Source organism: Bos indicus x Bos taurus, chromosome 6, assembly GCF_003369695.1.
Source record: "Bos indicus x Bos taurus breed Angus x Brahman F1 hybrid chromosome 6, Bos_hybrid_MaternalHap_v2.0, whole genome shotgun sequence".
In the NCBI taxonomy this organism is placed as follows: Eukaryota; Metazoa; Chordata; class Mammalia; order Artiodactyla; family Bovidae; genus Bos; species Bos indicus x Bos taurus.
Window position 1 is genome coordinate 9,094,388 of NC_040081.1, and position 72,089 is coordinate 9,166,476.

The 72,089-nt window shown below is 39.0% G+C and overlaps 1 protein-coding gene across 1 annotated transcript; it reads right to left on the reverse strand.

The window, feature by feature from the left end:
- Nucleotides 1-13,215: 13,215 nt before the first annotated feature.
- LOC113894782 (zinc finger protein 318-like) lies at nucleotides 13,216-57,575 on the reverse strand. The gene is made up of 3 exons (XM_027545431.1): nucleotides 57,092-57,575; nucleotides 54,853-54,954; nucleotides 13,216-13,264 (listed from the first exon to the last, which is right to left on the reverse strand). The coding sequence occupies exons 1-2, from the start codon at nucleotides 57,573-57,575 to the stop codon at nucleotides 54,890-54,892; spliced, it is 549 nt and encodes a 182-aa protein (XP_027401232.1). The 3' UTR covers nucleotides 13,216-13,264; nucleotides 54,853-54,889.
- Nucleotides 57,576-72,089: the final 14,514 nt, after the last annotated feature.

Sequence of the window (72,089 nt, forward strand, 5' to 3'; positions counted from 1 at the left end):
ATGATCTAACTTCACATTCAGAAAGATCACTCTCAGAGTAGTGTGGAAAATACAGTGGGTGCATATGGAAACAAGAGAGAAAAAAAAAAGAGGGAGATTTCTTGGAGGCCAATGCAAAAATTTCAAACTAGATCTGCTAATGAATTTCATGTGAAAGATGAACAGACATTCAGGACAAAATTGTGCTTTTCTGTTTGTTAGTTTTGGCTTGAGCAACTAGAAGATACAGCAAATTGACCAATTTTAGAAAAAGCTGCTACTAGGGAGGTGGGTAGAGTCTTTCCTTGTTCATAGGTCAGTTACCTGAAGTGGATCCAAAAACGGGGAGAAAGAAACAGCCAGTGAGGTCAAAGGATGGAGTTCGAAAGTACTCCACAGAGGGAATGATCAGCACTGTCAAATGCTGCCAAAAGTTCAGAAAGGTGAGAAAGGAAGAATGATTATCGGATTAGGCAATGTCGAGGCACTCATGACCTTGAGAACTGCAATTTTTATGGAATTATGGGCATATAAAATGTGTACAATATGCAGTCAGAGGAGTGCAGGTGAAGACAGAGGGAACACAGACAACTCCTAAGTTTTTACTGTAAAAGGAAAAAAAAAAACATGATAGTTTCTATAGCGATGTGAGGTCAAGAAAATATTGTTTGAAGTGGGGCTAAGACAGCATATGTGGTGACAATGGGAAAGCAAAAGTGAAATTTAAAAACAAACAAACAAATGATGTGACTGCAAGAGACAGGGGTGGCAGATGCAATTAAGGATGGATGAGCTTCCAGGGTACTTTCATTTCTTTGAGTTTTTGCTTTGTGTACTTTAAGGTTCTATTTTTAAGTTTACAAACATTTAAGATTGTTATTTCCCCTTGGTGAACTGATCCTTTTATCGATTCATAATATCTTCTTTCATCCCTGGTAATTTGCTTTGAGATCTACTTCAGAGAGTAACGTAGCCACTCAAACCTTCTTTGATTAGCTTTTTCAGAGCATTACTTTTTCTATCCTTTTGACCTTAACCAATATATATATCATTAACTTTGAAGTGAGTTTCTTATGGACAATATAGAGTTGTGTTGTTTTCTTAATACCTTTTGACAAGTTATATTTTTTAATAGGTGCCTTAAAATAAACTTCCAGAAATGTAGTTATTGACTGATTTGGATTACTCTTTTTTGTTGTCTTCTTTCCTGCTTTTTATTTCCCTTTTTCTCTTTTATGTTGGGTTATTTGAATATTATGTTCCAGCTTAATGTATCAATTGTAATTTTAAATATATCTCTTTGGAAAATTTATTTTGCAGAGAAAAAAAAAAAACCCTAGGATTTAAAATGCATACTTTTCACAGGCTACTTAAAATCAACATCTTTCTAATTCAAGTGAAATCATATATATATATATATATATATATATACACACACAAAAAAATATAGGTAAACTATACACATATACTATAAACTATCCTCTAGAGTTCTTAAAGCATGTTTAGCAAGTATGTGCATGTATGTATACAATATATGTGTGTGTATATACATAAGGCAATTGCCAAACAATTGCAAATATTGACTTAAATATATATCATTTCTGTTGTTCATCCTTTCTTCCTGATATTTCAGTGTTCTAGGTTTCCTTCTAGTATCATTTCCTTTATGCCTGAAGAAATTTTAGCAACAATTTTAGAGCTTATTTGTTGGTGATGAATTTTCTTAGTTTTTCTTCATCTGAAAATATCTTTATTTCATCATCATTTCAGAAAGATATTTTCACTGGCTATATAATTTAGCATTTGACAGTTCTTTTTTCTCAATACTTTAAATGTTGTTCAAGTTCCTTCTTCCATGGCTTCTGGTGAAAATTTTCTAATTATTAATTAAAGATTAATTATTAATCTCTAACATCTGAATTATTGTTACCCTAAAGGTAATGCATTGTTTCTCTCTCTGCTGCCACTGTAGTTACCAATGTCAGTGAACTATCTATGGTCCAGGGCACAGAGAAAACAGAAAAAGACAAAAGAAAAAACAAGTTATAGGGTTTTTTTTAAACTTACGCTTAGCTTTAGAAGTTGAGGTTCCTGCTCTTTAACTCAGAGGCAGAAAGCTTCTCCTGGAGCCCTCTGTCTGCATTATCATGCGCTATCCAGGTTTACCACTAAGCTAAGTTCATGTGTTGGGGCTAGAGGGAACAGGGAGGAAAATAAAAAATTCAGATCACATAGGTTACTTAGAATCTGGTCAAGCAGTTCCTATTTACTTTCAATCCTCAAATACATTCCCCATGCATTCTGACTAGATCTTATCATTGTATTCCATGGAAAGTCAGGGGGGCATATCCACATATGCCCTGAACAGAACACATATGCCCACCATATTACCTGAACAGAATCCTAAGGAAATTTCTTATGTTTTCATCTAGGATTAAGAAAATAAAGGGTTTAAAGAAATAATTTAAATGGAAAGTAGAAGCAAAGATTGTTTTCCTGTTTCTACCTCATTGTTTCTTAATCTACATTTAAGTTAATAAGAGTATTTCAGTATACCAACATGTACCTATTTTACACATGCTATCATATGTGATACTCTTTCTGTCTTGTACACAGGTATGTTACTTTTAATACAAGTACTTATGCTAAGCAAGAGACACTGTTCTGAAACTTGACTCTGTTATCCAACCTACCCAACATACTCTGGGAATAATTTGATCAGTATGCCTGTGGTTTGTATGCCAAAACCATTGTAAAAAAAAAGTTTGAACTTACAAAAATATTATGGATCAATGTGTTGGAGTATGTTCATGTCTGATACAACTCATAAGAATATTCAGTTCAGTTCAGTTCAGTTCAGTCACTCAGTCGTGTCCGACTCTTTTCGACCCCATGAATCGCAGCACACTAGGCCTCCCTGTCCATCACCAGCTCCCAGAGTTCACCCAGACTCACGTCCATCGAGTCAGTGATGCCATCCAGCCATCTCATCCTCTGTCATCCCCTTCTCCTCTTGCCCCCAATCCCTCCCAGCATCAGAGTCTTTTCCAATGAGTCTTTTCCTCTTCTCATCAGGTGGCCAAAGTACTGCAGTTTCAGCTTTAGCATCATTCCTTCCAAAGAAATCCCAGGGCTGATCTCCTTCAGAATGGACTGGTTGGATCTCCTTGCAGTCCAAGGGACTCCCAAAAGTCTTCTCCAACACCACAGTTCAAAAGCATCAATTCAGTCTGTCTAAAATGCTTCTGAGTCAAATTATTGAAAGAGGATGCTGCTAAGTCTGCTGCTAAGTCGGTTCAGTCCTGTCCGACTCTGTGCGACCCCACAGATGGCAGCCCACCAGGCCCCCCTGTCCCTGAGATTCTCCAGGCAAGAACACTGGAGTGGGCTGCCATTTCCTTCTCCAATGCATGAAGGTGAAGTCGCTCAGTCATGTCTGACCCTTAGCGACCCAATGGACTACAGCCCATCAGGCTTCTCTATCCATGGGATTTTCCAGGCGAGAGTACTGGAGTGGGGTGCCATTGCCTTCTCTGATTGAAAGAGGCTATGTCACTAAAACCCTGTAACAGAGTCTCCCTATACTGGCTACTGATTAAATTCCAGTTCCTCTATAAGAATCACAGTGATTTTCATGAAATAGTTTCATTTTCTGTAAAATTCACCTACAAAATCATTCAAAAATATTTGCAAGCACCACACCATGAGGTTATAGGCAATTTGGAGTAACAGTCTTATAATACTTATGAGTATTAAAATTTCCTTTTTATAAGTTATAAGACTAGTAACTTTAACTAATAACTTTGGGCTTCCCTCATAGCTCAGTTGGTAAAAAATCCACCTGCAATGCAGGAGACCCTAGTTCAATCCCTGGGTCGGGAATATCCACTGGAGAAGGGATAGATAGGCTACCCACTACAGTATTCTTGGGCTTCCCTTGTGGCTCAGCTAGTAAAGAATCTTCCTGCAATGTGGGAGACCTGGTTTTGATCCCTGGGTTGGGAAGATGCCCTGGAGAAGGGAAGGGCTACCCACTCCAGTATTCTGGCCTGGAGAATTCCATGGACTGTATAGTCCATGGGGTCACCAAGAGTCAGGCACAACTGAGCAAGCTTCACTTTCACTTACACACTTTCAAGACTAATAAAGTTATATGCTTACAAGTAAGATTATAGGTATTTGAATAGCTGACAGTTTCAAGAAATAAAACCACCCACTTCACAATATTCCACAACTATAAATTAAAGAACATAATTTTATTATTTGAGGTACAATGAAAAACATGTTATTATTGGCCCACACTCTGTACATTTTTCTACATAAAATGGAAACCTGGAACTTTAAATCTAAGGTGAGGAAGTGAGAATACTTTGCATTTGTGATGAGATTTCAGAGTCAGTCAGTGAAAGGATAATCACGAAGATGTGCTACTTTACTAAATTGTCAGTGTACTTAACTACCTTTAGGGAAAACCACTACTAATGTTTGAGAATTCTTAATGCCTTAGGGTTCTCTTCCTGTGCTTATGACATGATAATCAGATATGCCAGGCTTTAAAGGCTCTGTCTCTGCCAACTCATTAATACATTTCTCAAAAAGTTCCATAAACAGACGGGAATCTAAGCTGCCTCTGTCTTCAGAGACTTCTGTCAAGAATTTAGGAGCGCTCTTGTTGTAAAGACAAAATTAAATAAAAGCAAAATTGAAAATGTCAATCCTTACTAAGAAAATGACATTTAAGTTATATTCAACTCCAAATGGTCTTAACATTGTAAAAAATTATAATTTCTAATCCAAAATATTTGAATATCTAAATCATATGTTAATGAGGCATATTCTTCTGAGCTCTGTAAAGCCTGTGAGAAAGTATCATATTATTCTCTTGCTTCACCAAAGCAGTGTTACAAGTAACAGCTGACACTTCCAAGGAGCAAAATCTAGGCCTAATAAAGATAACTCTTTGTCACCAGAGAAGCAGACCTTGTAACATGTGCCTAGCCAGATTTCAAAATTCCTTAAACAGTGTTGACTTCCCCAGCTGACTGGTAGTTGACAGCAAATACATACACAGGTGAATCAATGGAGGTGAATAGAAGTACCCAACTATGTCAACCCAAATTACAGTCACAAAATTTGAAGCCAAATACTTTGTTTAAAACCATTAGATAGTTTATTACACAGCAAGAGCTAACTGAAACAACCAAATGTAAAGGGTACTCTAAATGAATAATTGATATTAAGCAACAAAATAACATACGATAGACTTTTAAATTCTTCAGTGTGACACAATCCTCAAGCTGCTATGTACATTAGATACAATACTACTTCAAATTTAATTCTTTTTAACTACTTCATCACAGTTAAGCTTCCACTTGAGAAGATCAGCATGAGAAATTTATCACACTCACGTAAATGAATCATAAAAATTAAACTTAAGGAATATTTATTTACTTCAATTAATTTTAACATGATTGATTTTTAGTTCCTGCACATATAAATCAATCATTTTTGATAACTTGATACTTTAAATATATGTTATTACAATAAGAAGTCTGAAATAACCTTGAATTTCTTATTTTGAAGTAGTATACTCTATTTTATTACTTTTGATTAGCAGTGCCTAATTTTGAATATAAATGCATTATTAAACATATATTTAAGGATTTCCTCATGGACTGTTGAAAAAAGTAAAAAAAAAAAAAAAAAGTCATCAAGCTATCATATTTGTTTAGAATAGAGAACCTGAAATGCGGGTTGAAACCACTGTTCTGTTATACAGTCCCTTAAAGCATCAGTAACAGCTGGGCAATTTACTTTCAGTTGTTACTATCTAGAGTAAGCAGCTTGTCCATGGCCAAGTCAGTAATTATAGAATCAAATGGTACATCAACTTCCTTCCAAGGTTTAATTTGGCACACAGTGCTTTGAAAATAAAACCATCGTAAAACATTACAACTCTTGGATCTAACATCCTACCAGTGTTTCTGACCTCCTCAGGGGAAATAAATTGAAATCCTTTCATTAATAAGTTAACAGAATCATTTCAAAATTGAATTTTGATAGTAATCTCCTTGAAATTGCTTATAAAGAACATTAGTATATGGCTGTTTCTTATGCTAACCAGATAATGTCATTTTAACCATAGGACCTTAAAATATCAATGCCAGGTTCTGTGTTAGTTAATTTCTTTTGTGTGTGTGTGTGTGTTAGTTAATTTCTTGGCAATAAAATAACTTTCAATCTGATTATTCTTGATTTAAACATGTGCTAATTCTTTTGTTTAGTTTCTCAGTAAGTTTGATAGAATGCTTAGATTGTATTAAAATACAGATATCTACTCAAGTATAGATATTCTATAGTGTGTGAGTGTGTGTGTGTGTGTTAGTCACTCAGTCGTGTCCAACTCATTGTGACCCCATGGACTTTAGCCTGCCAGGCTCCTCTGTCCATGGGATTCTCCAGGCAAGAATACTGGAATGGGTAGCCATTCCCTTCACCAGGGGATCTTTCCAATCCAGAGACTGAACCTGGGTCTCCTGCATTGCAGGCAGATTCTTTTCTGTCTGAACCATCAGGGAAGCTCATTTGATAATAGTAGGAGGTAAATAGGATCATATTTTATAGATATTGCCTAGGTGGTGTCATACCTAAGGTGTTAGTGGTTAAAGAACTACACAATGGAATATTACTCAGCTATTAAAAAGAATGCATTTGAATCAGTTCTAATGAATGAGGTGGATGAAACTGGAGCATATTATACAGAGCAAAGTAAGCCAGAAAGAAAAACACCAATACAGTATACTAATGCATATATATGGAATTTAGAAAGATGGTAACCATGACCCTATATGTGAGACAGGAAAAGAGACACAGATTTAAAAACAGACTTTTGGACTCTGTGGGAGAAGGCGAGGGTGGAATGATTTGAGAGAATAGCATTGAAACATGTATATTATCATATGTGAAATAGACCACCAGTCCGGTTTGATGCATGAGACAGGGTACCCAGGGCTGGTGAACTGGGATGACCCAGAGGGATGGGATGCGGAAGGAGGTGGGAGGGGGTTTCAGGATGGGGAACACATGTACACCCATGGCTGATTCATGTCAATGTATGGCAAAAACCACCACAATATTGTAATTATCTTCCAATTTAAAAAAAAAAAAAAGGCTTTCTCTGCATCTATTGAGATAATCATATGCCTTTTATTTTTCAATTTGTTAATGTGGTGTATTACACTGAATGATTTGCGGATGTTGAAGAATGCTTGCATCCCTGGGATAAAGCCCCCTTGGTCATGGTGTATGATCTTTCTAATGTGTTGTTGGATTCTGATTGCTAGAATTTTGTTAAGGATTTTTGCATCTATGTTCATCAGTGATATTGGCCTGTAGTTTTCTTTTTTCGTTGCATCTTTGTCAGGTTTTGGTATTAGGGTGATTGTGGCCTCATAGAAAGAGTTTGGAAGTTTACCTTCCTCTGCAATTTTCTGGAAGAGTTTGAATAGGATAGGTGTTAACTCTTCTCTAAATTTTTGGTAGAATTGAGCTGTGAAGCCATCTGGACCTGGGTTTTTGTTTGCCGGAAGAAAGCCTTTGACAAAATTCAACATCCATTTATGATAAAAACTCTCCAGAAAGCAGAAATAGAAGGAACATACCTCAACATAATGAAAGCTATATATGACAAACCCACAGCAAACATTATCCTCAATGGTGAAAAATTGAAAGCATTTCCCCTAAAGTCAGGAACAAGACAAGGGTGCCAACTCTCACCACTACTATTCAATATAGTTTTGGAAGTTTTAGCCACAGCAATCAGAGCAGAAAAAGAAATAAAAGGAATCCAAATTGGAAAAGAAGTAAAACACTCACTGTTTTCAGATGACACGATCCTCTACATAGAAAACCCTAAAGACTCCAGCAGAAAATTACTAGAACTTATCAATGAATATAGTAAATTTGAAGGATATAAAATCAACACACAGAAATCCCTTGCATTCCTATACACTAATAATGAGAAAACAGAAAGAGAAATTAAGGAAAGCATCCCATTCACCATTGCAATGAAAAGAATAAAATAGTTAGAAAGATATCTACCTAAAGAAACTAAAGACCTATATATAGAAAACTATAAAACAATGGTGAAAGAAATCAAAGAGGACACTAATAAATGGAGAAATATACCATGTTCATGGATTGGAAGAATCAATATAGTGAAAATGAGTATACTACCGAAAGCAATCTATAGATTCAATGCAATCCCTATCAAGCTACCAATGGCATTTTTTCACAGAGCTAGAACCAATAATTTCACAATTTGTATGGAAATTAAAAAAAAAAAAAACCCTCGAATAGCCAAAGCAATCTTGAGAAAGAATGGAACTGGAGGAATCAACCTGCCTGACTTCAGGCTCTCCTACAAGGCCACAGTCATCAAGAGAGTATGGTACTGGCAGAAAGACAGAAATATAGATCAATGGAACAAAATAGAAAGCCCAGAGATAAATCCACGCACCTATGGACACCTTATCTTTGACAAAGGAGGCAAGAATATACAATGGAGAAGAGACAATCTCTTTAACAATTGGTGCTGGGAAAACTGGTCAACCACTTGTAAAAGAATGAAACTAGAACACTTTCTAACACCATACACAAAAATAAACTCAAAATGGATTAAAGGTCTAAATGTAAGACCAGAAACTATAAAACTCCTAGAGGAGAACATAGGCAAAACACTCTCTGACATATATCACAGCAGGATCCTCTATGACCCACCTCCTAGAATATTGGAAATCAAAGCAAAAATAAACAAATGGGACCTAACTAAAATTAAAAGCTTCTGCACCACAAAGGAAACTCTAAGCAAGGTGAAAAGACAGCCTTCAGAATGGGAGAAAATAATAGCAAATGAGGCAACTGACAAACAACTAATCTCAAAAATATACAAGCAGCTGATGCAGCTCAATTCCAGAAAAATAAAAGACACAATCAAAAAATGGGCCAAAGAACTAAATAGACATTTCTCCAAAGAAGACATACAGATGGCTAACAAACACATGAAAAGATGCTCAACATCACTCATTATCAGAGAAATGCAAATCAAAACCACAATGAGGTACCATTTCACACAGTCAGAATGGCTGTGATCCAAAAGTCTACAAGCCATAAATGCTGGAGAGGGTGTGGAGAAAAGGGATCCCTCTTAAACTGTTGGTGGGAATGCAAACTAGTACAGCCCCTATGGATAACAGTGTGGAGATTCCTTAACAAACTGGAAATAGAACTGCCTTATGACCCAGAAATTCCACTGCTGGGCATACATACCAAGGAAACCAGAATTGAAAGAGACACATGTACCCCGATGTTCATTGCAGCCCTGTTTATAATAGCCAGGACATGGAAGCAACCTAGATGTCCATCAGCAGACGAATGGATAAGAAAGCTGTGGTACATACACAATGTGTATGTGTATACACATACACATACACAATGTGGTATACACAATGGAGTATTACTCAGGCATTAAAAAGAATACATTTGAATCAGTTCTAATGAGGTGGATGAAACTGGAGCCTATTATACAGAGTGAAGTAAGCCAGAAAGAAAAACACCGATACAGTATAGTAACACATATATATGGAATTTAGAAAGATGGTAATGATAACCCTGTATGTGAGACAGCAAAAGAGTCACAGACTGTATAGAACAGTCTTTTGGACTCTGTGGGAGAGGGTGACGGTGGGATGATTTGGGAGTATGGCATTGAAACGTGTATAATATCATATAAGAAACGAATCGCCAGTCCAGGTTTGATGCATGATACAGGATGCCTGGGGCTGGTGCACTGGGATGACCCAGAGGGATGGTACGGGGAGGGAGGTGGGAGGGGGATTCAGAATGGGGAACACGTGTATACCCGTGGCAGATTCATGTTGATGTATGGCAAAACCAATACAATATTGTAATTAACCTCCAATTAAAATAAATAAATTTAAATTAAAAAATAATAATAAAATTAAATAAAGTTAAAAAAAAAAAAAAAAAAGAACTTACCTGCCAATAAAGGAGACTTAAGAGATACTGGTTCAATCCCTAGATCAGGAAGATTTCCTGAAGGAAAGCACAGCAACCCAGTCCAGTATGCTTGCCTGGAAAATTCCATGGTTAGAGGAGCCTGGCGGGCCACAAACTATAGGGTCGCAAAGAGTTGGACACAACTAAAGTGACTTAACATGTAACATGCACACGTGCACATGTTGTTTGTAAATACTGATGAGTTTAAAAAAATAAGTGGCCAATTTACTAAAAATTCAGATGGCCAAAGCAACATGTTGGTAACAATGTATTGCTAATTAAAAGCTAGGAGTTCTAGGTTTTGTAACTACCATTCTAAAGGAATTTATTAAGGATAAAGTCATCTAAATGAATTCACTGTTGTTGTTTAGTTGCTAAGTCTTGTCTGACTCTTTTGTGACCCCACCACTGTGCTACCAGGGAAGTCCCAAGTAAATACCTTAGATACTATCAAACAAACACACCAGTGATCCTTTTCCAAATAATGAAAAAATGAAATATTTTGAAATAACATTTTTTATATGGTTGGTTATCTTTTTTAGTCTTAAAGGAATGATAAGAAGTGGGCTTCCATAAACATTAACTAGTCTCAGAGACATTTATGCAAAATACAACTTTCTATTCTATTCCTCCTTCCCCTGGTGAATCAGGATTTTAGAAAGTAGGGGTAACGATGTACATTTCTAGGAAGCAAGTCCAGAATTTGATTGACTAAATACTTAAATAATTTTTTTAAATAGAGCACTTATAAATGAATGTTTTTATGTTGATATACTATCCAGTGCTTATTTTTATATCTTATTTTATATCTACTGCTACCTTTGACATACATTCTATGCAAATGTCTCTCAACCTCACTTATTTCACTACTCAAAATAAGCATATGATGTAGAGATTCTTATACTTATGCTGCAGGTGTAGAAACTATGGTGAAAAAAGATTGTAGCCAAAGTCACATAAATATTAAGGAATAAAGCCAGGATGCAACTCAGGTCTATCGGACTTCAAAGATGATAATAATTTTTCATCTAAATACTCTAACACTTTACTTTGATTCTTCAGGTCTTAAGCTGACTACAGTAATCAAATGCAGTAAATGAAATCTACTATAAATGCTGTCACTGTGTGGAGATATTCAGAAATATGTTTTTAAATTATATGATGAACAGACACTGAGCATAGAAGGAACAATTAAGAGAAAATTAGTAGCATCTGAATTTAAATATGTTGTATTTCTTTAAAGCTTGTACTGTACCCAACATTTAGGAAAGGCTGTGAAAACTGCATAAAATAAATATATAAAGCATTATCAAAGAGTTATAAGGTAGGTGAGATTCTTATAGGAACAAAACATTTACAAAGTATTCATTACCTTATTGATGGATGTGCTTTCATTCTACTCACAAACATGTATTTTTTTCTTGTAATATCTTTGATTATTTCCTTTTTAAAATAGACTTTTACAAACAATGTATTTAAAGCTGCACCAAGTAAGCTTTGGTACATTGTATTTCATTTTAGTTTATATATCTTGAGATTAAGTATTAAGTTATCTTGAGATTTATTCTTTGATGCATTTGTAATTTAGGAGTGGATATTTTTATTTCCTCCTACATATAGTTTCCCAAATTTCTTTGCTATTGGGTACTGATTTTATTTTATCAAGGCTAGAAAATATACTTTGTAAGATTTTAATGCTTTAAATATATTGAGGCTTATTTTATAGTCTAGCATATGATCTAGCCTGGAAATATTTCACATTAACTTGAAATGAATGTGTATGTTGTTATGGGTAGAATGTTCTATAGTTGTAAGTTAGTTGGGCTATTGGTGGAGGGTTCTATAGCAGTACTCTCAATTGGTTTATTGTTCAAATCCTCTGTTTCCTCATTCATCTCCTAATTAGCTGTCTTAATCAATATAGAAAGTGAGGCATTGAATCCTTCAACTATTATTGCATTGCCTATTTTCCATTCTGTCAATTTTTGCTTTATATATATGTTGTTAAGTGCATATATATTTCTAATTTTTTGTTTTCTTGATACATTAACACTTTCATCATGAAATATTCTATTTGTTTCTAGTTATTTTTGTACTAAAGTTTGTTTTGACATTAGTATACCCAATCCAGCTCTCTTCTGATTAATGTTCTCATCCACATCTTTCCATTCCATTCCAACAGAATCAATTCATTTTGCCCATTCATTTTCTATTTCCATCAACTAATTTGTGTTTGAACCTCAAGTGTCCGTACAGACAGTACATAGTAGGACTGGATTTTTTAATCCATTCTATCAATCTCTCCCTTTTGAATGGAATGTCTAATCCATTTATATTGAGGGTTATTGCTCACATGGCAGATTTCTATCTGCCATTTTATGATTTATTTAATATTTCTCTTATTCTTTTGGTTCCTTTACTTTCAATTATGGCCTTCCCTTGTTTTAAATAGTTATTTGCTAGTGTACCATTAACATTTTTTTTTTATTTTCCTCAAATAAATATTCACTATATTGCTGCAAGCTTTTGACTAATTTAGAGTTCTGAAAAGTTTGATTTTGACTTTTTGGCCATTGTTCTCATTCTTTTTATGGAATTCAGGGTTTCTGAAGATCCCTATTCTGCCATCCATTTGGGCCATTTTTTGACTGACATATTAAAACTATCATAATGACTAACCTGGTTACAGCTTTATATTTCCAACTAACTATTAATTTTAAAAAGTATAAATGAAACTACACCAATGATAAATTTTATCTGTTACTTTATAAGAACCTAGTTTTTGTTATATTAGCTATCAAATTCACATTCTAAAGAATCCTTTTAATAACAAAATGAGTTTATAAAATTCCCAAGGCAAAATCATATACTTCTAAGTAATTAATTATAAATATTGATGCTCTTCTTTTACATATCTGATTTTTCATATTAATTCCAAATTAGATTATCTGCTATCAACTAAATCTAAAATTATCTATAGAGATTACTACAGCTTCTGTGTTTCAAAATGTATCAAAGAAAATTGAAAAAACTTCCATTATCTCATTAATAGAGGGTAACCCAAATTTTATTTGTATACCTACAAGAATAAATAAAAGAACAATTTCTGCAACAGTTGTTCATCTTTGGAAAACTCCAATTATTACAATTTCTTACTTACCTAAATGAAGTCTGCTTCTTTGGAAATCATGTGTTAGTCCTCTGAATTCTGGAACAAAATAGAACAAATATTACTTCTGCATAGAAGAAAATTCCATGTTGACTATAATGAAAATAGTCCACTTATGTTTATCTGATGTAAATGAACTATTAATAATATATAACATAAACAAGAATTGTAAAGTCTTCCTTTCAAGTGCTTCTGTTGATCTCTCAAAAGATAAACATAGCAGAATCAGTACTTAAAACATGGTCAGAAAAACCACTAAGGGTTGTGAGAAAGCAAGATGTGTGCACATCCTTTGCTATTCCTCCCAAGAAGGGTGCATGTGTGCTCAGTCATGTGCGACTCTTTGCAACCTTCTGAACTATAGCTTGCCAGGCTTCTCTATTCATGGAATTTTCCAGGCAAGAACACTGGAGTGGGTTGCCATTTCCTACTCAAGGGGATCTTCCCAACCAGGGATCGAACCCACGTCTCTTGTATCTCCTACATTGGAGGGTGGATTCTTTACCATTATGCCACCTGGGAAACCTCAACATCCCTTATATGTGGAATCTAAAAATAAATGATACAAATGAACTTACAAAACAGAAATATTATAGACTTAGAGAATGAACTTATGCTTGCTGGAGGTAAGGATGGGGGGTGATAGTTAGTGAGTTTGGGATGGTCATGTACACACTGCTATATTTAAAATGGCTAACCAACAAGGACCTACTGAACAGCACAGGGAACTCTGCTCAATGTTATGTGGTAGCCTGCATGAGAGGGGAGTTGGGGAGAATGGACACATGCACATGAATGGCTGAGTTCCTTTGCTGTTCACCTGCAACTATCACAACATTGTTAATCAGCTACATCTCAATACAAAACAAAAAAGGTTTTGTAAAAAAATAAATTAATTAAAAAAACCCTCAAACCTAAAGAAAAAAATGTCCTGGTTTCTCTTTCCATATTGTCTATTTATTGCAGAGGCTTTTCACGTTAAAAGTAAGACCTTATACTGGGGAACCTTCTTCCAGACTACTACACTGAAGGTAGAGTGCTTTAAGACAGGTGTCAGTAAGGGTCCTACAGCTTCTAAATCTTGACTATGGAGGAATCATCACAGAAAACTAAAAATAGTCTGGTATTAAGTAAATTATGAGTTAACCTCATATAAGCTGTTCTATTTTTTCCCCCCAAATAGTTTTATTTCACCAAAGAGGATTTAACTTACACTTTTTTTCTGTCAAACAACACTTCTCACTTCTGTGAGTGGAGATGAGACCAAAGCCTTAAACTGAGAACTGGTCTTCCTTTTACTTAATTCTCCTGCTTATTTCACAGTGCTCTTCAGGACCAGTCCTCTTTATGATTCCTATGCTTTTTTCCAGGGCTTGTGGTTTGCAGAAGTCCTACCAACTACAGAAGTGAAGAACTCCTTGGCACTTCTTGACTCAGGGGAGGTGGAGCATAAGTCATCTTCTTCTTTTGTGAGTCAAGAGCAAACTGAAGTATAGATTTTGGAACCATAGAGAAACACAATTTAAATGGAAGGTTTAAATATAGTTGAAATGAAAAAAAATGTGCAATTAATAATAGATATGAAGTGACTTTCAGTTCAATTCAGTCTCTCAGTCGTGTCCGACTCTTTGAGACCCCATGAACTGCAGCACGCCAGGCCTCCCTGTCCATCACAAACTCCCGGAGTTCACTCAGACTCACGTCCATCGAGTCAGTGATGCCATCCAGCCATCTCATCCTCTGTCATCCCCTTCTCCTCCTGCCCCAATCCCTCCCAGCATCAGAGTCTTTTCTGATGAGTCAACTCTTCGCATGAGGTGGCCAAAGTACTGGAGTTTCAGCTTTAGCATCATTCCTTCCAAAGAAATCCCAGGGCTGATCTCCTTCAGAATGGACTGGTTGGATCTCCTTGCAGTCCAAGGGACTCTCAAGAGTCTTCTCCAACACCACAGTTCAAAGCATCAATTCTTTGGTGCTCAGCCTTCTCCACAGTCCAACTCTCACATCCATACATGACCACAGGAAAAACCACAGCCTTGACTAGATGGACCTTTGTCGGCAAAGTAATGTCTTTGCTTTTGAATATGCTATCTAGGTTGGTCATAACTTTCCTTCCAAGGAGTAAGCGTCTTTTAATTTCATGGCTGCAGTCACCAACTGCAATGATTTTGGAGCCCCAAAAAATAAAGCCTGACGCTGTTTCCACTGTTTCCCCATCTATTTCCCATGAAGTGATGGGACCAGATGCCATGATCTTTGTTTTCTGAATGTTGAGCTTTAAGCCAACTTTTTCACTCTCCACTTTCACTTTCATTAAGAGGCTTTTTAGTTCCTCTTCACTTTCTGCCATAAAGGTGACAGTGGAAGTGACTTGTCCTTCTCTCTCAAATCTAGAGTCAAAATCTGAAAATCAAAGAAATCTGATCAATGTTGAGCCTGCAGAGAGGAAGAAAGGGATTGGAGTGTGAGCTTATACTCCTTTGTCTATGGTGAAAGAAAAAACAAATTATTAATAAAAATTTAGCTCAGTTCACCAAGTCTGAGGACAGGATATTTACTTGAGCAGAAACATCCAATGGAAAAACATACCTAGATTATCCTTTAATACCAATAACACCACCAAGAGATATTTCTAACATCAGTTGTTATTACTGAGCATTCTACTGGAAAATTTCAATAAACTGCTAGATTTAATCCTCAAAACAACTCTACCATTTAGGTTTAGGAAGAATTAATGCCAAGTCTACTGCCATTCAGCATATTAAAGCTAGCAACAGAATTCGTCTTTATGTTTATCTGACTACAAAACAGTGAAAATAGGTACTCTTTCCTTCATACAACTTCCCTTGTGTATCAACTATATCTCAGTTAATTAGCCACAACTTTTGTATCTGGACATCAACTCAAGGCACACAGGCTGTCATGAACACAAATCCCTCCTTTCCACAGTGAATAAATCTGCATCTGGCACTTTGCCAGTCTGGGAGAGTCAGCCTGGAGTTTGCAAACATTGTACTGGCAGAATAGACCTGACGTCTTTGAGCTATCAGAGAAATGCTTCGTAGCACCTTGCATGGCTCTATCTGTATAGTGAGTATTGAGAGAATAAGTAATTTAAGCAAGCAATCATTAAAGGGAGAAATGAAGCAGTAACAAAACAAACAGGAATTATAACCCTGAATGAATGAAAAGATATTGTAACTTTCTAAAAGATATAAATCAAAAGCAACAATATTCAAATGTTCAGGATGGCCTTTGCTGGGAATAGTAAACAGATTTCATAATTCTCAAACCACATTATGAGGGAAAATCTATTAATGTTATCCATCAACAGATGGTGTATTAAATAAATGCAGAAATAAGTCAAATTATAAGTGAAATTTTCCTTGCAACTGCTCCAGATGTTTATGCACAATAAATGTGGCCACCTGTGACTATTTATATACAAAGATCATTTCAATAACTACATATAAACAAAACAGCCAAGATTTTCATCAGCCCTACCATGTGCCTGAATGCACGAGATTCATTTTAATCCCAGGAATTCTTACTGAGACAAGAACCTGTATTTAGTGATGAAAGAGCTCAAGAAGAAGCTGCCTATGACTCATCACTCAAAATACATAGATGGATTGCCTAATGCAGAAAAGAATTTTTAGGATGTTAGAGGCCATATGAAGCTCTGACACGCTGTTGCTAAGTGGTTTATACATGAAATGCTGTGACCATGTGACAAGCATGGTCAGATATTGGTATCCTCACAACACCTCCTTCAGTGAAACTTGCAAGAGTGCTGGCTAAATTCCACTGCAGAAATTTTCATCTGTATAAAAAGTGTAGTGTCTAAGATAATGTCTAATTTCCAATCAAATATTCTAATTGAATGATTCTTATCCCTATCTGAACATTAAAGCTGTATTTAAATCACTTAGGGGGCCTGTAAAACTGAGAAATAAGAAGAATCTAATTCCATGATTCTCATCACTGTGCATTAAAATGATATTAAAACCACTTAGTGGAGATTTCATGACTGTCAGAAATTAGATCTCCTAAATAAATCATATTTCTGAGGATGAGGTTAAATACTACTCACAGATATTCCCACAACCTATAGCCAGAGTTGAGAAATTACCACTCTATAGGAAACATACACACACAAACAATGTAGAATTGTTTGCAAATAATTTAAAAGAACCTCAAATATTAGCTATGAATAATTAAAAGGAAGAAGATTAACATGCAAATTGGCTACATAATTAGAATGGGAGAATCTCAAGAAAGCTTTTAATAAATAGAAAACTAACATTCATTGCAAAAGGAAAATGTTTTATCTTCTACTGTAGACACAGATTAATGAGAAAAAAATGATTACAGAAAAGCAAGAAACAAGCATAAAAAAATACATAAACAGAAACTGCAGGATGGGTTGTAAATCTTAAGAATAAATTAGAAACAAATATTTGTTGATATTACCCATACTTCTGCTCCAAATTAGCCTAAGGTGTTTTTTTTGAAGTGACAATAATTTAAAGGTCTTGACTCACCCTCTCCTGTTAGATCTGAAGCTCCACTTCAATGTCATCCTGAGTTTCTCCATCTTTTTTGCTCCCATCTCACCACCCACTGTTTGTAGGTATGACCAGATGTAAGCTACCCAATTTTCAAACTACAATGTCATTTGTTCCCTTTTTCCACACTCTCTATAATAGGAAGATGGAGCCACTTATGTTCATGAGTGTGAGGTTAAACTCTGCCATCTTCCACGACTGTGCTGCAGTTCTACCAGAAATCAAACTTTAAAGGGTAGGTGTTATTCCATCTGCAAAACAAACTATACATGCAAGCTATCTTCCTAAATGGTTCTAACAATGAATCTTCTCAAGCACAACCATGGTACTCTGTCACTCATTCACATGTGGCACACAACACAGCTGCTGCCTCCTAGAGCCTGAACTCCCTGTGCCAAGCCACAAAACTCTTGTGGTCCGACTCTGGCTGCCGACTGAGGCTATGAGTACCCACCACTGTAACCAGAGTGATGAGGAACACCAACCCATACTAGAGAACTGTCCCCAGACCATAGGCCTTGTCTGCGCACTGTTGAGTCATGAATACTCACCAGGCTCCAGGTGATGACAGCACCAAATTCACCAGGCTTCACATCTCTATTGACTTCAGCACCATTTTTCCTTGCCAAGAATTTTCCCCATTGCATTCTTCTGTTTATGGTGCTTTGTTTTCCCTTCCTACCCTACCATAATGCTTCTCTTTTCCAATACAAATCCACTGACTTGCCCTTTAAAACTGCTGTTCCTAAGTAACTTACAATACTTTTCATGCGCAGAATTTTGTTTTTCCAAAGCCCTATTTGCAAGACAATGGAATCCTCTATCATTTTTATGTCCAAGCTTCTTTCTCTTCACCCTCTTTTTGTATTCAGCTAAGATATATCATCACTGTTTCTAGCACACTCTCTTGCTTTTGTCTAATAATTCTGGGATACAAGTATAAATTTACCATATAGATGAAACCTGAAGGACTAGATGAGATCTCCCAAAGAAAGGCAAAGATGCAGAGAAGAGGGAATGAGTGCACCTTGTGTTATTATTTGCAGCTAGCTCATTCAATCACACACACTTATATATACATATATACACACACATAGACGTGTGTGTGTACACACATGTGTATATATTCTAGTTTTGTACTGTCTTAGATACTTTACATTTACAATCTCATTTATTAATCAATAACATCTCTGTACGATTGGTTTACTAACCACATGAAATAAATAAGCATGTTCAGATATGTGAAATAAATGGCCTTGAATCACAAAACTATTAATAGGAAAAGAAAGATGGCTTCTCTAGGGCTTCAAGTATTTGAACTAGTTTGTGCATATTTTCACTTTCCCACTAGAGGAACATTAAAACCAAAATAAGTCTAAAGAACAAAACAGGCTCAACTTCCCATTTCTATCTTCCCTCTTTCCAATTACAGGGAATTTGCTTTCACAAAGCAGCCACCCTCTTCCTGGAAAGTCAGGATTTCAGGGTCCTGAACTGTGACTTTACTACCATGACTCCAACTAATCATAATCAGAGGGGATTGGTGATCTTGGTAAAACACTGAAAAAGGAAGAAACTGCCAACCCAAGCAAAGATAACCAAACAAGGGCTAAGACCCTTAACTGTGGTCCCTCTTATCAGCTCATGTGATCAGGGATGGGCAAACTCTACTACCTGGTTTCTCACTGGTAACTCAACTACTAAGAGCCATTTAGAAATGCTAACAATAAAACTGAATTAAATGGTTTATTCTATTCAGTGAGATAAAGCCTAATTATTGTTGTTCAGTCACTAAGTCATGTCTGACTCTGCGACCCCATGGACTGTAGCATGCCAGGCTCCTCTGTCCATGGGATTCTCCAGGCAAGAATACTGGAGTGGGTTATCATTTCCTTCTCCAGGGGATCATCAGAATCCAGGGATCAAATATACATCTCCTGACTGGCAGGCAGCTTCTTTACCACTGAGTCACCAGGGAAGCAAAGTCAACTATATAGATATAAGTTAATTTTATGGCCAAATCTCATGAACAGCAAAAAAAAAAAAAAAATTCTGATCTATTATGTATCTTATTCTATGATACACCCACTTCTTTAAAAATATTAAATATTACTCCAGTCATCCAATGCTCTATAGTATATTACTATATAAATCACTAGCACAAAACAGCCATTGATCCTGAGGTCAGTATTTCAGACAGGGAACAGAAGTGACAGCTTGCCTCTGTTCCACACTTAGTGGCCTCGGGTGTGAAACACCAGAGACTGGGGCCTAGAATCTTTGAAAGAATAGTTTACTGACAAATGCGGTGATAGATACTACCTGTCATATAAGAGCCTCAGTTTTTATTCACAGTGCCGATCCATGTGGTCTCCTGACAGCCTGGTCCAGGCTTCCCCCAGCACAGTGACTGGGTGCCATGGCTAATGTGACACCATGGTAATGTGACAGAGAGAAAGCCAGACAAAAGCCTTAAAGTTTTTAAGACCTAGCATTAAAATCACACAGAATTTGCTTTCACCATTTTCTATGGATTCACACAGACCCCATCCCAATAACCAGATTCCAGAGGAGGGAACACAAATCCCATCCTGGGTGGAAGAGTGTCAATCACTTTGTAAGAACAGCATGAGAGAAGTGATATGTGGTCATCTCTGAAAACTGCAATCTGCTACAAATACGGGTAAGAGTTTACCATTCACCAGTGAGAAGGAGGAAATTCTTCATGTACTTGTTCTTGTTTCTTCATCCTTTGCTGTTCAGTTCAGTTCAATCATGTTCTACTATTCACAACCCCATGGACTGCAGCACGCCAGGCCTCCCTGTCCATTACCAACTCCTGGAGCTTGCTCAAACTCACATCCATTGAGTTGGTGATGCCATCCAACCATCTCATCCTCTGCCATCCCCAGCTCCACCTGCCTTCAATCTTTCCCAGCATCAGCGTCCTTTCCAATGAGTCAGTTCTTCGCATCAGGTGACCAAAATATTGAAGCTTCAGCATCAGTCCTTCTAATGAATATTCAGGATTGATTTCCTTTAGGATTGACTGGGTGGATCTCCTTGCAGCCCAAGGGACTCTCAAGAGTCTTCTCCAACACCCACAGTTGAAAATTAATTTAAAAACCTTCCTATATATTAAACTGAGCTCCCCAGGTGGTTTGGGGCAAAGAATCTGCCTGCCAGTGAATGAGACACAGGAGACATGGGTTTGATCCCTGGGTTGGAAGATCCCTCGGAGAAGGGAATGGCTACCAACTCCAGGATTCTTGCCTGGAGAATTCCATGGACAGAGGAGCCTGAGGAGCTACATACAGTCCATGTGGTCACAAAGAATCAGACAAGACTAAGCAACTGAGCATGCACACACGCATATACTAAACCAAGTCTCTACTAGAAATATGTAGGTATTTCTAAAACTAGATAAGGAAAAAATGTCCATACTTTAGGAATAAACATTTACTTTCAAGAAATTTCAGCTTTATATGAAAATTTCAGTGTTTGATACGAAAATTACAGTACTGAACAAACTTGTAAGTAATATTATTGTGAGACGTACTGTCATATCTATTTAGGGATCACAAATACATTTGGAAAAAATTAAGGTAGCATTTTAAAAAGATCTGGATCATAATAAATGTAGACAAAAGAAACCACCAATAAATTCCCAGTGACCAATGTCTAATATAACATCACATAATGTATGTGACATAATGGTATGTACACTATCTGTAAATCAGAGCTTATCTACGAAGACACCTTTAAGAAAATATGACAGCACTATAGAAAGTCCCTGAAGAAAGAAATTATACATAAACTAGATAGTGCTCACCAATCTCAACAGTTTAAGCAATGCTATTTTTCCATGAAAATTAATTCTAAGTAATTTTATGACATTACCAACCTCTCTACATTATTACAGTTCTCATCATTTTACTTGGCTAACACAATTCCCAAAGAGAATTATATTGGAGCATACATTTCTCGCAATTATGAGACCATGAATGGTCAAAACTTACTTTAAGAAAAATAACATGCAAAATTGCCACATTTGCTTAAAATTATTGGTGATATGTTTAATTCAATACACTGCTTTTTCCTAAGATGAAAAGTGAAAAAAGTGTTAGTCATTCAGTCATGTCTTACTCTTTGCAACCCCATGGACTGTAGCCAGCCAGGCTCCTCTGTTCATAGGATTCTCCAGGCAAGACTACTGGAGTGGGTTGCCATTCCCTTCTTTAAGGGAACTTCCCAACCCAGAGATCAAACCAGAGTCCCCTGCATTACAGGCAGATTCTTTTCCTTCTAAGCCTTCTGGCAATATATTTAATTCAATACACTGCCTTTACCTAAAGTAACTTTACTTAAAGTGTTTTGGACATACCTAAATGAGGTGTTCGGATGGCATCATTGACTCGATGGACATGAGTTAAAGCAAGCTCTGGGAGTTGGTAATGGACAGGGAAGCCTGGTGTGCTGCAGTCCATGGGGTCGCAAAGAGTCGGACACAACTGAGTGACTGAACTGAACTGAAAAATTTCTAAAATAGAAAAAGCCCAATATAAAAAGGAAGTTCCATTTTGTCCTAGTTTTTTTTTGTTTGTTTGTTTGTTAAGCTTTCAGTACCTTTGCGTGCATGCTCAGTAATTTCAGTCATGTCCGACTCAGCCACCCTATGGACTTTAGCTCACCAGGCTCCTCTGTCCAAGGGATTCTCCAGGCAAGAATACTGGAGCAGACTGCTTTGCCCTTCCTCTTCAGTACTTTTATTTATATATATATATGAATATATATATATATATATATATATATATATATATATATATATATCAGTTTGGATATATATATCAGTTTGGAAGGTAAAAACATAGGAGAGAATCCATTAGGTTAGGCTAAGGTGGTGCTCATGGTAAAGAATCTGCCTGCCAATGCAGGACACATGAGAAAAAGGCATGGGTTCAATCCCTGGGTCAGGAAGATCCCCTGAAAAAGGAAATGGCAATCTACTCTGTATTCTTGCCTGGAGAATCCCATGGACAGTAGAGCCTGGCCAGCTACAGTCCATAGGGTTGCAAAGAGTTGGATACGACTGAAGCTACTTAAGCACACACAAAAATTGTTAAAAGACACAAAGGATAAATTGAGCTCAGAACTGCACAAACACATAATATGTTTCAGAAAAGATGAGTGCAGGATTCACCTAAAATGGTTACAGCTGGGGGCAGGGCATTCAACGATAATGAAGTGAATGATAGAAAATGGATGTAAGCCATAGAAAATGAATGAAAGTATAACCCAGTTATCATGTTAACTAATCTTTTAAAAGACCGTGAAAGAATGAAAATGAGAAGAGTAAAATAATTTCAAAATTTCAGCAATACAAATGCAAATTTGGAGGAAAGTGTGTATCTTTAGAAAGGGTTCAGCAGGGAAAAGTCTGGATGGCCCCTTCTAGCTGGTTTATAGATTGTGTGATGTCCTTTGAGTTGCTCCCTCTTGACAACTGAACTCTCACAGTGTGATAACCTGGTGATTGCACTGTTTTCATCAGTTATATTTTTACAAATAGGTAGACTCATTCATTGGAGAAGGCTATGGCACCCCACTCCAGTATTCTTGCCTGGAAAATCCCATGGACGGAGGAGCCTGGTGGGCTGCAGTCCATGGGGCCGCAAAGAGTTGAACACGACTGAACGACTTCCCTTTCCCTTTCACTTTCATGCATTGGAGAAGGAAATGGCAACCCAATCCAGTACCCTTGCCTGGAAAATCCATGGACAGAGAAGCCTGGTAGGCAGCAGTCCATGGGGTCACTAAGAGTCGGACACAACTGAGCAGCTTCACTTTCACTTTTCACTTTCACGCATTGGAGAAGGAAATGGCAACCCACTCCAGTGTTCTTGCCTGAAGAATCCCAGGGACGGGGGATCCTGGTGGGCTGCCGTCTATGGGGTAACACAGAGTCAGACACGACTGAAGTGACTTAGCAGCAGCAGTGTATCTTTAGGGAATGATGAACACTCAAAACTAGTTTTAATTATCAATAAAATTTAACTATCTCTAAGAATATAGTATAATAAAAGTATGGTACAGCACTGTACAAACATTTCCTGTACTTTGAATTAGCCAAACAATACTTGTGAACAGGTGTGTGTGTGTGTGTATAAACTGTAAAATTAAGATATTATTTTTAAGACTTTTAAACTTCATAAATGATCATATACATATATGACATACATGTATACACACATCCCTTTTACTGAAGTTTTTTTTTCTTTTTTCTTCCAGTTTGTGGTGCTAAAAAATACCAATAATTTTTATGGTTATACTTTACATGTATGATCTGGCATATGGCTTAAAGCTTATTTCTGGAGATAGACATACCTGGTTGATTCATAACTCTATTAGTTTTCCATATCTGGCATAACAAATTACCACAACCCTGGAAGCTAAAAACAATAGAATGTTTTCCTCTTTCAGCTCTGAAGACTAGTAATCTACCATTAGTGTCACTGAACCAAAACCAAGGTGTCAGCAAGGCTGTGCTCCCTGGGAAGGTTCCAGGGGAGAACCTGCTTTTTGCACTTTCCAGCTTCCAGGGGCTGCCAGCATTCTCTGTGACCATACCTCTTTCAGTCTCTGCTTCTGTGGTCCCATGACACTCTCCTCCATGTGCCAGTGTGTAAAATGCCATTCTGCCTTCCTCTTATAAGGATGCATGTGGACAACCGAGGATATCTTCCCACATCAATGTCCTTTACTTCAAATATCTGCAAAGACCCTCCCTTTTGCCATTTAACGTAGCATTCAAAAATTCCAGGGATTGAGAGTAGGAGATGAGTATCATTTGGAAGGACAAGTTTTTCACCCTCCAGATCCACTAACTATCTAAATCAACTTTGGAAAGTTACTCAAACTTTCTAAATCTTAGTGCTTTTCTCCTTGATGGACTAAAAATAAGAGTAATAACCTTATGAGGATATAAATAAAGAATATAAAGCATAAATAAAGAATATAAAGCATGAAACAAAATTCTTTACACATGTTAAATATCAATAAATATTGCCTATTGTCATTTTCATCTTTGCTCCATTCCTTTTTTTTCACTGCCACTGCTTCACTAATATCCCATAAAAGTGTTAGCACTTCACTATGAGGAGAGTATTTAAACATTATTGATCCACTCTCCTTACAAGTTGCATGGCTTTTCCTACTTCTGTGGCCATTTCCTACATTTGCTACCTCCTTGCTCTGATTCCAAATCCTCCACTAGTATCATGAGGACCCAGTATGTCAAAATACAATGTTAAGAAGAAGTCACTTTTACATGAATTTCAGTTAATAATTTCACAAATTAGTTCAAATTTGCACATAGCACCAGACAGAATTACCTTAAATAGCATCTCATTAGAAAAACCTGAACTAGGTTGAAGGATGACCATTCTACAATACTGATTATCATGTTTTATGAGGCATATATATATATATTTATATTTATATTTATATATATATATATATATGTGTGTGTGTGTGTGTGTGTGTGCATGTATATTGGAGAAGGAAATGGCAACCCACTCCAATGTTATTGCCTGGAGAATCCCAGGGACGGGGGAGCCTGGTAGGCTGCCATCTATGGGGTCGCACAGAGTCGGACATGACTGAAGCGACTTAGCAGCAGCAGCAGCAGTGCATGTATATATACATGCACACACATATATTTCTGATTCCAATTTGAGAATGTTTATTTTGTAATGGAAAAATAAAAATATTATTATATGCAAAATACAAATATAAAATTATGATATTATAAAATATAAATGTATTACTGAGTTAATCCTGAAAGATTTTTATGAAAGCAGCTGTGGTAATAAGAGTCTTCTAATCTTCCTATATCTCTAAAACCAACCCCATTCTAAATTAACTGAATGCCTTACAACTTTCATGACATTTGTAACTTATCTTTCAAGTATGTAGTACAGTCTATAAATGGATATTTATTTTTATAATTATTTGATGTTCCCACTAAACCATAAGCTTATAATGCATTTGCTTTGTTTGTGGTTATGACCTCAGTTCATGGTCAACAGCAACCAATAAGTAAATATTTTTGAATAAACTAATACCATTTTTGAATAAACTAATACCACTGTTCTATTCTTCTTTTATTAAATTTTCTCTTAAACTGTCAATTAATCTTCCAAATGTATACTGGATAACTCACAGAGCAATTTTAATATTTGTATAATGAATATGTGGAGAACATCTTTAACCCTGTACTTGAAAATGTTCCTTTTACCACAAATTATAATTTTTATCCATTTATAACTTAAGCTAATATACAAAATTAAACATTGCACAATTTTACTAGCTTATGTGTAAACTAGTTTCTAAATAGAGGCCTGTGACTAATATAATTTTATAAAGTAAAAGATGCTATTTTCTGCTAATATGTTTATTAATATTCCACAAAAGAAAAAAGAATCAATGTTAATCTGTTATGAGTAACACATTAAGCCTCATTACTGAATAAGTCATTTTTGTCACTAACATCAATAATTTGGGGGGACACTTGCTTGAATTCATTTTAGTAATTAAGACGAGTAGTATTTTACTTTAACAATTTTTTTTTCATTTCATACTTTTTGAACAAGAAAACTTAAAACTTTCACTAATGAATATAACACCTACTGAATATATCTGTATTTTATATATAGGAAAGTGTGCAAACAAATTTAATTTAAAAATGTCCACAAAGATAGAAAGTTTAGCAGATTTATTGAACTATATAAATGAAAAGTATTAGAAGACTGAGCCATTTCCTAAAAGTAAGGGAAACTGAAATTTATGCCTTGGTTAACAATTTTACAATAATGACAATTTACTTTTATAATTACATGAACACAAAATAGATTTTCTAAATGTCTGCACAGTGTGATACAATTTGGAGTCAAATCTAGATTCAAGAAATTTTGCTTTGATTTTCAGTGGGGCTTCTCTAAAAGTGATGGCATTTGAATCAGTACTTCATATTTAAGAACTGCATACATTAGAAAATACATTTCTCCAGAGTTTGGCTGTATGGGGTGGGGGTAGGGGCAGAATGCAAGTTTGACAAATTATACCAGAGCCTTTAGAACATAATACACACATAAACACAGATATACATCTATGTATGTGCACTTGTGTGTATGTAAATACAAATAAGACATAACAGAAATAATTAATTCATGAGTGCATGTTTTAAGATGCCATCATGTCCGACTCTTTGCAACCCCATGGACTGTAACCTACCAGGCTTCTCCGTCCATGGGATTTTCCAGGCAAGACTACTGTAGTGGGTTGCCATTTCCTTCTCCAGGAGATCTTCCTGACCCAGGGATTGAACCCGGGTCTCCCTCATTGTAGGCAGACGCTTTACCGTCTAAGCCATTACTTTACTTTACTTTAAGCTGAAACAGTGATCGGTTATACTTGTGTCACCTTACGAGAGAATGTGATAATTCAGACACCTGGAGGCTCCCTGAAGCAACAGCCGTGATCAGGGAAGGTCAAGTCTGGCAGTGACCACCCAGCAAGGGGACCGAATGCACAGGTTGTCACACAGAAGAGGCTGAACTTCATTCAGAACAAAACAAAAATATGTTTATAATCTAAAAATGTAATATAAATTTGATAACAGAATGGTTGGCTTATAACATGTAGATGCAATCATAAATTTATTAGTTTAGAAGATAACAGGTGAATTATTCAAATGATAGAAATCCTATTGGGCAAATTCTTCAGAAACCCTCCAAAAGATTACAGGTTCATTAAAAATCTAGCACTGATATTGAAGTAGATGTGAGAGGATGTACAAATGGAGAAAATGTCATATAATTCTCTCAACAGAGAGCAGGAAGTAAGTGCAGACTGGAATCTGGCATAGGACACAAATCTGGGTGAGACATAAAGAACAGAGCACAGGTTTCTAACAGGGTACCAAAATGACTCGAGAAAAATGGGTAAGATCAGAACGGAAAGACTAGACCCAGGGCATAAGGTCTAACTGGGTCCCAACCCAAGAATGCCACATTACTGCAGAGAATTAAAGCTCCTTCAGTGCAGCCTGCCTCAGGAGACTGAGACGAGACAGAAACTACAGATGGAGCCCAGTTGCCTCAGCTGCCCAGACAAGTGCCTTAGAAAGAGACGGGATCTCTGCCTGCCCCTCCAGTTATTGCAGGGTGCCATACTCTTGGGAAGGATGCAGAGCTGGAGACTGGCATGATTTTACTGGAATAGCAAAGAGCTTGGGAATCTAGGCAAGGGACAAATAAAACACTGAACAGCTGACTGTGGAAGGAACTCAATGAAAACACAAGGCTGGGAGAAATAGAAAAATCTGAATGACTAGAGATCTTGGCATGGCCATAAAGAGCCGAATTATTTTCTTCTTTCTCTTTGATTAAACAGTTGAATCTAATGCACATAAAATTTAAAACAGTAAACACCTGTAAAATTTTAAAATCACTATGCTAACCATATTTCTATTCATTTGACTATTATAATACATATAGTATATTATTTGTATGTTATATATACAGTAATATATTTTCTGGAACATTCATTTACCTCATATTTGGAAATATTATAAAACTTCTATAAACTATTAGAGATATTCAGGAACTACTATCTTTAGCCTTTATTTTAATTTGTAACTTTCTAAGGAAAACTTGTTTGGGGGAGAAATGTGTGCAACTTTCACTGAATCCTCCTTAAAAATTTGGTCATTACTTTCAAGTAAATTTAACATGCCTTATAAAAGAGCTCTGCTAAATTGAAACTGATAGGATTCATTTACCTAAAAGTCTCCAGTTGGCAAGCAAACTGATTAAAATATTATCGTACATACCTTATGTCAGCAAGTCGTTCAACATATTTCAAATGGCACATTGATGCTGTGAACTTTTCGTTCTATGTCAGAAGAGTAAATGTGCCCGGTAATGTTAAAAAAGAAAATGCAAACTGAAAATAGACATTCCAGCTATTGTATATTATCACATTCTGCTGAACTTGGAAACAAGCAAGAAAGAACATTATTTGAAAGAATGATGATAAAGTCATCAAAGAGCAGGACATTTAGTAAGATTTTTTTTTTTAGAAACATGGCTTTATTTCTACTAATAATAGTGTTATTGTTAAAGTTTATCAGTTGAGACCTGCAAAGTTGTTTTTATGATTTTTAAAAACTATTTGCCAAAGTTTAGGCAGTTTTTCAGTTGAGAATACACTCTCCAGATGATATAAATTGTTGTTTAAAACTAATTTCCTTTTATTTCCCCATTGATATTGCCTCTTATTTAAAGTTACAAAAGACAGTAGGAAAGAGGATTCTGGGAGCAAGACAGTGAAGTGATGTGAAGAAAGAGCCATGAACCAAGGAATGCAGGCAGCATCCAGACACTGGAAATCAAAGACTATTTCCCAGGAGCTCCCAGGAGGCATGCAGCCCTGACCAACACTTGGTTTCAGATTTCTAAAAACTAACGGGGAGTGGCCAACTGAGTGGAGTGGAAGGACCTTGAGCTCCCCTCCTCCCACTCTCATACCAAAATTACAGCTATTTACAGAGCAACCATCAAGATGAACAATGCGACACTGACCGAAAACGTTTCCCACACCAACAAATATTAAACGAGAGCCACAGTGAGACGGGTAGCAGTGCAGAGGTATAGTATAGTCAAGAGCCACACCTCCAGGAAAGGTGACCCATAAGTGGGAGTACAGTCATAACTGCAGAGGTTCTCCCCAAGGACTGAGGGGTCCAAGACCACATCAGGCTTTCCAGCCTGGGGAGCTAGACCAGGAAGATGAGCTCCGAGAATATCTGGCTTTGAAGTCCAGCAGGGCGTACAAACAGCAGAGCCTGGGGGCTGTACGAAACACACACTCAGCTCTTTTTTTTTTTTTTTTAACTTGAAAAAAATCACATTTATTTACTGTCAAACCGTGTTAAACTTTACACTGGATATTAGTGATGGGCTCATTATTAACAGGTTTACACAAAGGGATGAAAAGAAAGGCAGAATTTTGCTGAAACAATTTACATTTCATTAGAACTTTATCATAAAATAAATTAATTACTAAATATAGGCAGAAGGAATACGGAAGAGTAATATTTATGTTTTATTTCATTTTTTAAAAAAGAATAGGCACCTTTTGTTCACTAGAAAGTTTGTGAGAAGTGCCCAGTGCCCTCGCTGCCCCCTGTTCAAGAACAAACAGAGGGGTGACACACAACCTTTTCTAGATTTTACCACATTTGTGCAAGGCATGGCATAACTGGCTTCAAAGAGTTTTTTCCCCCATAAAACACGCTCTTTGGGCAATAAGAAATTTAAATGTAAGAATAAGGACTAACATGTCAAAGCAGAACACTGTATACAGTGGAAAATAAGTGAAAATGGGAAGAACTTACCATGACTTCTTCAGCTGAGATGTTCAAAACCACAGTATCAACCACAAGCACTACTTCACAGAAAGGCCCCATGAGCACAACTGCAGCTGGATCACAGGAAGGAAGCAAAGGGACAAAAGCACCTCCAGCAGTTTCTACAACCAAAATTCCTCCTGTAATAAATATTTTTCCCCTGCCAGAGAGATTCTGCGAAGCATTAGACGCGAGGGGGATAAGGTGGCCTCAGACACAAAGGGGAATGATGGTTGAACGACAGTGTCCCAAGGGAACGAGAGGAACTGCCTCGCATCTCTGCATGCTTTCCACTGGAACATGGAACCCTAAGGGCCCTGATCTTAGCAACTGTACCTCGCACACTCAGCTCTTAAAAGGCACACATGGTTTCTTATACACGCGAGACCAGGTGCAGATGAAATAATTTGAAAGAAACCTGCATTAAACACACTTGCTGATCTTGGGGTATCTCCAGAGAACCAAGAGGCAACTGGGAGTCCCTGGGGGGACACAGATGCTGGTGGCAGCCTTCTGGGGGAGATCATTCTACCAGGAAGTCACTGGTGCTGGCAAGTACCATTTGGGAATGCTCCTTCTAGCCTATTGAAAGAAGCTTAACTGCCCACCAGTCAGTTCAAGTCCTTGACACCCTCAGCCCCGCAACCAGCTAAGTGGAAACCCAGTCCCACCTACCGCCAGGGCGACTCTACACTTGAGCTCCCCCAGGTTCCCCAGCAAGCAGCCTTGTGACCTGGCACTGCCCACCAATTGGCAAGGATAGGCTCAGAAATCCCTGGCTTCATAGTCTACTGTGCTGGAAAGACTCCATGTACCAGTTGATTGGCACAGCCCCAGGTCCCAGAGCCAGCAGCTGACCAGGACCTGGTCCCACCCCCCAGCAGGCCAGAATCAAGACCCCCCAGATATGACAGCAGCTGCCAGGACCTGGCTATGCCCACCAGAGCATAAGGATCAGATCAGACCAGGGGCACTGCAATCAGCCATGCCAGGACCCAGCCCCACACATCAGAAGGCAGCAGCATCCCACATAGAAGCATCCCTAGATCATATAGCTCTGCTGACCAGAGGGGACTGTGCTGCTGGACACCACAGGACGTCTGCTACATAAGGCTATATCTCCAAGGTCAAGAAATGTAACCAACATACCTAACAGACAGAAATAAAGACAGAGACTCAGGCAAACTAAGGCAACAGAGGAATGTGTTCCACATGAAGGAACACTGTAAAACTCTAGAAGAACTAAGGTAAGAGGAGATAGACGATTTACTTAATATGGAGTTTAAGGTAATAATCATAAAGATGCTCAATGAACATGGGAGAAGAATGGCTGATCACAGTGAAAAGTTTAACAAAGAGAAAATAGAAAGAACCAAACAGAGCTGACGAATATAACCGCTGAAATAATAGAAGGCATCAACAGCAGGTGAAAAAGATACCAAGAAATAGATCTGGAAACTGGAAGATAAAATAGTGGAAATCACCCAAGCTGAACAGAAAAAAAAAGAAAAAAAATTAAAAAGAAAAAAATATTTTAAAAAGGAAAGTTTAAGAGACTTCTGGGACAACATCAAGCATATGAACATTCACATCATAGACATCCCAGAAGGAGGAGAGAGAGAGAAGGGTCAGAGAAATTATTTGAAGCAATAGAGCTGAAAACTTCCCAAACCTGGGGGTGAAAAAAAAAAACAAAAAACAGACGTTCAGGACCAGGGAGCACAGACAGTCACAACAAGATCAACCCAAACAAATCTATACCAAGACACACCACAAATAAAATGACAAAAATTAAAGAGAGAGTCTTAAATGCAGCAAGGGAAAAGGGAACTCCCACAAGACTGTCAGTTGACTTTTCAGCAAGAGCTTCACAGGTCATTCATATATGTAAAGCAATGAAAGGAAAAACAAAAACTTACAACCAAGAATACTCTATCCAGGGAGGTCAGCAACATGCCAGAATAAAACACTACCTTTCAATATCCCCTTCAATCTATAGCCAGAAAAACATCCCTGAATCTAAAACGTGCCTCTACCCAACACAACAGGAGGCCAGAGAATTTCCCAATGCATCGACCCCTACACATCCAAAGGTGGGAGGACTGAAACACACCGATGAGCTGGAACCAAGGGAGAAGCAGAGTCTGTGTCTTGGAGTCCCAGCCCTCTGACCGTGGCAGCTGAGCCCACAGCCTCAGATACCCAGGAGTAGTAGGGCAGGTGGCACACGTGGCTCCAGCATCCATTCCACAGCCACACCCTGGCCACAGGGAACGGGGCAGCGGGGCCTGGGTCCAGTCCCTCCCATGCCGAGATGCCCATGACTCCAGCCTCTGCCTCTCCACCTGCGATGGCAGATCCTGTGCCATCACACCAGACACAGAGAGGAGGCAGCTGTACAATCGGGATTCCCCCTGGCCACCCTCCTCCTGTTACAGTAGCCACGCCTGTGATCCTGGACATGAGGCAAGAGCCCACCATCCCAGTGACAACAGCAGCTATGGCAGAAGCAAGGCAGAAATGACCCCAGATGTAAAAGAAGCTGCAAGGAAGGCCCAGAGCCTCAGTTCTTAGAGAGACTGTGGAGGCTGGAACATGCCAGGTCTCAAATATAACCAGAGGCACTCAGTAAGAGAAACCAAAAATCTGTGTTATAGTGCCACCTACCAAAAAAAAAAAAAGAAAGAACTGTAACATCTAACATTTCATTTCAAATGCAGAGACAGGACAATTCATTAAGTATCATGAGGAAGCAGTCACACTGCACCACAGAAAATAAATGACAATTCTCCAGAAACCAACAAAGCTGACAGAGAATATAAAATAGCTGTCAGGAAGAAACTCAGTGAGCAACAAGAAAAACTCAGAAAGGCAGTTTAAAGAGGTTGGGAATAAAAGTAATAAACAGAGGAATATTTTACCAAAGAGACTGAAACTCTAAAAAATAATCAAACAGAAATTCAAAACCAAAAAGTTCTTCAGAAGCTGAAGAACTCAAGAAATAAGATGAAAAATATTTTAGAAAGCAGTGGAAATTAAGAAGACCACATTGAAGAGAGAATCATCAAGCTCTAAGACAAAAAAATCTCCCCGGTTGCTCAAATGGCAAATCTGAATTTGCTTGCAATGCAGGACACCTGGGTTCAATCCCTGGGTTGGGAAGAGCCCCTGGAGGAGGGCATGGCAACCCACTCCAGTATTCTTGCCTGGAGAATCCCATGGACAGATGAGCCTGGCAGGCTACAGTCCATGGGATTGCAAAGAATTGGACACGACTGAGTGACTAACACTTTCACAAGACAGAAATATAGAAATCATACAAGTTATGAGAGGAAAAAGAAATAAGACATAGAAAAAGAAATAAGACATAGAAAACTCCAAAAAGCCATATGACTCTCAGGAAGGGCTATCTTAGGGTAACGGATATTCCAAAAGAAGAGAAAAAGAAGGAAGCAGAGAGTTTAAAGAAATGAGCTGAGAAATGGGGAAGGAACTGGATATACAAATCCATGAAGATGAGTGAACATCTAATCATTATTTTGCCAACAAAGGTCTGTCTAGTCAAGGCTATGGTTTTTCCAGTGGCCATGTATGGACGTGAGAGTTGGATGGGAAAGTTGAACTGAATCAGTTCAGTCAGTCAGTCGTGTCCGACTTTTGCAACCCCATGAATCGCAGCACACCTGACCTCCCTGTCCATCACCAACTCCCGGAGTTCACCCAAACTCATGTCCATCGAGTCGGTGATGCCATCCAGCCATCTAATCCTCTGTCATCCCCTTCTCCTCCTGCCCCCAATCCCTCCCAGCATCAGGGTCTTTTCCAATGAGTCAGCTCTTCACATCAGGTGGCCAAAGTACCGGGATTCCAGCTTCAGCATCAGTCCTTCCAAAGAACACCCAGGACTGATCTCCTTGAGAATGGACTGGTTGGATCTCCTTGCAGTCCAGGGGATTCTCAACAGTCTTTTCCAACACCACAGTTCAAAAGCATCAATTCTTCGGCGCTCAGCTTTCTTGACAGCCCAACTCTCACATCCATACAGGACCACTGGAAAAACCATAGCCTTGACTAGACGGACCTTTGTTGGCAAAGTAATGTCTCTGCTTTTGAATATGCTATCTAGGTTGGTCATAACTTTCCTTCCAAGGAGTAAGCGTCTTTTACTTACCTCAATGCAAAAATACCTTCTCCAAAAAAACTTTATATTAATACTGTCGAAAGTCAATAACAAAGAAAAAAATATAAAGCCCGCCAGAGAAAAGAAGGATAGTAACCTACAAAGGAACCCCCATTAGGCTCTCAACAGGTTTCTTATCAGAAAGCTTACAGACCAGGAGAGAATGGAATGACATTCTTGAAATTATAAAAGATAAAAACTGTTACCAGAGAATACTCTATCCAGGAAAGTTGTCATTCAGATACAAAGGAGAAACAAAGACTTTGCCAGACAAACAAAAGCTGAGGGGATATATCAATACTAGATGTGCCTTACAAGAAATGTTGAAAATAATTCTACCAGAAACAAAAAAAGTACACAAAACTTTGAGTAAGGTGATAAACAGAAACAAAAAACTGTAACTCTTTATAAGAAGAGCTTTTCAAACATGTTATTATACCATAAAGGTTAAAGAGACAAATAAAGTGGAAAAATAACTATACCCACCTCAATTTGTTAATAAACTCACAATATAAAAAAGAAAAATTGGAGACAACAAAAACATAAAATTGGAAGAGGAAAATTGAAAAGGGTACAGTGAGGGTCAATGGCCCCAGCACCCTAGTTCCATCAATTTCACACAGAACACCAGCACAGTTAAGTGGGCATCGGTGCTCTTTACAATATTCTCATCAGCCAGAATCAACAAACAATAAAACCCTTAATATCAGCTGTACAACCAGGCAGTCAGACATAGGAAAATGAAGCACTGCTGCTATTTCCATGGAATAGGGCTAAAACTCTGTATTTTTTGTTTTAAGTAAAATGTATTAAATGCAGGTGTGTAAAGAAACAGTACATTTTGGAATTTGAGTAATTAATTTAGGGAAGAGCATATGTATCATGGAGATATCTCCAATTAATATCCTTTACAAATAATCAAGCAGAGCTGAGCAGACATCAAATCAGTCATTTATATAAGAAACAGTGACAGGGTTACTGTGAGAACATAAATCTAAAATAAACCATTTTCTGTCTACCAAGGAAACTTTCATATTTAGTTTTCCTAAGTCAGGTCCAAATCAATCAGCAGAAGATATTTTAATTTATTTAGCCCTGGACTAAATCTACAGGATTTGCCTGGAAAATATAACTTGTCCATTTTGGACTTAATAAAATTCCTCAAAAAAACACTATATAAAATAAATAGACCATGCTAGAGCGTAGTAACTGTAGTCAATAATAGTAAATTATATATTTAAATCACTAAGCGAGTAGCTCTTAAAACAAAAATTCTCACTGCAAAAAAATAAAATTCTAACTATGTGTGGTGATGGATGTTAACTAAACTATTTCTGGTGATAATTTCACAATATGTTAAATAAGGAATCATTACATTTGGACACCTGAAGCTAATATAATGTTATGTCAGTTATATTCCAACAAAGATAAATTATTTTAAAAAGGAACATTATAAAGGGTATCTTCAAGATGGCTTCTGTGGTGGCTCGGCAGTGACGATTCTGCCTGCCGATGCAGGAGATGTGAGTTTGATCCCTGGAGAAGGAAACGGCAACCCACTTCTTGCCTAGGAAATCCCAAGGACAGAGAAGCCCGGAAGGCTACAGTCCATGGGATCACAAAAGAGTTGGACACAACTTAGCAACTAAATAACAACCTTCAAAATAATGTTTTCCCTTCTACATGAGATGCTATAGGTACCACAGTGCAGTGACAAAATACAGCCAGTGACATTGAAAACTGGTAGCTCATTTGTAGATTCCACCACTCTTGTTTCCTCAGGTCTCTTTCAAAGCTCTTTGTGTTTTTGTCACTACCTCTGTCCCTCAGGGAGAGAGGGTATTATTTGGTAGAGGGGACAGTGAATTTACTGATTGACCAAACCATTATGATGACCCCCATGTTATAATCAATGAAACCCACTCTCACATCCCTGGGACTTACCAGTGTTTATTTTACAGCTCAGAAAAGCCACCCATTATGAATTGGCAAGTCCAAGGAAAATGCAAAAGAGTGTCTACAGTATCTTTGCAAAGCACAATCCAGGAAGGGCTTAAGTTTTTGCTATCTTTAGGGGGTAAAGGAAGAAGGGTCTAGTAAGTATGTGCTTTACAGATGTGCTTGATCATGTTTAAAGACATGGTAACAGGAGGGTAGTGTTTAGTTTCCTCCTAAATGAATATCTCTTTATTGATCCATGCTATCTTCCTGTTGCTAGACTTTTTTTTTTTTTTTTTTAGTTTCTTCAGAACACCAACAGACAGCATGAAAACGAATTACCTCCCTATTTTTCTTACAAATAGCTGTGAAAAGAAGAGAAGTGAAAAGCAAAGGAGAAAAGCAAAGATATACTCATTGAATGCAGGGTTCAAAGAATAGCAAGGAGAGATAAGAAAGTCTTTCTCAGCGATCAGTGCAAAGAAATAGAAGAAAACAATAGATTGTGAAAGACTAGAGATCTCTTAAAGAAAATCAGAGATACCAAGGGAACATTTCATGCAAAGATGGGCTCAATAAAGGACATAAGTGGAAGGGACCTAACAGAAGCAGAAGATATTAAGAAGAGGTGGCAAGAATACACAGAAGAACTGTACAAAAAAGATCTTCAAGACCAAGAAAATCACGATGGTGTGATTACTTACCTAGAGCCAAACATCCTGGAATGTGAAGTCAAGGGGGCCTTAGAAAGCATCACTACAAACAAAGCTGGTGGAGGTGATGTTGAGCTATTTCAAATCCTAAAAGATAATGCTGTGAAAGAGCTGCACTAAATATGTCAGCAAATTTGGAAAACTCAGCAGTGGCCATAGGACTGGAAAAGGTCAGTTTTCATTCCAATCCCAAAGAAAGGCAATACCAAAGAAGGCTCAAACTACTGCACAATTTCACTCATCTCACACACTACTAACCTAATGCTCAAAATTCTCCAAGCCAGGCTTCAGCAATACATGAACTGTGAAATTCCAGATGTTCAAGCTGGTTTTAGCAAAGGCAGAGGAACCAGAGATCAAATTGCCAACATCCGCTGGATCATCAAAAAAGCAAGACAGTTCCAGAAAAATGTCTATTTCTGCTTTATTGAGTATTCCAAAGCCTTTGACTGTGTGGATCACAATAAACTGTGGGAAATTCTTCAAGAGATGGGAATATCAGAGCACCTGATCTGCCTCCTGAGAAACCTGTATGTAGGTCAGGAAGCAACAGTTAGAACTCGACATGGAACAATAGACTGGTTCCAAATAGGAAAAGGAGTACGTCAAGGCTGTATATTGTCACCCTGCTTATTTAACTTCTATGCAGAGTACATCATGAGAAACACTGGGCTGGAAGAAGCACAAGCTTGAATCAAGACTGCCGGGAGAATTATCAATAACCTCAGATATGCAGATGACACCACCCTTATGGCAGAAAGGGAAGAAAAACTAAAGAGCCTCTTGATGAAAGTGAAAGAGGAGAGTGAAAAAGTTGGCTTAAAGCTCAACATTCAGAAAAGGAAGATCATGGCATCTGGTCCCATCACTTCATGGCAAGTAGACGGGCACACAGTAGAAACAGTGGTTGACTTTATTTTTCTGGGCTCAAAAATCACTGCAGATGGTGATTGCAGCCATGAAATTAAAAGATGCTTACTCCTTGGAAGCAAAGTTATGACCAACCTAGACAGCATATTCAAAAGCAGAGACGTTACTTTATCAACAAAGGTCCGTCTAGTCAAGGCTATGGTTTCTCCAGTTGTTATGTATGAATGTGAGAGTTGGACTATAAAGAAAGCTGAGTGCCAAAGAATTGATGCTTTTGAACTGTGGTATTGGAGAAGACTCTTGAGAGTCTCTTGTACTGCAAGGAGATCCAACCAGTCCACCCTAAAGGAGATCAGTCCTGGGCATTCATTGGAAGGTCTGATGCTGAGGCTGAAACTTTAATACTTTGGCCACCTGATGCAAAGAGTTGACTCATTTGAAAAGACCCTGATGCTGGGAAAGATTGAGGGCAGGAGGAGAAGGGGATGACAGAGGATGAGATGGTTGGATGGCATCACCGACTCAATGGACATGAGTCTTGTTAGGCTCTGGGAGTTGGTGATGGACAGGGAGGCCTAGAGTGCTGCAGCTCATGGGGTCACAAAGAGTCAGACACAACTGAGAGACTGAACTGAACTGAAACTGTAAATAGGCAGAAATTTCAGCATGGAGGTCCCATAGTAACCAAGTATCATAATCACTTTTTTTCTGCTTTTGCCCTTCCCTGCATTGAATATGATTAATCTGGGCTGATTTATGAACAGGCACCCTCCCTGATGTTCTATGCTTGGTCAACTAAACTTTCATCTTTTCCTACATCTTACCTCCAACCTCTCCTTCATTCATTTTTCCAGTTGTCCTAGCCTAACCTAAACGTCATTTATCAAGACACAGATCTTGTATGTTTGTCTGTTTTTAGGGGGAAAAAGTGATTGGGACATCTTTTTCCCTTTCCAGAATATCACAGTTAAATTTGAGGTGAAAAATCCATTCATTTGAATCATGCCTGAGTTAAATTATGTCTGCCCTCCTTTATTCTCCATAGCTGTCTTATTTGATTTCCTTATATCTGATTTTGTCACTGTTTTTATTTCATCAGAATTGACTATGATCTTTACAAGCACCCATCGCTTATTAATTTATACATGGATGATAAAATGAAGTTGGAATTTGACTATTCATGGCTGAATTATCTTAGTTATCTTTTGGTCCCTTCATTTCCCCATTTTCCCCAATCTTGTCAGAAGTAGAGGAAGAGATAAGGGATAGAACTCAAATTCCTCAATTTTAAGTGCTCTCATCTGAGTTATTAATAGACTATGTTTTTGATATAATTATAAATTATCACTTACTAATATTACATTTTTATGACATATCTCATCAGTATTTCCTACTCTGACATGGTATAAAAATTACCACTGATTTGTATCAAGCATTATGCTAACACTATAAGACTATCTCATTTAATTATTATATATAACCCCAGGTAGTAAGTCACTATTAGCCCCATTTTACAGATGAGTCAAAAAGAGCAGAAGTTCCACAAGTCAACAGAGCTTATGGGGAAGAACTCAAATTCAAATCTAGTTTGCATAACTCTAAGTGAAAGTGAGAGTGAAAGTCGCTCGTGTCAGACTCTTTACTCCATGGACTGTAAAATCTATGGAATTCTCCAAGCCAGAATACAGGAGTGGGCAGCCCTTCCCTTCTCCAGGGGATCTTCCCAACCCAGGGATCAAACCCAGGTCTCCCGCATTGCAGGTGGATTGTTTACCAGCTGAGCCACAAGGGAAGCCCAAGACTACTGGAATGCATAGCCTATCCCTTCTCCAGCAGATCTTCCCAACCCAGGAATTGATCCGGAGTCTTCTGCATTGCAGGTGGATTCTTTACCACCTGAGCTATGAGGGAAGCATAACTCTAAACTTGTGTATTTAATATGACACAGACTTTAGAAATGTTTGCATTTTAAATTAATTATAATTTTATTTAAATTTCAATAACTTCACAACTCTACTTAGAATTTACAAGTACTCAGTGGTTCTCAGTGGCTTAGGAAAAAGCATAAACCTAAAAGTAAACCACAGATAAGAGGACAGTGAAAGTGACTGACAGAAAGCTTTTGTTTTTGTAACATGTCTGATAACACTGAGGAGTCCATCTCCAGCACCTTCATCTTGAATGAGCATATTGCCAGTGTATGAAGTGGCTACTAATAAACAACTAGATATGGAGCCAGGCCAGCCAGGCCAACCAGCCCATGAAGTTCCTATTTTAGAAAGCCCTGAGTAACTTAGACACCTGCTTGAGAACCCCCTTTCCTGTCGGGAGCCGCATTAGGCATTACTGACAAAGTGGAAGCACGGCCCAGATCCCCTCTCCTCATTCTGCAGGCACGGTCCCAGGATGAAGGAGTTAGGCCTTGTAATTCTGACTTGTCTTTTCCTCTCCTCAGCTGAGTTGACTGAAAAGGAATATTAAGGTGCTTATTGTTCTTGAGAGGAGCATGAGAAGGCACAAAGCCTTCTGCAGCTGTGCACATAAAATAATTCATAAAGTTAATCATTGACATTTGTTCAAGGACTTTTACAAAAGAGTGTTCCAGGATGAGCACATAGGCCGTAGCTTGAGGCCATGGGAGGGATTGCTATCTGAAGCCTATTTGTGAGGAAAATGTTTATGGCAAAGGAGTTTACTGAATTTAGGGCTTAGAAATAATTAAAATAGTTAGAAGTTAAAGATTTAAGGAATGTTGTAAAGTTAGAATATTTTACTATAGCTTATAGAAGTTAGGAACTTTTAGAGACACTATAGCTAGAAGCCTTTTTAAGAGATAGTGAGCTCAGGATGTTAAGGGCAAACAGGATTTAGGAAGATAAGTAGTAAACTGAGGAATGTAGCATGAGTTACAATGTAATCACAAGTTAACTATAGGACACATTAGCTGCTGCTGCTTCTAAGTCACTTCAGTCATGTCCGACTCTGTGCGACCCCACAGACAGCAGCCCACCAGGCTCACCCTGGGATTCTCCAGGCAAGAACACTGGAGTGGGTTGCCATTTCCTTCTCCAACGCACAAAAGTGAAAAGTGAAAGTGAATTCGCTCAGTTGTGTCCGACTCTTTGCGACCCCATGGACTGCAGCCTACCGGGCTCCTCCATCCATGGGATTTTCCAGGCAAGAGTACTGGAGTGGGTTGCCATTGCCTTCTCCGAGGAGGTAGATAATAGATGATAAGGCTGATTCCGAGAGAATCACTGAACCAGGAACTCTGTTTGAAAAGCAACAACAATTTATGGAGAAAATAAATCTGGGTCAGTGGGAACTGAAAATACCAAACCTCTGACCTAATGCTTTTGTAAAAGTATGAAAGAGAATCATAAGCTTGAAATAAACAGGCAGTCCAAAAAACTGTGAGAGTTTTTGAGAGGCTGTCTCATTTGCCGACACTGTCCATCTCTTCAGGCTGAATGCCTGGCTGCTGGAGCTGGACTCCGGCACTTTCCCACTTCTGTGCCCTAATTTCTGCTCTTATATTTTATATTTATTTAAAATTTTCCAATAAACAGCAGATTCACAAAACCCTAGGCACCCCATCTTTGACTCCAGTCAAGGCAGAACCCCAGGTCCATGTTCCCTGTCTATCTACTCAAACCTTAACTATGTCACTCTTCATGTGCCAGGTATACCCTCTGGGACTGGTAATTAACAGATGTTTTCTGAAAGCTCTCTGAAGGCTCCTGCTGACGTGCATCTTGCAATCATTGTAAGAACCACAAGGGCTGGTCCAGCCACAACACTGACTCCAAAAGGGGAAGTATCTATGGGGACTTGCCACAGGTAGTAGAGACTCACATGAGTGCCACAGGTATTCGGAGCTGATTTTAGTAATGTCGTACATACAAAAGCCACTTATTTATATATAAACATTTATATATATCTATATTTATATATATTTATATAAATATATATAAATTTATAAATTTTTATATTTATATACAAATAAGTGGCGTGTGTGTGTGTGTGTGTATATGTATATATATATATATATATATGTATATATATATATATATAAGTTTTCCAGTTATCTGCTACTGTCCTAAAACATAGTGGCTTATACAACAACAACCATTTCCTTAAATTTCAAGGTTCTGTGGGTTAGGAACTCATGTAAAGCTTGGGTAAGAAATTCTTCTGTGGTGTGAAACATGAGCAGGGTTTTCTGTGGTGTTCTGCTGGTAGAAGGGAAAATCTGGAAGATCCAAGACTGATGCTAACAGGATTGTCTTGATGGAAATGAATAGAATCCCAGCTCAGCTGAGACAGTGGACCAAGAAAAGCTACACTTAACCTTTCCAGCATCACAGACTTAAGGGTAGTCAGAAGATTTACATGTCAACTCAGAGTTCAGAGTCACAGCACAATGAGAGATGGGAGGAAAATACCTGTGCTGGGTAAAGAATCATTCCTGTTAGCAAAAGCCATAACGAAGTCCATCAAGACTCAAGAAGACATATCAGGACCCCATCTTCATGTGGTACCTGCCATAGCCAGTGCCAAGAGACAAACCAAGCTCTGGGCTAAGTACCATGCACAAATCACCGCCCTCAATTTATTCATAAAGTCCATTTTATAGATCAAAAATGAAGGCACAGAGATCAAATAAATTGGGTGAGACTTCAAAACTGGGATATTGCACTGAAAAAACAGAAACCAGGGAATCAGGGGTATACTTTCAGAAGAGAAATACATGCTCTGACAAATCCACAAATAAAGGATAAGTCAATTCACATGTATTGACAGCAGTATTAATCTGTTATACAATGTATTGAGAGGGAAAAAAAAAAAACCCTCCAGAGACAAAATAACTTGTAAACAGCCATGTACAACAAAAAATCCAATTTATTTAAAGTACTGATGATGCAATGGTATGTAGCTAAAGGTGGAAAAATAATTATGCCATAAAATGTCATAAAAATGCACCATATTTGTAACAGTGAGTGTGAGTGAATGCGTGTGTGTGTGTGTGTGTGTACACACATTGTTTGCTAGATACAAAGATACAAAGCAGAAGGACAAAGAAAACATGAAACTCTCAACCAGGGAAAACTAATAAATATACATGACTGTCGACAGCTTTCTAAAGACAGGTACACTGTGCTGCACATGATTTATATGCTTAGCTCCTGGCTTGAAAAGGGAAATCAGCATTGGCTCCACATAAGCTGCTGAACTTTTCTGACCTCCAGCACTACAGGAAACTGTTCAGTGGTAACTTTATCCTCAAGAGCTAATTGACTGGCTTGTAATTTTATGCAAATTTCTACCTGATAATTTCAGTCTTGGGGCGGGGCAGGGGCAGAGAAGAAAGGTTTCCCTTTCTGGAATGTATAGTTCACGGTTAATAATTACAACAAGCACTAATAAGTAAAGAAACAGTTATAGCTTAAGGAGAACATAGCCAAAGAAGCATTAATTTTCCTCATTAAATGTACTTAATTAGTGCAGCTCTCCTCTGGGGGCCAAGAAATAATGAGACTGTGACAGCCCCTAAGAACATGCTAAATCTGTTTGTTTGTTTTTTAAAAAAAAAAAAAAACTACAAAGATTAAAAAAAAAAAAAAATCCCTACCTATTACACATGCAGAACCATTTAGAAATAATAAGGAAAGTAATTTATGTCAGTAAAAGTCAACAGTACATTTCTATAACTCTGTGATCATATAGCCAAAAATATATATACACTCACTGCTGCTGCTAAGTCGCTTCAGTCGTGGCCGACTCTGTGCAACCCCATAGACGGCAGCCCACAAGGCTCCACCGTCCCTGGGATTCTCCAGGCAAGAACACTGGAGTGGGTTGCCATTTCCTTCTCCAATGCATGAAAGTGAAAAGTGAAAGTGAAGTCGCTCAGTCATGTCCGACTCCCAGCAACCCCATGGACTGCAGCCCACCAGGCTCCTCCATCCATGGGATTTTCCAGGCAAGAGTACTGGAGTGGGGTGCCATTGCCTTCTCCAATACACTCACTCAGATCAGATCAGATCAGATCAGTTGCTGTAGTGTCCGACTCTTTGCGACCCCATGAATCGCAGCACGCCAGGCCTCCCTGTCCATCACCAACTCCCGGAGTTCACTCAGACTCACGTCCATCGAGTCAGTGATGCCATCCAGCCATCTCATCCTCTGTCGTCCCCTTCTCCTCCTGTCCCCAATCCCTCCCAGCATCAGAGTCTTTTCCAATGAGTCAACTCTTCGCATGAGGTGGCCAAAGTACACTCACTACTTAAGCTATAAACCTCCTTTTCAAAATAGGTTGAATTTTTTGAGCACACAATGAATTGATGAAAAGTGTATCTGTAGTTGGTGCACACAGTTAAACAGGAATTTGTAAACATCCCAAATACCTGAGATGCAGCACATGTTGCAGGAAAGATAATTAAACAATCATGTGACAACATGCCTCATTCAGCACCTTCGCGTATTATGAAGTAGATGTCATCATGTCCATTTTATGTATGACAAGACTATGGCTCAGAAGGTTATGAAACTGGCAAAGGTTCTGCTCTAGAGAGTATCCAAAATTTCAGCATTGATCTGCTCAAATCCCAAATCCATTCTTTCCATCTAGGTTTTTGTAGGAGGGAACAGACAATTTCTGAATGCTACATGTATAATCAAGGTGTATCTTGACCCCTGACCATCACCTTTGAACAGTTTTTCAAAGTCAATACCTGGAGGTGGGAAGTGGGGCAGGCAGCAAAACTAGCTTTCCACTTAAATGGTCTTCCTTAGAACAAAATGATTCAGGGCCCCAGTGGCTAGTCTACCATGTGGTGCTAAGGAAATGATACGCTAGTCACCACATTAAATGATTAATTCAACAGGGTATTTAAAATGAGCACTTTTGATTGCATTATACCATGCCAGGGTCAGCGACATACCAAAAAAAAAAAAAAATACGCCACTTTATATGAGCCATAGAAACCTACAATCTCATTTGAAGGCATTAAATGAAATATTAAAAGAAGGACAGTTTGTGGTATTGAACTTCAAATGAGATTGTTCCATGAGTTAATTTAAGAATTAGAGGTTTTCCCTAAAAATTAGTGAGGTATACAATTATTTCTGACTCCCTGCCACTTCTGTGTCATCTGAGAACACCTGAGCAATGACCTTAATCGTAAAGTGCTTCTGATCTCATTCTTCTTCTACTTTGCTGTATCATTTTTCCCTTTAATAATAATCAGTTCATACCATTGCTTCCCAGATGGCTCTGTGGTAAAGAATCTGCCTGCCAATGCAGAAAACACAGGTTCAATCCCTGGACTGGGAAGATACCCTGGAGGAGGAAGACAGCAACGCACTCTAGTATTCTTGCCTGGGAAATACCATGGACAGAGGAGCCAGGCAGGCTACAGTCCATGGGATGACAAAGAGTTGGACACGACTGAGTACACACACACATTCGTTCTTCGATCCTTAGAGTAAATGTGTGAGATTTCATCCCACCCTGGAGCTTTAAGTACCATCAGTACTGTAGGGTAAGGGAGTCAGAGAAGGCGAGGTTCAGAAAAAGAATGAGACCAGCACTTTACAGGAACAGATCACCTTTAATGAGGCGAGAAGGGGCAGCTGTCAGATTAGTGAGCTGCTGCACTAACCCAAGAAAAGAGTAAGTATATATAGGCATGTATGTGGAAAGCTACTGTCTTAAGGGGGCCTGCTCTTCTCCAGGGTTGTTCAGAGTAGTTATCTCTTAAACAGCGGGGGCAAGGAATTCGGCCAAAGGCTGGGACCAGCTGAGTGCTGGATGTGATCAACATTAATGTCCATTTTTTTCTTCGAGTGAGAGAGTTCTTTGTTTTGCATAGAATGGTGGGGAGAACCTGGAGAGGAGTTTTAATTCCAGGCTATTTTGAGCCGTGTAACTTTCCTTCAAGTATGTTGACAAATGACCAGTTGATAGCATGAACACTGGGTCTTCCTGATCTCTAAGCTCATTTACTCAACATATCTTCACCTGTATGTTGAAAACCCATTTCAACATGTGAAATGTGACTCAATCCTACACCCTTAATACCTGGCACATATATATATTTGATATATTAGATGTTTAATCCTTAGAACAAAACTAGGAGATAGTTTCCATTAAAGTTCTCTTTTCAAACATGAGGAAACTGAGGCACACAGCTTATAGTACATGCTCATAGCTAGTAAGTGGATATAAACCCAGTCTGTCTTTGGAGTCCATACAATCAACCATGACCCTCTAGGGCCACATCTGTTCAGATCTATCTCCAGCATATATCTCACACTGAATCACTTCGCATCTTCACTGAAACCATCCTGTGACATACACAAGCACCTCTGCTCAGAGGTCCAACAGGTATCTCAAACTATACGTGTCAGAACTCTTTTTTTGGCTCTCTTTTCTCTGATAGAGCTCACCATGTGTCAAGCACTGTTCTAAATAATTTTAATGAAGCACCTCCTTCAATCCTTAGGGCAAGTGATGAGTTAGGTATCATAATTCTCATTTCATACATGAGGAAATGAAGGCACAGAATTTAAGACACTTGCCCATGTGATGAAGTCATGAAGATGGAAACAAACAAACACTTTCTGTCTCATGTTCTCACATCCATTGCACTACACAACTCTTCTCTGGGTTTTTCTGCTGAAGGAATGCATTTCTAGCCCCTCCCAGCAAAAAATTCCTGGGATTTATCTCTGATTACCCAATTTTACTACTTAATTCTTCCCAACATACAATCATTAAGCAGATCCCCTCAGCACTATCTCTCCCACATATCTCAAACCTCGTTACTTCTCCCCATCTTCACAGCTATTAATCTCTTGCAGTCAAGTGACTACAATCCACTGTCTCCCCAATTCTTGTTTGTGCAAAGAAACACACACTGAGGCTCCCCCAGAGTTTGAAAGAGCAGACTCAAACAGGTAATGATTAGAGAAGTAGAAAATTCAGGAACAAAGGAAAGCAGGCAATAACAGCTTGAACAACAGTCACAGGACTCCTACTTCCTCCTGAAAGGGATATAACTAACAATCTAATACGTATCTTGGAGTGGTTCTGCAGAAATGAAGACCCCCACTGCTGGAGGATTTTGAGTACCCAATGACCACAAACACATAGATCTCAGAATGGTTTGAACCAGAAGATTGATGATTAAGATTCCCCAAACCTCATGACTGGTATCTCATGACTAACAAATAGGAAGAATGTCCATGAGCTAATCAGAAACCCTACAACCATCACCTATGGCTTTAAAAGCCATCGGGGAGATCGAGTCTTCTCAGCATTTTCAGTCTCCTTGCTTCTTGCCCTGCAGTAAGTGCTGTACTTTATTTTACCACAACCCCATGCCAGTAGATAGGCTTGGCTGTGGGTTTGGTAAATGGATCTGAGTTCAGAACAGTAAGAGTTTCTCTCACTCAAAATCTCAAGTCCTTTCAAACATTTCCAGTTATGAATCTGACAAGGTAAATATTTTTTTAAAGGGTTAAGAAGAGTTTTTCAGTATGACAATGTGAAAGAAGAAAATAGTTGTAGTCTACAAGGATACAAGCAGAAATGTGTCGTATTTCATTAAGGTTGAGAGGTGGGTAAGATTATGTTTACCAGAAGCTTTTGGAATTTCTTACAACAGATGACAGAGAGTAATTATATAAATATCTTCAAATATTTTAAAGGTCATATACTGTGCCATAAAGAATGAAGATATGAAGCCACAATGAAAACAATGCCCAGTTGTGGATGTGACTGGTGATGGAAGTAAAGTCCGATGCTGTAAAAAGCAATATTGCATAGGAATCTGGAATGTTAGGTCCATGAATCAAGGTAAATTAGAAGTGGTCACAGGAGATAGCAAGAGTGAACATCGACATTTTAGGAATCAGTGAACTAAAATGGACTGGAATGGGTGAATTTAACTTAGATGACCATTACATCTACTACTGTGGGCAAGAATCCCTTAGAAGAAATAGAGTAGCCATCATAGTCAACAGAAGAGTCTGAAATGCACTACTTGGATGCAATCTCAAAACGACAGAATGATCTCTGTCATTTCCAAGGCAAATGATTAGTAATCCACGTCTATGTCCCAACCAGTAATGTTGAAGAAGCAAAAATTGAATGGTTCTAGTACTTTTGCCTAGAAAATCCCATGGACGGAGGAGCCTGGTAGGCTGCAGTCCATGGGGTTGCTAGAGTCGGACACGACTGAGCGACTTCACTTTCACTTTTCACTTTCATGCATTGGAAAAGGAAATGGAAACCCACTCCAGTGTTCTTGCCTGGAGAATCCCAGGGACGGGGAAGCCTGGTGGGCTGCCGTCTATGGGGTCACCCAGAACCGGACACGACTGAAGCAACTTAGCAGCAGCAGGAGCATGAAGACCTGCAAGACCTTCTAGAACTGATACCCAAAAAGGATGTCCTTTTCATCATAGGGGACAGGAATGGAACAGTAGGAAGTCAAGAGATACCTCGAGCAACAGGCAAATTTGGCCTTGGAGTACAAAATGAAGCAGAGCAAAGGTTAACAGAGTTTTGCCAAGAGACTGCACTTGTCATAGCAAACACACCCTCTTCAAACAACACAAGAGAAGACTCTACATACAGACATCACCAAACGGTCAATACCCAAACCCAAACCAGGTTCTATGGTTTGCATAGAATATGCAATGGTTTCCATAGATTATGATTTTCAGATTCTGTGGTTTGCATAGATTCTATGCAGCCAAAGATGGAGAAGTTCTATACAGTCAGCAAAAACAAAATCGGGAGCTGACTGTGGCTTAGATCATGAACTCCTTATTGCCAAATTCAGACTTAAATTGAAGAAAGTAGGGAAAGCCACTAAACCATTCATGTATGACCTAAATCAAATCCCTTACGATTATACAGTGCAAGTGACAAATAGATCCAAGGGATTAGAGCTGATAGACAGTGTCTGAAGAACTATGGATGGAGGTTCATGACATTGTACAGGAGGCAGTGATCAAGACCATCCACAATAAAAATAAATGCAAAAAGGTAAAGTGGTTGTCTGAGGAGGTCTTACAAATAGCTGAGAAAAGAAAAGATGTAAAAGGCAGAGGAGAAAAGGAAAAATATACCCATCTGAAGGCAGCATTGCAAAAAATAACAAGGGGAGATAAAAAAGCCTTTCTCAGTGATCAGTGCAAAGGAATAGAGGAAAAAATAGAATGGGAAAGACTAGAGATCTCTTCAAGAAAATTAGAGATACCAAGGGAACATTTCATGCAAAGATAGGCTCAATAAAGGACAAAAATGGTATGGAACTAACAGAAGCAGAAGATATTAAGCAGAGGTGACAAGAATACACAGAACTACTAAACAAAAAAGATCTTCATGACACAGATAACCACAATGGTGTGATCACTTACCTTGAGCCAGACATCCTGGGATAAGAAGTCAAGTGGACCTTAGGAGGCATCACCATGAACAAAGCTAGTGGAGGTGATGGAATTCCAGTTGAGCTATTTCAAATCCTAAAAGCTGATGCTGTGAACGTGCTGCACTCAATATGCCAGGAAATTTGGAAAACTCTGCAGTGGCCATAGGACTGGAAAAGGTCAGTTTTCAAACCAATCCCAAAGAGGGGCAATGCCAAAGAATGCTCAAATAAGTAAGTTAGTTGTTCAGTCATTTCCAACTCTTTGCAACCCCATGGACTTTAGCCTTCCAGGCTGCTCCGTCCATGGACTTTTCCAGTTGAGAATACCGGAGTGGGTTGCCATTTCCTTCTCCAGGGGATCATACTGACCCAGGGAATGAACCCAGGCCTCCAGCATTTCAGGCAGACTCTTTACTATCTGAGCCACCAGGGAAGCCCAAAGAATGTTCAAACTACTGCACAATTGCACTCATCTCACATGCTAGCAAAGTAATGCTCAAAATTCTCCAAGCCAGGTTTCAACAGTATGTGAATGATGAACTTCCAGATGTTAAAGCTGAATTTAGAAAATGGAGAGGAACCAGAGATCAAACTGCCAACATCCACTGGATCACAGAAAAAGCAAGAGAGTTTCAGAAAAACATCTGCTATTGCTTTACTGATTACACCAAAGTCTTTGACTGTGAGATCACAACAAACTGTGGAAAATTCTTGAAGAGATGGGAATACCAGACCACCTTATCTGCCTCCTAAAAAACCTGTATGCAGGTCAAGAAGCCACAGTTAGTACCAGACCTAGAACAACAGACTGGTTCCAAATAGGAAAAGGAGTATGTCAGGGCTGTATATTGTCACTCTGCTTATTTAACTTATATGCAGAGTACATCATGTGAAATGCCAGGGTGAATGAGGCACAAACAAGCTGGAATCAAGATTACCAGGAAAAATATCAATAACCTCAAATAGGCAGATGACACTACCCTTATAGCAGAAAGTGAACAGGAACTAAAGAGCCTCTTAATGAAAGTTAAAGAGAAGAGTGAAAAAGCTGGCTTAAAACTCAATATTCAGAAAACTAAGATCATGGCATTTGGTCCCATTACTCCATGGCCAATAGATGGAGAAACAATGGAAACAGTGAGAGACTTAATTTTCTTGGGCTCCAAAATCACTGCAGATGGTGACTGCAGCCATGAAATTAAAAGATGCTTGCTCCTTGGAAGAAAAGTTATGACCAACCTACACAGCATATTAAAAATCAGAGACATTATTTTGTCAACAAAGGTCCACCTAGTCAACGGTATGGTTTTTCCAGTAGTCACATATGGATGTGAGAGTTGAACTATAAAAAACCTGAGCACCAAAGAATTGATACTTCTGAACTGCAGTGTTGGAGGAGACTCTTGAGAGTCCCTTGGATTGCAAGGAGATCCAACCAGTCAATCCTCAAGGAAATCAGTCCTGAATATTCATTGGAAGGACTAAAGCTGAAACTCCAATACTTTGGCCACATGATACAAAGAACTGACTTATTTGAAAAGACCCTGATGCTGGAAAAGACTGAAGGAAGGAGGAGAAGGGGTGACAGAGGATGAGATGGTTGGATGGCATCACTGACTCAATGGACGTGAGTTTGAGCAAGCTCCAGGAGTTGGTGATGGACAGGGAATCCTGGCATGCTGCTGTCCATGGGGTCACAAAGAGTCAGACATGAATGAGCAACTGAACTGAACTCATTGTGTGTTATGTGCTAAGTTGTTCCAGCCGTGTCCGACTCTTTGAGTTCCTATGGACTACAGCCTACCAGCCTTCTCTGTCGATAGGATTCTCCAGGTAAGAATACTGGAGTAGTTTGACATGGCCTCCTTCAGGGGATCTTCCAGACCCAGGGATCCAACCCTTGTCTACTATGTCTCCCTCACTGGCAGGCAGTTCTTTACCACCAGGGCCACCTGGTGAGCCCAAAGGTCTTAATACTGACACATACTAAGTTATTTGGAGAAAACAGAGTCTTACTATTATGTCCATTGCATAATGAAGAGGCTGAAATTGAGAAGGCCAACCATTCTTGTCACAAAATGTCCTTTGTTTAGGCAAAGCTTACCATGGACCTTTGGGGTAGATAATTATATTATCACGTAGATAATGGGGATTCTAACTCTCAGAGAAGGTGTTCTGCTCACGCAAATTTACCATCCAGTTACTAAGTTCAAATGAATGTGTGCTGGGTTCCCTTAGTAACATTTTAGAGAATTTCACATAGTGTAAACTGGCAGAAACTTTAGAAATCATTAAATAGAATTGTTCACATCTTGTAAGCAAAGGAACTGAAAATGACATGAATGAAGGCCTTTAATTTATAAAGTGCTTTCTCAACCATGGGCTCATTACACTCTTCTGAACTAGGTGAAGTACAGTAGTTCCTAAGTAATCATGAAGGATTGGTTTCAAAAGCCTCTAAGGGTACTAAAATCCACACATGCTCAAGTCTCAAATGATGCAATGTTTGCATATAACCTACATACATCCTCCCATATATTTAAATCTCTCTAGATTATAATACCTAATACAATATACATGCTGTGTAAATAATTGTAAATACAAAACAAATAGGTACCTGTGTGTTATAAATTTGTTTTGCCTTTTGGAACTTTCTTGAAATGTTTTTCAAATATTTTCCATATGCTGCAGATGGGGTACCATGGATACAAAGGGCGGACTGGAGGAGGTAAGACTATTTACATTTCCATTTTCACAAAGGGATCAGACCCAGCACTATAACTGTCTGAAAAGTCACAGGAACATTAAACTGCCATCATAGAGGTGCTGCAAACAGGAACACAAGTGGAAAAGGAACATAAGATCTGAGACCCAGCATTTCTAAAATAGGTTACCTAAGCCTTTTTCTGTAACATCAGTGAGATTTCTTTACATCTAGCTTGTTTTGCATAATGTGCAGTTTTACATGGGGGCTTCCCTGCTGGCTCAGATGGTGAAGAATCTGCCTGCAGTGCAGGAGATCTGTGTTCGATCCCTGGGTTGGAAGATCACCTGGAGAAGGAAATGGCAACCCACTTGAGTACTCTTGCCTGGAGAATTCTAGGACAGAGGAGCTACAGTCCATGGGGTCACAGAGTCAGGTTGCCTAAGCCTTTCTCTACAACATCAGTGAGATGTCCTTACATCTATTTTGTTTTACAAAATATGCAAATTTACATAGTTCTCTGAAGGCACAGGCATTAGAGCTTCATTTATTAGCTGAAAATCATACCATTCTATTTATGGTATAACACATAAAAAAGAAACACAAATTACTGACAGCAGACATTTGAATTCAAAGAATTATTTACTTATAAGAATGAAGAAAAATACTAGGAAAAGTAAGCAACTACTATTATTTCAATTAATATTTATTTTTTCCTCATGAAGGAATAGATTAACAAACTAAAAAAAAAAAAAAAAAACCCCAAATAGAAAAATGGACAACTAAGAGTTCCAAAAATAAAAAGGTAACAAATATATTTTGGTTTTTTGAGAAACAAATGGAATATAGTAAACATTTATAAATAAGGAAGAGGAGTCTAAGCAGAAAGGGAAGAACTGCTGTCAGAATTAAAACACCTGGGAGTGAAAGAAGGGCGCTAAAGAGAAACACAGAGAAAGAGGAGAATTCCACTTGTGTTTTAAAATTGGCGTAATTGATGTGAAAGTTACAAGATGATTACACCAGTTTAAGAAAGAGGGGTGGGCAGAGAGAGTTAAACTGAGATAGATAGACAAACTGAAGGTCAGGAAGGTCTGAAAACATTTCATTATGTGCCTCACTTAAACCAACATAATTTTTTCCTATTAATTTGTATATACAGTGAGCATTTCAGTACTTGTATTTTTAATTTCAGGCACAAAAAAAGTATTATCCTGATTGTTTTCATTAGAAAAGTAAATGTTGGTAATAAAAACCAGGTTCTTCATCCTAATTTATTGTTTAAGAAGTACATATGTACACAGTAAGTGTATATTTACACATTATTTACAAAAATGTCTTTAAGAGATGAAGTGAAGGGTCAAACATTACCCAAGGCACAATGAACTTGGTATTGGACCATGAAGGTGTCACATACTCCTTAGGAATAAAAGATTTATTTTAGATTCACTCTCTTATAAAAGTCTATTTCTCTGTGTTGATGTGTGTGTTTTTAAAGAAGGCAAAATAATAATTCAAAAATAATCTTCCTTGATATCCAGAAATATCTTGTTCTGTCATGATTTAAAATATTTCTCAAGTCTTAGTGGATTTTGGAAAATGCAGGCATGTTTCTAACAAGCTAGTCAGAAACCATATCCCAGCAGATTTCTATGGGTTCTGAGACATTTAAAACAATAAGAAAGGGTTACATCTCCAGGTCTTTTATTGTGATATTTTACTCCTGTACCCTTTCATGTAAACTGATGATGTTAGATGAAATAATTCCTAAGAGTTTTCTGGTTCTAAAATCTTATAATATTCCTCTAAAAGATTATTAGTGAAGAATATTGTGGTGGATTAAAGACAGTCACAGATACTTTGCTATTTTCCCCATCAAAAGATGGTGATGATTTCTCCTCTCTGGAGTTGGGGCTGGCCCTGTAATTGCTTAGCTGAATGATTTCTCCTCTCTGGAGTTGGGGCTGGCCCTGTAATTGCTTAGCTGATTGAGGTGGGGAAAGTTATGCTGTGCAGATCCAGGTCTAAGGCTTAAGAATGCCTGCCAGTTCCCATTTCTGTAGCTTCTTGATTACCCTGAGTAAGAAATGTGGCTACTCTGTCAGGGGTAACACAGGGAAACACAGGATGGAAAGAAAAGGCCCGTGGGCTACTTAGAGAGAAAGAGGGACACACTGTCATTATAACCTGCCGGCTGCCCTCAGATGCCTCCAGCCCCAGCTGCCATCTGATTATAACCATATGAGACCCCAAGGGAGGGCAGCAGCAGAACTGCCCAGCTGAGCCCAGCCAAGCCACTGAACCAGGAGATACTGAAAGCTACTAAGCTTTTCATTTACTTTAATTTAATTTTAGCTACCAAGTTCTAGGATTGTTTGATATGCAATGCTAACTAAAACAGATATTACATTTCAGCATTACAATGGGTATAATTACATCATTTATTCCACAAATTATATATTTCAGATCATATGAAGTACCTGTGTAAACACATAGTCAGTTCTGCCAGAATCTGACATATGCAATGCTAAAAAAAAAAAAATCACCAAACTGCAAAATCTTGCAATATAAACTACATGGCCTATGAGAAACATGGAGTTTGGCAAACATCACTCAGAAAATTTGTTAGTGACAAAAAACATAAAAAGTAAAGCTAGGAACCAAATATAGCATCACATTAAATAATTAAACACATTAATTAACTGACACACACAAATACTGGAACAAAAACAGCAATTTACCTTGAGAAAGACCTGAAGTTTGTTGGTGGAGTGGGTGTCAGAAGAATTGCAGCTGTAAGTTATTGGTCTTCAGCACCAAAGGGCTGCTAAGGCACAGTGCAACTGCAAGAAAGTTATAAAGTCAAACAATCCCCTAATTTAAAACAAAAAACAAAAAACTAAAGTTACAATTTCCCGAAAATGACATCAACCATTGGATATTTCAATTCCAATTCATCATAAACTTCATCTGTATGGCATGTGGTCCAGGAAAAAAATTAAAATACTTTCCCAACTATCATTAAAAATCACTATTAATTTTATTAAAATTACTCAGGTATTTGCTATAGTTCTCAGAAATACTACTTCCCACTCCCAGGAAATAGCTAAAAGAAAATGCAATATTGTAAATCAGCAAAATTAAATAATAACAAAGCTCTCCACAAAACACAAGTGCTCTCCTAAGATATTTTATTATTTTAAGATTCCTTCTTTTTAAAGATGCCAAATAAAAGTTTTAAATACTTTTTGAGTTCTGAGTCAAGATTTTACATACTTGAGAAGATAGCCTATTCTTTTTGTTGTTGTTGTTAAATGTTTTTAAGACAAATAATAAGCATATCATGGGGAAGGTAGATACTGTGGGAACACGGGAATAAAAGAGACTTCTGGTAGAGAAGCCTCTTGGCATAATCTTATTTTTAAGGATATCTATTTCATATTTGAAGTCCAGGAAAGGTGAACATGCATGTTTTATGTAGACTTTGGGGAAATCCTCTTAAAAAATATTCTATTATAGTATGGCTTGCTTAGGGCAAAGAAAGAATGTTTGTGATCAGTTTCATTTGTCTCAATATTTAAGTATTAGCATTTTAACATAGGCATTTCCAATTTTTAAAAGTACTTTCCTCAAAATCCTTCCAGACTGCATATGTTGCTATATTACAATTGTTTATAAAAAGAGAAGTAAAAGTTCAGTCCTAACTAAATTTGAGATTCAAATGAGTTCCCTGTAAGAGGAACTAATTGAAAAAGATTTTAAAATGCAGTGTCAAGCAGGAATCCTTGGTATCTGTTACACGGCTAGAGACCCTCAAGTGGCAGAGGACTTAGTTTAACAAACCTATTAAGGGATAATTACAAGTTTTTGACGAAGCTCTTAATTAAAAGGGGGTCCTCTCTCTTCACAAGACTAGAATGGCACAAAAAGAGAAACTTACAGATAACTCACTAAGATAAGAGGTGTTAGTTTTATTTTGTTTGATGTAATTTGAACTATTTCAACTAAGAGAACAGGATTAGCTATTTGGTCAACTTGGAAATTGTCTCAGTAACTAAACAAGAAAAACACAGGTACTCCATTTCTTTCAAAAGTTAACATGCTTACTAGTCATTACTATTGGAAAGACCAAATAAATGGGCACACTTACGACCTACGAGACTCGGATGTGATCCCTGGGTCGGTACGATGCCCTAGAGAAAGGAATGGCAACCCACTCCAGAATTCTTGCCTGGAGAATCCCATGAACAGAGGCTTCTGGCAGGCTACATACAATCCATGAGATCGCAGAGTCGGACAGGACTGTAGCGACTTAGCACGCAACTGAAGCTAAACTTTACGCAGCTGATATTGGCACCTTAGTAAATTGTAAGCCATGCAAAACAGAGCAGACAGCTGCACTATCCGCCCCCACCGGCCTAGGCCCTTTGGAAACAAAGTTCACAAGCAGCTCCAACGGGACCCCAGAACCTCGAGGTAACACGTTACTAAAATGAGCCACACGAGGTCCAAGCACCTGGTGAGACTCAGGGCGCAGAAACCTAACAAGCAAAACCTTTCCGTGAGAGACTGGCTTTGATCCCACACCTGGAAAGAGAAGGCCTAACTTGCTTCTAAGATGCCCAAGCGCCACTGCTGCTGCTACTGCTAAGTCGCTTCAGTCGTGTCCGACTCCTAGCGACCCCATGGACTGCAGCCCACCAGGCTCCTCCGCCCATGGGATTTTCCAGGCAAGAGTACTGGAGTTGATGCTGTAGTGTGCCTTTAATATTTTAATGGTTTTTATTACATAGAAAGTTAACAAATTTACATACACAACCTCAACAAACAAAAACTTTCAGGACAATGTTTTCAACCCAAAATACTTCAAGGAAGCCTTTCCTCTTGGTCTAAACAGAGTTATTTAAGCAAGAAAGGAAAAGCTATTTAAATGAGAGTCAGTCTCAGGACCCCTTTAAACCACGAGAAACTTGTCCTGACCTTGCGCGCTGCCTCTGGAGTCCGCGTTCCAAGTCTCAGGGGGCGGGTGTCTGGGCGAGGACCGCCTGGTCTCTGATGATTCCCTCGGGCTGCGGGCGTCCGCGGGACCCTGCTTTCCGGGTATTCGGCCTCCGCGGCTCCTCGCGGTAGCCCCGTCCGGGCGGCGCTCGGAGGCCACGCAGGGCCGTGATCCGGACGGGGGCGACGCGCGGGCGGCCCTTCCCCTCGCGCGCCCGGGTCCCCGCGGCCGCCACCGACGGGCGCCTCGCGGGTCCGGGAGCGTGGGCGGCGCTGGGCGGGAGCGGCCGCGGGGCGAGCGCGGCGAAAGCCCCGGGCATTTGTGCACTCGCTCCGACGCGCTCCGCGGCCCCGGGACCCGCCCGCCCGCGCCGCTGCTGCCCTCACGCCGCCTCCCCGCTCCCGGCCCGCGCGCGCCCGCCCACCCGGGGAAGGAGAGGAGGCGGCAGTCGGGGGGTCCCTCCATCCTCCCAAGCCTCCCACCCGGGTTGGCCCCGCCGATCCCCCTGTCTCCAGCCTGGGTGTGGGGTCGCGGGCGTCCCACTCTGGCCTGCGGGATCCGACCAGATTGCAGGCATGTTGGTGATGGCCGCGAAGTAAAAGCCCGGTCTCGCCTCCTGGAAAGTGGGTGCGAGTATCTGAGACGATGAAGACGATGATGGAGCCCTTTTCGGAGGGCTCCAAAGTTGTTCACATACAAGGATATCTACTCCCACCCAGCTCCTTAGCACAGTGGGTGGGATAGTCACAATTACTCCTATGCTTCATGTAATGTAACAATTATCAGCACAGTATAGAGATTCTGTCACTTGGTCTCGGCATTAATTTATCCTTAATTACTGCCTCCTGTCTGCTTTCACTTCCTTTCTGGAGCTTTTCTTTCCTCGTGCACAACTTCTGGACAGGCTGAAAGCTCCACCAGGATTGGGACTGAGGTGAGTTTAGATGTACCAATTGAGCTCTGCACCGCCACCCCATAGTAGGCTCAGAGCTGATGGTTTCCTTGAATTAATGGATGAACCACTGGTGAGAGTCTGTCTATAAATGAGGCTCTTCCCTCTATTCTCCAGTTTCCTGAAGAGTCAGGTGTTCCAGACTCTAGAAGATAAGTGGAAGGACTGCAACTGAAAGAACATTTTTGGATCTAAAACATGAGGTTTTGCTGCCCCAGATTTGTGCTTCATTAGGCATCTTTCTTTTTTTAATTCTCATTTTGATTCCAAATAACTCTGAAGGTATAAATACTTAAGAAATAGGAATCAACCTACGGTAAGGTTTTCTTTTGATATTTGTAGGTTTGCTGCTTAACACTAACCTCCGTTTATGGAAACAATACCTAGATTTTCCTTGGAAATAAGGACTCATCCCCCGCTCTCTGCATATGCACTTCAAGTGATGCTAACTACTGTTCTGACTCCAGTGTACATGACCCTGACCTGTTCAGTGGAAGTACCTAGTTTTCCTGGTAATAGGGATTATTTCAGAGATACTAATATGTTCCAAGTCTGGGAAATTAAATACAAACATTTAGTTCTGGAACTCTGTAAGCCCTATAAATTAAAGTCACACCAGTTCAGTTCAGTTCAGATCAGTCGCTCAGTCATGTCCGACTCTTTGCAACCCGATGAATGGCAGCACCCCAGGCCTCCCTATCCATCAACACTCGGAGTTTACCCAAACTCATGTCCATCCAGTCGGTGACACCATCCAGCCATCTCATCCTCTGTCGTCCCATTCTCCTCCTGCCCCAATCCCTCCCAGCATCAGGGTTTTTTCCAATGAGTCAACTCTTCGCATAAGGTGGCCAAAGTATTGGAGTTTCAGCTTCAACATCAGTCCTTCCAATGAACACCCAGGACTGGTCTCCTTTATGATGGCCTGGTTGGATCTCCTTGCAGTCCAAGGGACTCTCAAGAGTCTTCTCCAACACCACACTTCAAAAGCATCAATTCTTCGGCTCTCAGCTTTCTTCACAGTCCAACTCTCACGTCCATACACAACCACTGGGAAAACCATAGCCTTGACTAGACAGACATTTGTTGGCAAATTGCTTTTCAATATGTTATCTAGGTTGGTCATAACTTTCCTTCCAAGGAGTAAGCGTCTTTTAATTTCATGACTACAGTCACCATCTGCAGTGATTTTGGAGCCCCAACAAATAAAGTCTGACACTGTTTTCACTGTTTCCCCATCTATTTCCCATGAAGTGATGGGACCAGATGCCATGATCTTAGTTTTCTGAATGTTGAGCTTTAAGCCAACTTTTTCACTCTACTCTTTCACTTTCAAAGAAGCTTTTTAGTTCCTCTTCACTTTCTGCAATAAAGATGGTGTTATCTGCATATCTGAGGTTATTAATATTTCGCCCGGCAATCTTGATTCCAGCTTGTGATTCTTCCAGCCTAGCGTTTCCCATGATGTACACTGCTGCTGCTGCTGCATCGCTTCAGTCGTGTCTGACTCTGTGTGACCCCATAGATGGCAACCCATCATGGGCAACCCATCCAACGTCCCTGGGATTTTCCAGGCAAGAACGCTGGAGTGGGTTGCCATTTCCTTCTCCAATGCATGAAAGTGGAAAGTGAAAGTGAAGTTGCTCAGTCGTGTCCGACTCTTATCGACCCCATGGACTGCAGCCTACCAGGTTCCTCCATCCATGGGATTTTTCAGGTAAGAGTACTAGAGTGGGGTGCCATTGCCTTCTCTGATGTACACTGCATGTAAGTTAAATAAGCAGGGTGACACTATATAGCCTTGATGTACTCCTTTTCCTATTTGGAACCAGTCTGTTGTTCCATGTCCAGTTCTAACTGTTGCTTCCTGACCTGCATATAGGTTTCTCAAGAGGCAGGTCATGTGGTCTGGTATTCCCATCTCTTTCAGAATTTCCACAGTTTCTTGTGATCCACATAGTCAAAGGCTTTGGCATATTCAATAAAGCAGAAATAGATGCTTTTCTGGAACTCTCTTGCTTTTTCCATGATCCAGCAGATGTTGCAATTTGATCTCCGGTTCCTCTGCCTTTTCTAAAACCAGGTTGAACGTTTTGCTGAAGCCTGGCTTGGAGAATTTTGAGAATTACTTTACTAGCATGTGAGATGAGTGCAATTGTGTGGTAGTTGAGCATTCTTTGGCATTGCCTTTCTTTGGGATTGGAATGAAAACTGACTTTTTCCAGTCCTGTGGCCATTGAGTGCAGCACTTTCACAGCAGCATCTTTTAGGATTTGAAATAGCTCAACTGGAATTCCATCACCTCCACTAGCTTTGTTCATAGTGATGCTTCCTAAGGCCCACTTGACTTCATATTCCAGGATATCTGGCTCTAGGTGAGTGATCACACCATTGTGATTATCTGCATTTTGAAGATCTTTTTTTATACAGTTCTTCTGTGTATTCTTGCCACCTCTTTTTAATATTTTCTGCTTCTGTTAGGTCCATACCATTTCTGTCTTTTATCGAGCCCATCTTTGTGTGAAATGTTCCCTTGCTTTCTCTAATTTTCTTAAAGAGACCTCTAGTCTTTCCCACTCTGTTTTTTTCCTCTATTCCTTTGCATTGATCACTGAGGAAGGCTTTCTTATCTCTCCATGCTATTCTTTGAAACTCTGCATTCAGATGTTTATATCTTTCCTTTTCTCCTTTGCTTTTTGCTCCTCTTATTTTCACAGCTATTTGTAAGGCCTCCTCAGACAGTCATTTTGCTTTTTTTGCGTTTCTTTTTCAAGGGGATGGTCTTGATCCCTGTCTCCTGTACAATGTCACGAACCTCCGTCCATAGTTCATCATGCACTCTATCAGATCTATTCCCTTAAATCTATTTCTTACTTCCACTGTATAATCATAAGGGATTTGATTTAGGTCATAACTGAATGGTCTAGTGGTTTTCCCTACTTTCTTCAATTTAAGTCTGAATTTGGCAATGAGGAGTTCATGATCTGAGCCACAGTCAGCTCCCATTCTTGCTTTTGCTGACTGTATAGAGCGTCTCCTTCTTTGGCTGCAAAGAATATAATCAATCTGATTTTCGTGTTGACCATCTGGTGATGTCCATGTGTAGAGTCTTCTCTTGGGTTGTTGAAAGAGGGTGTTTGCTATGACCAGTGCGTTCTCTTGGCAAAACTCTATTAGCCTTTGCCCTGCTTCATTCTATACTCCAGGGCCAAATTTGCCTGTTACTCCAGGTGTTTCTTGACTTCCTACTTTTGCATTCCAGTCCCCTATAATGAAAAGGACATCTCTTCTGGGTGTTAGTTCTAAAAGTTCTTATAGGTCTTCATAGAACTGTTCAACTTCAGCTTCTTATGCATTACTGGTTGGGGCATAAGTTTGGGTTAACATGATATTGATTGGTTTGCTTTGGAAATGAACAGAGATCACTCTGTCATTGTTGAGATTGCATCCAAGTACTGCATTTTGGACTCTTTTGTTGACCATGATAGCTACTCCATTTCTTCTGAGGGATTCCTGCCCACAGTAGTAGATATAATGGTCATCTGAGTTAAATTCACCCATTCCAGTCCATTTTAGGTCACTGATTCCTAGAATGTCGACGTTCACTCTTACCATCTCTTGTTTGACCACTTCCAATTTGCCTTGATTCATGGACCTGACATTCCAGGTTCCTATGCAATATTGCTCTTTACAGCATCGGACCTTGCTTCTATCACCAGTCACATCCACAACTGGGTATTGTTTTTGCTTTGGCTCCATCCCTTCATTCTTTCTGGAGTTATTTCCCCACTGATCTCCAGTAGCATATGTGGGCACTTACCGACCTGGAGAGTTCCTCTTTCATTATCCTATCATTTTGCCTTTTCGTACTTTTCATGAGGTTCTCAAGGCAAGAATACTTAAATGACACAGAGATGTTTAAATCTTAGCCACTGCATGTCTGTATCAGGGCACCAGAAAGGGGAAAAATTGGGGATCCTCAAATATAGATCCTGAAATGTAGATGGTTGCTCCTGAGGATATTGGCTTTGTAAACCACCTGGACCCTCAGATCTTACAAAGGTGCCCACCACCATGTGTGAAAAGTGAAAGTTGCTCAATCCTGTCTGACTCTCTGTGACCCCATGGACTATACAGTCCATGGAAATCTCTAGGCCAGAATACCGAAGTGGGTAGTCTTTCCCTTCTCCAGGGGATCTTCCCAACTCAGGGATCGAACACAGGTCTCCCACATTGCAGGTAGATTCTTTACCAGCTGAGCCACACGGGAAGCCCAAGAATACTGGAGTGGGTAGCCTATCGGTTCTCTGACAGATCATCCTGTCCCAGGAATTCAACTGTGGTCTCCTGCATTGCAGGTGGATTCTTTACCAACTGAGCTATGAGGGAGGTCCTCCCTTTTGAAAGAAGAGATAGTATACTTCACCTCCACTGGAAAATATTGCAGAGTTTCTCCTCTACCAGTGAACGTGTACCCCTTTAGAAGTTTCATTCACCTACTGTTTTGGCTGTAAAAGCCCTTATCTCAGAATAAATCCCACCATAACCTGTAAGAGGCATGTTGCACCTGATTTGAAAGACTAGAGGAATTGAAAGAATCAGCATCAACAGGCAGAAGCCAAGTGAGTTCATCCAGGTGCTTGGTCAGGGCGGCCAAAACATCTAAGACCGTATAAGAATTCATTGACTTGGAGGCACTTTCTTGGGACATAATTTACCATCCTAGGAAGAACCCAAGGGGAGAGGTGAACTCATTGCTAGCATGGCTCTTAGAAAGTGATGACTAAAGCTGAGCATTGAAGAATTGATGCTTTTAAACTATCATGTTGGAGAAGACTCTTGAGAGTCCCTTGGACTGCAAGGAGATCAAATCAGTCAATCCTCAATGACATTAGTCCTGAATATTCATTGGAAGGAATGATGCTAAAGCTTAAACTCCAATACTTTGGCCACCTGTTGCAAAGAACTGACTCATTGGAAGAGACCCTGATGCTGGAAAAGATTGAAGACTGGAGGAGAAGGGGACAACAGAAGATGAGATGCTTGGATGGCATCACCGACTTGATGGACATGAGTTTGAGCAAGCTCTGGGAGTTGGTGATGAACAGGGAAGCCTGGTGTACTGCTGTCCATGGGGTCGCAAAGAGTCAGACACGACTGAGCAACTGAATTGAACTGAACTGAATGCTCAGTTGCCCGGGGACCAGCCCTGGCTGATCCAGGGAATTCGAAGCAGGGACGGCGTTGGTGAGGGTCAGGAAACAACTGCTTAATTAAACGTTTATTAAGGATATAAAGAGTGGTGAAATAAGGATAGCTCAGCGAAGAAATTCAGTGAAGAAAAGAGGCTGAATAAAATTCCAAAGCAGGGAATTTACGTCACCTACGAAGGCCGCAGGCGTCCTCCGTTTCTCCCAAAGGAGAGGAGACACTAAGGCCTCCCGGGTCAGATCTTAGAAGCCCAGGCAAAATTAGTAGGCTTGATGAGCTTCCCTGCCTCAGAGGAAAAGTTCAGCTAGAAGGTGGAAGAAAAAATGACATGGGGAGACCAAATTCCGGTGAACAAAAGGACATACTTTATTTTCCAAAGCAGTTTTATACCTTAAGTTGTGCATAGAGGATAATGGGGGAAGGGGTAGAGTCATGCAAAGACAGCAGTTCCTGATCCTTATCGAAGTAAGGCTTTCAAACTTATCATATGCAAAAGTTTAGGTGATTTACATCATCTTCTGGCCAGGAAGCCTGTTAACATTTTAAGAAACTTATTTTTCTCTAAAGGTGATTATTCTAAAGTCAGGTGCCAGCCTCCAAAAAGCACTGGAGAAAGTTGCATTCCTATAGGGCAAAGGTGAGGTGGGCTCAATCAAGAAAAGAATTAACTCAAGCGTCCAAGATTACAAACACTGAGGCAACTGCTTACATTTCTATACACCCATTATATCAATCAATACACCGCCAAGGACACAGTAGGTAATAAGGGATATGGAGACTTAGCAGCAGACATTGGCCCAACAAGTGAAAAACCCTTCACCAATACAATTTCTAATCAATCTTTTAACTACTCAAAGGAATCTGTGTTTAGACAGTTTAGAACATCTCCTGCCTCTCACAGTTGGGAGGCTCTGAACAATCACATGTTACCGGAAAAAACCTATTCAGGCAGGCTAGAGGACTTCCAAAGGAGTTTGTAGGTTGAAACACTGTCACACCCAGGAATTATTAATTGGAGCTGTAAGCTAACTCTTTTTTCAGAGAGAGGTAGTGGGGGACAGCCCCTGTAAAGTCAGAGGTGTAGGTGAAAGCACAAAGCAGAAAGTAGGCAGACTCTGGTTTTGGGGGTAGATTGCTTGAGAATTTCCAGGGAGACTCCTGAGGCTTGATCCCACTTTTGCGTATGTCAAGCCTCCTTCCTCATGACCTTTGCCAGGGGCGGAGCTCACTCCCCACACTCAGTCAAGTGGGAATACCTAGGTTGCTCTGGCAGATTCACAGAAGGGACTAAAGAGGTTGAAGGAGATGGGATTACTGTGCTGGGGTGAATCTGAGGCCAGAACACCCACCAGTGGATTGTGTTCCATCCGAGGGCCAGACAAAGTGCTACTCAATGAAGGCCATCAGGAATGTACAGTGAGAGGGACACTAGCATCACTGAGATGTTTATTGGATCCTCTACAGGCATGTGTTAGTAGCAGCGGAGGTGAACACAGAGCTGGGCATATTGATATCTGAGGATGGTAGCCTAGCCAGGAGGCCAGGAGGTGTTACTTAATCACCAGAAGACAGAAAGTTAATGTTTGAGGAGCAGTCAAGAGAGGGTGACACACAGGGAGTTAAAACTGTGAACAGAACATGGTTCTTAAGAACAGAAAAGATCAACAGCCAACATGGTACTACATAACATCTACAACCAAAGGAAAACATAATAATGAAAAAAACAGGAAATTGAAAGAAGTCACTTAGATAAAAGGGCATGATCCCCAATCTATTTCCCCTGGGAGCTAACAGCTCGGGAATACTATCACAGGTTTTCCTCTGATGCTCAGAGCCTTGTGTCCGGACTCCCCACAGACTAGGAGGCCTGAACTTGGTGGAAGGGGTACATGATAGAAGGGTGTACAGGATCACGGCATTCTTCTAAACCACTGTAGCCAGCACAGCCTCTAGTTCAATTAGAAACAGAGAAGCCTCATTAATTGAGCAGCACCCACTTGTTTGGCTCATTTGTTCAGTTAGCTCATTAATTAGAATATTACCATCCATCACTTGGTGGGACTTATCTTACAAACTCTTAAACTCTGGTTGACTGAAAATATGAGATAAGAAAATGTGACCCCTGCTACTAGTAGAAGATCATCCATGATGATCAAAATTTTGAAAGTGGAAAGAATTCCCAATTTTATCAAAGTTTTAGAAAAAAAATGCATTCTGGTTTTGAAATTTCTGAGAAGATGCACAAAATTGCTTGGAAAAAATTAATTTGTGCCATTTTTCATCGCCTCTAATCTCATCTCAACAGCGTACATGTCAAACAGAAACTTAACTTCCTGCAACATGCTGACTATCGCAAATTTTTTGAAAGACGAGATAGTAGAATGAGAGTAGAAAGAAAAATCTGATCAAAAACAGATGGTGTAGGCAAGATGATGTCCTGAATGTACAGCATCCTAGAAGTTCAGTTCGCTTTTTGTCTAACTTCCCTAAAATTTGCAAGTTTAGACAAGAATTATAAACACCCCAAATACCATATATTATATTGTTTCATTCATGTGGCCTTTTGGAAAAGGCAGAAATGCAAGAAAAGGAAATATATAAGGGGTTTCCAAGGGGTGGGGGAAAGCAATTATATCTATGCAAGGTGGGCTCACAATGAAATTTGTAGGGTTTGGGGACTATCCTTTATATTACTCTATGGATGTATGATGGTTCATCACTCAAAACCCATAGAGCTGTACACTATAAACGGTGACTTTTTCTCTTTTTTTTTTTTTTTTTTGGCTGTACTGAGTCTTCCTTGCTGTACAGGCTTTTCTCCAGTTAAAGAGAGCAGGGGCTACTCTCTAGTTGTGATGTGTGGGCTTCTCACCTTGGTGGCTTCTCATCTTGGTGGCTTCTCTTGTTACAGAACACAGGCTCTAGGGCATGGACTTCAGGAGGTGTGGCACTTGGGGCCTGTGGGCTCAGTAGTTGTGGTTCCTGAGTTCTGGAACACAAGCTTAGTAATTATGGTACACAGGCTTATTTGTTCCAGGGCATGTGGGATCTTCCTGGATCAGGGGTTGAAATGCATTGACAGACAAATTCTTTATCACTGAGCTACCAGGGAAGCCCTGCATGTTTAATTGCTCAGTCGTGTCCAAATCTTTGTGACCCCATTGACCATAGCCCACCAGGCTCCTCTGTCCATGGGATTTTACAGACAAGAATGCTAGAGTGGGTTGCCATTTCCTTCTGCAGGGGATCTTCCCAACCCAGAGCTCGAACCTGTGTTTCTTGTGTTTCTCTTGCATTGCAGGTAGATTCTTTACCTGCTGAGCCATAAGGGAAGCCCTTAAGAGTGACGTTTACAGTATATAAAATGAAAAAAAAAAAATCAGGATGTAGGGAAGGCAGGATGGAATGCAGATTGTGACAAATAAATTTAACCCTATTGCAAATATAGGACATAACCTCACAGAAGTGGATGGAGAGTAAATAAGCTAAACTACACAACTCTGGAAAAGTTTTCTCAGGTATTATAAGGTTAAAAACATAAAGTATTATGAACAAAATTTGTACTCTAGTTGGAAAAGTTATTCATCACAAGGCTACGATTTAGCAATTCTGATTCTACTTTATATGTATAATATGGTTCAAATAATATTAAAAAAATATTACAGATGACAGCCAGATTTCTTTTTTACCATAAAGTATGATAAAATGCTAAAATATATATGAAAGTTCTGCATTCGAATCAGACATGTAACTACAAATGTATGTTTATTTTAACAGATACAGAGATATAGATACATTTAAATATATGTGTATACATTTATGAGTATACATACATATACTAGTATGTATACCACCTGACACTCCTGGACACACAGTCAAGTCTGGCTCAGTCTCTTGTGGGGACACTGCTCCTTTCTCCAAGCTCCTGGTACACACAAGGTTTTGTTGGTGCCCTGCAAGAGTCTGTTTCCCTAGTCCTGTGGAAGTTCTGTAATCAAATCCCACTGGTCTCCAAAGAAAAAGAGGCCAGGACTATAAAGAAAACTGAGCACCGAAGAATTGATGGTTTTGAACTGTGGTGTTGGAGAAGACTCTTGAGAGTCCCTTGGACTGCAAGGAGATCCAACCAGGCCATCCTAAAGGAAATCAGTCCTGGGTGTTCATTGGAAGGACTGATGTTGAAGCTGAAACTCCAATACTTTGGCCACCTCATGCAAAGAGTTGACTCATTGGAAAAGACCCTGATGCCGGGGAAGATTGAGGGCAGGAGGAGAATGGGACGACAGAGGATGAGATGGTTTAATGGCATCACTGACTTGATGGACATGAGTTTGAGCAATCTCTGAGGGGTTGGTGATGGACAGGGAAGCCTGGCATGCTGCAGTCCATAGGGTAGCAGAGTCAGACACCACTGAGTGACTGAACCAAACTGAAACCAGAGTTAAGTACAGTAATAATCTGTTTATGGCAAAGATATGTAGCCACCATACATTTATGTATATTTAATTCCACTATTGTTGACACAAAATTTCAGAATAATTTAGTGCTGTGTAATTTTTCTTACTCCTGGCTTTTAAACTTGCTGTCAACCATAGCTTCCCATAAAAGTATGTTGTACTTACAATCCACCCTTGGAAAAAGATGTATAATGAAAATAAAGGATATGTTCTTACAAATTACAAATTTCTTACAGATTGCAAAAATTACTATAATAATTATAGAATCAGGTTTTCTTTAACAAAAATTTTGGTACAGAAGAAAAGCACTTTATTTCCTGACTTTGAATATAGGTAAAAATTATTTCCATCAACTGATAAAATTCTTATTAAAATAAGAAAGTTTTAAAATCTGAATACAGAAGATTCCTTACAATATTTCCAAGTATAATTTTCACTAATTAAATATTGGCTTATTAAACACTTACCAAACATATTTAAAAATATAAATAATTCTAGAGTGACTATAGAATAGTCAAAAGTAAACAGATGGGGGATTAATTATTTTTTAGAAGAATCATGGAATTATTTATACAAATAATGCCAAGTATTTGTAAATATGCAGGACAGATTAAATAATCAACATAGTAAATCAACAAGGTAAATTTTCAAAATGTCCTTTTTAAAGTGCTAATCAATCTACATGACTTCTTTATCAGACATAAGATAATTTTTACAGTGAATCTGTTTCTATTCAATAGTTACCATAACAGCTTTAAAACTAATCTCCAGTGAGTATGTTAACCAAATGAAAGAAGTATAACTAAAGAAAAATAAAAGAGGAAAAACAAACCTACTTAATTTACAGTTCCAAATAAATTGTCATGGAATCTATTAATTTCTAATCTTTGATTGCATATGTAATTCAGAGAACATAATTTATACTCCCCCCAGAGAAAATAAATGAATTTCTCAATGCTATTACATTATCTGATGAGAATAGTACTCTTGGTACATTTAGAACAGCTAGAATATGAAACGGAGAAGGCAATGGCACCCCACTCCAGTACTCTTGCCTGGAAAATCCCATGGACAGAGGAGCCTAGTAGGATGCAGTCCATGGGGTCGCTGCCAGTCGGACACGACTGAGCGACTTCACTTTCACTTTTCACTTTCATGCATTGGAGAAGGAAATGGCAACCCACTCCAGTGTTCTTGCCTGGAGAATCCCAGGGACGGGGGAGCCTGGTGGGCTGCCGTCTATGGGGTCGCACAGAGTCGGACAGGACTGAAGCGACTTAGCAGCAGCAGCAGCAGCAGCAGAATATGAAACAATTTTCTTTTACTATATTTACCCTGCCACATTGTAAGCAATATTAGGCATTTTTTATGAGTAAATTTTTAATGTTATTTTCTATCTTATTGATTTTTCTAATTCCAAAAACCATTTGGAGTTTGCATTTGAGAATAGTTTATTATAAGTCAATAGCTTGCTTTTGTTAAATAAATATTCCCTATCATAATTTAATTACTGTAATGCTTACTTTGGTTGACATAAACACTGTCCAAGTTACTTCTATCCTAGGAGATATAATAAAAATGAAACAGCCAAAAAGAGATTTATGCACTCTTGAGTATGCCCCTTATCTTATTAGATGAAGAAGAATTACGGTGTTCTGTCAGTGACACATTCATCACCCTAAAATCAATCTCTGTTGATCCCTAGGGATCACCACTAAAAATCTGTTTTAACATGTTGTCACTGTTTGTCAATGGACCGATATCTGAAATATAATTCATGATCTCAGGGGCCCTGGGGAAACTTCAGGAGGATTTGATTGTCAATAGAATTCAGTAACTCTAAGTTTTAACCTTCTGTTTATATTACTTATTCACCAGTTCAGTTCAGTTCAGTCACTCAGTCATGTCCAACTCTTTGTGACCGCATGGACTGCAGCATGCCAGGCCTCCCTGTCCATCACCAACTCCCGGAGTTTACTCAAACTCATGTCCATTGAGTCCATGATGTTATCCAACCATCTCATCCTCTGTCGTCCCCTTCTTCCCCCGCCTTCAATCTTTCCCAGTATCAGAGTCTTTTCCAATGAGTCAGTTCTTCACACCAGGTGGCCAAAGTATTGGAGTTTCAGATTCACCATCACTCCTTCCAATGAACACTCAGGACTGATTTCCTTTAGGATGGCCTGGTTGGATCTCCTTGCAGTCCAAGGGACTCTCAAGAGTCTTCTCCAACACCACAGTTCAAAACCATCAATTCTTCGGTGCTCAGTTTTCTTTATAGTCCAACTCTCACATCCATACATGACCACTGGAAAAACCACAGCCTTGACTAGATGGACCTTTGTTGACAAAGTAATGTCTCTGCTTTTGGTTGGTCATAACTTTCCTTCCAAGAAGTAAGCATCCTTCAATTTCATGGCTGCAGTCACCATCTGTAGTGATTTTGGAGCCTAAAAAAGTCTGCCACTGTTTCCACTGTTTCCCCATCTATTTGCCATAAAGTGATGGGACCAGATGCCATGATCTTAGTTTTCTGAATGTTGAGCTTTAAGCCAACTTTTTCACTCTTCTCTTTCATGTTCATCAAGAGGCTCTTTAGTTTTTCTTTGCTTTCTGCCATAAGGATTGTGTCATCTATCTGAGGTTATTGATATTTCTCCCGGCAATCTTGATTCCAGCTTGTGCTTCTTCCAGCCCAGCGTTTCTCATGATGTACTCTGCAGATAAGTTAAATAAGCAGGGTGACAATATAAAGCCTTGATGTACTCCTTTTACTATTTGGAACCAGTCTGTTGTTCCATGTCCAGTTCTAACTTAACTTCCTGACTTGCATACAGATTTCTCAAGAGGCAGGTTTAGGTGGTCTGGTATTCCCATCCCTTTCAGAATTTTCCACAATTTATTGCGATCCACACAGTCAAGGGCTTTGGCATAGTCAATAACAAAGAAACAGATGTTTTTCTGGAACTCTCTTGCTTTTCTGATGATCCAGCACATGTTGGCAATTTGATCTCTGGTTTATATTACTTATTCATATGTTGTATCTATATACATCTTCCAATGGCATATCTCATTATCAAGTTTATGCTATACGTGGCTGAACTTAGCTAAGTGTATATTTCTCCTTGAGTATAAAAGTCTATATGGCAGATAATGAAAGTATTAATGAATTTTGTGTTAAGCACTTTGGAAATGAGAAAAGCCTTACAGAATCAGTGGTGCAGGAGACCTGGGTTTGATCCCTCAGTTGGTAAGATTCCCTGGAGAAGGAAATGGCAAACCATTCCAGTATTCTTACCTGGAGAATTCCATGGACAGAGCAGCTTTATGGATAACAGTCCATGGAGTCTCAAAGAGTTGGACATGAGTGAGGAACTGACACACACAATAATAATACTCAATAGAACAGAATAAAAAATAAACAGAATACTTGTCATATAACTTCAAAAAGACATATTCTCTTGCAGTTGAAATAAGAATCATAGCTTACTATTTTATCAAAAAATGGCAAAGAAAAATTAAACATTTCTAAGAAGCAAAAGAAAGATTGGATACCACCCTTTAGTCTCCAAGAAAACTTGAGGGTAAAATCTGTTTCCTGATGCTTTGAAGTTTAAGCTTGTGAAGGTCCTTTGAATTTCTCCTCTGTTCATGTTGAAGGTCACATGTAACGAATGTTTAATAATGTATGCTTAAAGACTTACTTATTCCAAAATTTAAATAATAGTTATTCTATTTGTAGAAAAGTATTTGCACAAAAATTATCTTTGGACAAGAAAACATAAAACTGTATTATAAATACAGAAGACTGTAATAGTGTATGTCGTTGTTTGTTGTTTTAGTCACTAAATCATGTCCAACTCTTTTGCAATCCCATGGACTGTAGCCCCACCAGGTTACTCTGTCCATGGGATTTCCCAAACAAGAATATTGCAATGGGTTGTCGTTTCCTTCTCCAGGGAATCTTCCTAACACATGGACCAAATCCATGTCTCCTGCATTGGCAGGTGGATTCTTTACCACTGAGCCACCAGGAAAGCCCTTGATAATGAATGATTAACTTATTTTATTTAAAGATTTTTATATACCATTAACATGATTTAATAAATGCACAGGTTAAAAATGGTATAGGCCAAAATATAGACTTTTGGAATTTTTGCTGCCTCAATAGATTTAGTATATTTTTTACCAGCTTTATAAAGGAAGGAAATGATTAATTACCTGTAGGCCACTTAGTTAATCATTGTCATCATTCAAAACACAGTGAAACAAAAGAATACCTAAATTAACAAACTTACTAAATATATGAGTTATATAAATTAAAACATTTAAATTATTCTAAATTAAAGAAGACATTGT

Excerpts from the sequence above, each read along its gene's own strand:
- LOC113894782 (XM_027545431.1), bottom strand. The coding sequence starts at position 57,575 with ATGGAGGGACCCCCCGACTGCCGCCTCCTCTCCTTCCCCGGGTGGGCG. Across the intron at positions 54,955-57,091 it reads CTCCAGAGGCAGCGCGCAAG|TTGCACTGTGCCTTAGCAGC; the intron begins GTCAGGACAAGT and ends ACTTTCTTGCAG.